At 34.9% G+C, this 72,089-nt stretch overlaps 3 protein-coding genes and 3 pseudogenes across 5 annotated transcripts; 4 read left to right on the forward strand and 2 right to left on the reverse strand.

Annotated features, from left to right (window-relative positions):
- Positions 1-13,891: 13,891 nt before the first annotated feature.
- Positions 13,892-48,760, reverse strand: LOC121266226 (WAT1-related protein At2g37460-like). 3 transcript variants are annotated; one of them, XM_041169997.1, is made up of 7 exons: positions 17,102-17,375; positions 16,919-16,981; positions 16,702-16,818; positions 16,211-16,451; positions 15,957-16,118; positions 14,348-14,499; positions 13,892-14,249 (listed from the first exon to the last, which is right to left on the reverse strand). In XM_041169997.1, the coding sequence occupies exons 1-7, from the start codon at positions 17,296-17,298 to the stop codon at positions 13,988-13,990; spliced, it is 1,194 nt and encodes a 397-aa protein (XP_041025931.1). In that variant the 5' UTR covers positions 17,299-17,375; the 3' UTR covers positions 13,892-13,987. The 3 variants fall into 3 exon arrangements, with proteins under 3 accessions (XP_041025931.1, XP_041025932.1, XP_041025933.1); XM_041169998.1 differs by lacking the exons at positions 16,919-16,981; positions 17,102-17,375 and adding an exon at positions 48,692-48,760; XM_041169999.1 differs by lacking the exons at positions 16,919-16,981; positions 17,102-17,375 and adding an exon at positions 16,890-16,908.
- On the forward strand, positions 29,109-30,184 carry LOC121266228 (WAT1-related protein At2g37460-like). The gene is made up of 4 exons (XM_041170000.1): positions 29,109-29,435; positions 29,548-29,610; positions 29,711-29,827; positions 30,084-30,184. The coding sequence occupies exons 1-4, from the start codon at positions 29,239-29,241 to the stop codon at positions 30,118-30,120; spliced, it is 414 nt and encodes a 137-aa protein (XP_041025934.1). The 5' UTR covers positions 29,109-29,238; the 3' UTR covers positions 30,121-30,184.
- Positions 31,274-32,489, forward strand: LOC121265894 (annotated as a pseudogene).
- On the forward strand, positions 33,140-34,398 carry LOC121266227 (annotated as a pseudogene).
- Positions 34,689-42,517, forward strand: LOC121265895 (annotated as a pseudogene).
- LOC121266225 (WAT1-related protein At2g37460-like) lies at positions 45,481-49,178 on the reverse strand. The gene is made up of 7 exons (XM_041169996.1): positions 48,896-49,178; positions 48,721-48,783; positions 48,504-48,620; positions 48,019-48,259; positions 47,765-47,926; positions 46,080-46,231; positions 45,481-45,981 (listed from the first exon to the last, which is right to left on the reverse strand). The coding sequence occupies exons 1-7, from the start codon at positions 49,090-49,092 to the stop codon at positions 45,720-45,722; spliced, it is 1,194 nt and encodes a 397-aa protein (XP_041025930.1). The 5' UTR covers positions 49,093-49,178; the 3' UTR covers positions 45,481-45,719.
- Between the last annotated feature and the right edge of the window lie 22,911 nt (positions 49,179-72,089).

A 72,089-nucleotide genomic window follows, 5' to 3' on the forward strand; every position in this document is an offset into this window, starting at 1 on the left:
AACTTTGCAAGACGTAATAACTTAGCAAGATTGCCTTGTTTGACAACATTACAAGTGCTATCTTTATTTGCATTTAATGGAATCTTAAATCTTGAGTGTGCTGTTCGTCCTCCGGGTAAGATTGATGCAGCAACACCTGATGATGCAGTTGTAAATGCTATTATATTTTTTGATCTAATTGTAGCTAGAAGTGCTTTGTACAAAAATTTTTTACTAGTACAACAGGATCGTCAATGAAAAATGCACCATATTCATTTGATAGTAAGGTTTGCAGTATCAAGTTATATGCATTCTTTTGTTCGCAATTTAAGGAATTTGATGCAAGTAGGTCTTCTTCTGGAACTGTGACAGTTCGCTCGTCGTCAATTTCTCTATTGATGAAGTCTTCGACATCGTAAAATGTATCAGCGGGAACAAAATGATACATATTTATATTTTTTCCTATAGATTCAAGTGTAAAAGCAATATTTTGTAAAACCATTCTTTTAACAATTGTCAATGGTATGTTTGTTGCAAGAAAATTTGTAGACATTTCTTTTTCAAATCGTTCCCAGAGTTCTCTTAGATTTGTAGGATTGCAATATGCTAAAATTGTTGAGAAAAGACGTCTTAAACTACTTGGTATTTGATATAGACAGGCTTCATCTAAACAATCTTCTAAACTGCTATCTTTATCTAACAAACCATGTAAAGTAGCCGCTTCACGATATGTTGGTAGTACAATGCCATTAACTGTTCTTAATTTTTCAAACGATGTTGGTCCTCTAATATGATTTAATAGCATTTGTAAATAATATCTTTCACCTTCAAATGGATTAGCTGTAACAATTCGACCTATAACAGTTTTCTTCTTTCTTGGAATCCAAATTTTGTATTCTGGATTCCAAACAAAATTTCCAGGAAACTCTCTATACAACAAATTTCGTGAAGGAGGAAATAAATATAGTATAGCACATCTCTCCATGAATCTCTCTGTCTTGCTATTAGCCCTAGGCTTTAAAGTAGCAGTACCATTCTATGGTCTCTTCGCTGGAGTTCCCTCCTTTCTGGAGTTCACGACTGATTTTATATGTCCGAATGTTGAGCCGATATAGCTTCTTTACAGCCGGGGGAAGTATGGTGGATCAATAATAGGCCTTTCTGAAGGCATAGAAACTACATCTGAGGAAGATGAGGATATACAGATAAGGAAGAGCATTTTCGTCGATTTGATTCCTATAAAAGAATTCTGTTAACATTGATCTATTCGACAGACTTGAGTTTAAAACAATGTTTAGATTTTGATGTGCACGAAAAGACACTAAATGTTGATTCTCAAGGTGTAAATATAAACTATAAACTGATGGATACATTTCATTAAGTGTGAAACCATATATTCTTCACATTGCCTCTAGTGGAGTAATCTATCTACCTGTTTGAAATTGTTCGATTTCATCAATTTGTTCGTTATTTTCTTCGCTCATAATATTGAAAGCAATGCGATCGCGTCCTTTATAAATATATTTATATAAATATTTAATAGCTTTAATTGTAGAACAGATCTCAACGTTAATATGACAGTTACATTTGGAAATAAGGTAAGGATTGTACGGAACGACCCATCAGTTGTCTAAATTTTGTCCTCTAATTTTAGCAGTGATTCCATTGTTACGACGTTTATATAGTGGAAAGCAATCTGTTCCAACAGTTGTTGTAGGTGCAAATTCTTTGGGGTATTGATTTTTACAAATGTCATTTTTTTTCATGCTTACATTGGTTGGATTCAATATTCCACAAGGACTATGCATCATATATTTAACCACGGTCTTATATAAGTGTAAATTATTTGTTCTATCAGGTATTTCTGCTGAAACGATTTCATCAAAAGTTTCAGGGGCATAAATTTCCCAATCTATTTGAAGTATAATTAGGAAATAAACATGCGGTAGACCTCTTTTTTGATGTTCAATACTGTAAACATATGCTGCAACTTTACCAAAGATTTGTTGTTTGAACAGATCAATTTTTAAATCTTCTAACTTTGCTCTAAAGATTCTTGCGATTAAATCAGGGTGATTTTGAACCTCTTCATGTGGATCTAGTTGTTCTAAGATTTCATTCCAGTTTGGATTGCATGTCATAGTTAAGAAAATGTCAGGTTTGCCGAAACGTTGAACTAAAGCCATTGCTTCCATATATCTTTTATGCATATCTCTTGGACCTCCAATAAAAGATGAAGGTAGAATAATGCGTTTTCCAATTTTGGAAGCATTGCTTTCTTCAATCGAAATACTATCTACAATGCCTTGATATACATCTGATCTAATTTCATGTTGTTTTGAACGAAAATAATATAATCTCAATGTTTCTATTTTAATGTACATGTCAACAACAAATTGTTGTAGTAAACGACCAGATAATAACAAAACTGATCTGTATGTGTCTCTCATTTGTAATCTGAAACAATAATATTCACGACAAGAAACTGTTGGCACTTTCTTCTTCTTTTCCATCACTATCTGTTCACTTCGAATAAATTCTTCTTAGCTATTTGAATGTTCAATATGATGTAATTCTAATGTTGGAGTGTTTACTGAAACTGTTCCCTCTTGCGACTTTTTTGATTCCTTGATGCCATTTCGGGTCACCGAAAGGAAATAGTAGTGGATATTGTAATGGATCATAACAACCAAAATAATATTGAACAATATGACTACCACCTGCTTGTTAAAAACAATAATATCTCGGCCTTTTTGTTCTGTACATGTGTTAGTTTCTATCCATATAGCTGCAACCTGTGATACTGACGGAGCATTGTAAACACGTTGGTCTAAACCAACGTCTGATCTTATACGAATTGTATGATTTTCAAGATTTGGACTGTTGTTGAGAGTTTGAAAGAAACGACAGTACGGATTAACATCAAGTATATCCATCAACTGAGCAATGATAGAAAAACATTCAACCTTTCTGCATCGTCTATACGGTTGTTTAGCTCATGCTTAGTATCATAGAAATATAGTTGTAAATATGAAGGATGTCCATCTTCAGGGATTAAATTGTTAATGTAATGATATATCTGTCCTTAAACTCTAAATGTGTAAATTTCTCTGTTCCTTCTACACAAGTCTGCATCAAATTTAACCCTAAAAGATGTGAAAGCGAATTTATTATTATACGTATGTGCATATGTACGAAAATTTTCATACTCAATTGAATCAGACGTAAATAGTTGGTAAAGCTCGTCTGAAAGTTGATTACAACTCAACGTTATTGTTCCGTTAGCACAACAAAAGCCATTTGGCTCGTGATAAAATTTTTTTGCTCCACAATATTAACATGGAATAATTGATGGTAAATGATTTGGCTCTAAAAATATACTTTTCAATACTTGTCTAAAACAAGTATTAGCTGTTGGAATACTGACAATACCGTTGAACTTGGAAGTCCGTGGCCTTGATACAGCACGTACATTTCTATCTATAGTAGTGTCAGAAGCATGAGTATTCGAAGAAGATCTAATTTCCCTTATAGAAACAATTCCATCATCTCTTGTAGTGTAAGATAAGATATGTTGGAATCTTGTTTCTATTTTGTTTCTCTTATCTCTAGAGTTTTTCAACTCTGCATACCTTTCCCTTCTTTTTCGACATATTTCTTCTTTCTTCTTCTTCGATCGAGTAGCATACCAATTTTTTTTTTGTAGGGTTATTTCTAGAATCTTCACAATTTAATTTTGAAGAATGTTAGATATAAATTAATAAGGATAGTGTTAATAAGATTTTATTTATTTTTAAATAGGATAGACCTACCAGTTGATATTTTTATGATGGCTTCTGAATATCGCAGCAATTTGAGAAACTAAAGAAAGAAATTAATAATAATTTGTCAAACATTTAAACATACAAGATACATCAACAAAATTCTAAAAAAACCAACAAGAATATAAATATCTATATCTGAAGCACAAATAAATATGATCCAATCAATAATATATGCTCAATATTAAAATTAAATCAACCAATATAATATGAAACTATTTAGAATTAAAAATGTAAATAAACATGCAAAAGATATTTTTTAATTTTAATTAATAATCAGAATTTTATATATTTGCAAAATGGTTCGAGCAAATAACTGCATAAAATACTATATAACACAGACAATAACATTTATTTGTATCAATAGTAATAAAATATACCTAGAGATAGGAACGAATAATAGATCAATGGAAATAGAGCAGAACAGCAACTGGGAGATCGGGAGACACAAAGGCAGCACTTCTGTTGCAAAAAAATATATTATAAAAAAATAACATAATCATTTTAATATTATATTATTGTTTTTTGCTACAATTTTTTTTTCAAGAAGAATTGTCATATTATGTAAACAAAATTGACTATGTATTTAGAAGAGATTTTTTTTTTTTTTTTTTGTGATTAGAAATAAATTTGGCAGAATATTAAAATTGATTTTCTTACAAATTCATCTTTATTAATAAATTAAATTTATTATCAGTTGCAAAAATGTTTCAAGCAAATAAGTGCATAAAATACTATACAACAGAGATAATAACATCTGTTTGTATTGATAATAATAAAACATACCTAGAGATAAAAACGAATAAAAGATCAGTGGAAATAGAGTAGAACAACAACCAGCAGATTGGGAGACAGCAACAAAAGTACAGAAGCAGCAATTCTGTTGCAAAAAAATATTTTATAAGAAATACCATAATCATTTTAATAATATATTATTGTCCTTTGCAATTAATTTTTTTTTCAAATTTTACGAGAAATTTTCATGTTATGTAACTAAAATTGACTATGTATTTAGAAGAGTTTTTTTTGTGATTAGAAATAAATTTTGCAGAATATTAATTGCAAAAATGCTTCAAGCAAATAAGTGCATAAAATACTATACAACAGAGACAATAACATCTATTTGTATCGATAGTAATAAAACATACCTAGAGATAAACAAAATTGACTATGTATTTAGAAGAGATTTTTTTGTGATTAGAAATAAATTTTGCAGAATATTAATTTTTTTTTTTTTACAAATTTATCTTTATTCATAATTTTAATATAATTTATTATCAATTTAAAGTTTAACTTTCAAATATTTTTGTAATAAGTAATGTCCAAAACTTTTTTTTTTCTTTTAAACTATCTTTATTTTCTTCTATTTTCCAACACACCGATCTTGATGTGTAGAAAAGAACACCAGATTAAAACGACATCGTTTTAAGGTAAAGTAACCCTAACATTCACAAAGGCACTATAAATACATCCTTATGGACTGCACAACTCCGAAACACATTGTCTCCGTCTTTTCCTCTTGCCACCCCTCTTTCTCCAAGCAAACCCTAATCTCATCTTCCTCTTTCTCTCTCTCTCGCCGCCCCTTTTTCTCCAAGCAAACCCTAATCTCTCTCTCTCTCTCTCTCTCTCTCCACACGAAATGAGCAGCGTATATCACAGCGCGCCTCCAAATTCTTCTTCCTCCGTTCTCCACCCCTTTCTCCACCACCTGCTTTCACCGACAATCTCACCTCCTCCTCCCCGTACTCTTTCTTTCTTATTTTCTCTCATCTGCATCGCAGTCTCACCATTAGACCACAGAGACCAGCTTTGTTCTTGTCTCATACGGATGAATACTAAGAAGGCCTCCACGTTTTGGCTCTCATCAGTTTGTTTCTTCCCCTTCTATATTTTTTGGTCTTTTTCCTCGTTGATGTGCAGGTTTATTTTTTTTTTCCTGAATGGTTTCATTTCTTTGGGTTTTCTGTTATGTTTCCGTTTTGCACTTAGGGATCGAACATGGTCTGAGTTGAACATGGTCTGAATTGAAGATTGGGTTTTCTGTTATATTTTTCCATTTTCCCTATAGATCTGAATAGATCTTCATATATTTGAAGAAATTCCCTATAGATCTGAATAGATCTTCATATATTTGAAGAAATTTATGTCCTGAACTGTTATGTTATGTTTCCGTTATGTTTCCGTTTTGCACATAGGGATCGAACATGGTCTAAGTTCAACATGGTCTGAATAGATCTTCATATATTCGAAGAAATTTATGTCGTGATCTGAGTTGTTGTTAATTTTTCTTTTCTTTACTTTTTCGTTGATTTTCAAATTTCTTTTTCGCTTTTCTTGATTGTTTTTTTTCCCTAATCATTTGGCTGAATGCAAATGAAGAAAGAGGTGCAAATTTTTTCTGCCATTCTCTCTAAATTTTTTGTTTTCACTTCCACTCTAATATTTCCGATCTTTTTATTTACTTTGTTTGTTATCTACTTTTCTGTTGAGTTTTTTATTTTCTTATTAGGCCTGTTAACAATACTAACATGTTTACTTGCTATGTTTGTCATCATCTCAAATTCTAAAATTTGTGATCTTATTGTGTCAGATGTTAATCTTATTTGTTTTTGAGATGCTCAATTTTTTTTTTCTATCTTTCTTGTGTGAATTTGTACATAAATGTAGGACTGTTGATTTCTATTTTGTTTTTCCTATACATCTTAACACATCTTCACATATTAGATTTGTATGAATGTAGATAACTTCTTTTGTTTGTTTTATCTTTTTCTGCAGTTGTAATTTTTTTTTGTAAGTGGTTTTATTTCTGTGATTTTGTAATCTATTTGTGTATTACAACACATTAAATTTTATTTCTTAAGTTGGTGTAGACCTGAGAAATAAAATCCATATTCCATAAAATTATGTAGACAAGTTTCCTTATTTGTTGTATGTTGTTCTGCAGATGTAATTTTTTTTTGTAAGTGGTCTTATTTTGTTTGAAGTTAATGTGTTCTAACCTGTGATATTCATTTTTCTATAAATCTGAACAGATTTTCACATGTCTGATCTTATTTTGTATAATACCGTTTAATTTTTCACTCTAAACTTTTTCTGACATGTATGTGTATGTATTATTTGATGCGTCCATAAAAATTAGTGGAGGCAAGAAAGTTGAAAATATCAAATCCATAAATGTCTAACATTTCTATTAGGAAAAGCATATCTAACTAAGCATAAAAGCAAACACAAACATACCTAATTTATCCCGAGAAACTCAAACGAAAGAGTTGAGTCGACCAAATTTAGAAGTCAAAAGGCAGCAGTTAGATTTGTGATTTCATCAGATTGCAAACAGTAGAAAATACAAGACATAGCAATTGCCTTTATACTGGAGCACAAGTGGTGAAAGCAGCCTAAAAAAAGTAGATCATCTGATATCCTTGTTTAGGCGGTGGTGAAATTTTGAGATTAACAAATTGATAATAAGCGGTTCAATCACTAAATAACAACAAAAAAGATGGGAAAAAAAAATCAGAAACGGTAAAGAAACCGAGAATCTGATAAATAAGAAGAAAAACGAAGCAGTGAATGCGGTGGAAGTGGAAGCCGTGTGGAATATCAAAGAGTGATCTAGAAAATGAGAATATATTCGAGAAACAGCTGCTAGGACGCAACAGGAAGATCAACAAAAAAGTAGGGGTAAAAATGTAAAAAGAGAAAAACAAATCAGAGATAGTAGGGAATGAAACACAAAAGAAGGGGTAAAAATGGCAAAAACTTAAACGAAAGGACACAACAGGAAAATACAAAAAGGAGGGATAAAAATGGAAAAAAATAAACCAAGAGGTGGGACACAAAGGGAAAATAAATGTAAAAGGAGGGGCAAAAAGGAAAAAAATAGTGAACGAAGAGCTGCCTGCTTATTGAAGTTTATTTTATATAAGATATATATGTATATGTTTTTTTTCCTATTTCTAGTGCGTAATAGATAATAAAATGAAATAAGACGTTAATGAAATAATTTATTCATAGTTACAAAACTAGCAAAATCTTTTGGTGCTATTCATAATTCCTCCTTTTATTTCTATTTTTGGTGCATATTCTTGCAAAAAATGCAATTCAATTAAATAAGCATTGCACATTATGCATTAGTGATGAAGGATCTCAAGTAGGAACCCTACATGTGTCATCATGGACGAGTTATATTTTCAGTTTGTGGAGGGAAAAGTGTTTCAAGCATATTTTAAGTACTTGGTTCATTTGTTTTAGTAGATGAGATGAGATGAGTTGAGTTGAGATTAAAGTTAAAAGTTGAATAAAATATTATTAGAATATATTTTTTTAATATTATTTTTATTTTGGGATTTAAAAAAATTGAATTGTTGATTTATTTTATGTGGAAATTTTAAAAGGTTGTAATGATGAGATGAGTTGAGAGGAATTGTGAAAACAAATGTTAATCTTCCTTCTCGCTACATGGTGACAAATGATATAAAGAAACAATATATGTCAGAGAAAGAGTTGTTAAGGGGCCAATTGGTGGGTCAAATGGTTTGCCTCATTACCGATACTTGGACATTGATTCAAAATTTTAACTATATATCTTTGATTGCGCATTTTGTTGATTATGATTGAACATTACATAGAGTTTTTTAAAGTTTTGTCAAATTTTTTATCATAAGGGTGAGACGATAGAGAGGGCCTTAGAGGCCGTAATAAATGAGTGGGAGTTGACACGAGTGGTGACAGTTACAGTTGATAATGTCTCGTCTAACGATATCGCATTGGGACATCTTAAGACCTATCTTAGAGACAAATAAGACAATCATGGGTGGTAAGTGTTTGCATGTCAGATGTACTACACATATTCTGAATCTAATTGTGACTGATGGTTTAAAAGATCTTGATGTCTCGATTGCCTGAGTTAGAACTGGTGTGAGATTTGTGAGATCTTCTCCTGTTAGATTGGATAAATTCAAGGTTGCTGTGAGGTTTGTGAGCATAACATCCAAGAAGGGTCTCTATACTAATGTTCCTACAAGATAGAACTCAACCTTCTTGATGTTGAAGGCAATCCAAGAATATCAGTTGGCCTTTAAATTTTTGGGTTATGAAGACATTCAATATGTCAAATGTTTTAATGAGCACATGGGATTGGGGAAGCCTATTGATGATGATTGGGAGGTGGTTGCTACTTTTATAGATTTTTTGAGGCTTTTCTATGAGGTCACAATGAAGCTATCTGGTTCTTTGTACCCTACATCCATTCATTTCTGCCAGTAAATATGTAGGGTAAGAGAAGAATTGGATGACATGTGAGCGAATGACCAAATTAGGATGCGGGAGATGACATTGATGATAAGGGTGAAGTATGACAAGTATTGGAGAGATTTCAGTAGGTTTAATATTTTGTTATATGTGCCTGTTGTTCTTGAACCCTAATTTAAGATTGATGGCATGGTATACGGATTGAGAATTGTGCACGGTAATGCATGGGCGGAGCTTATTGCAGCAAGGGTTAATGAAACCCTTGTTAGATTGTTTGATGAGTTTACCTTTTTTGGGGGTGGTAATATTCCGACATGTACACTTACCCCCTCCCCCACACCTCCTCCAGAAGCCAGAGTTGAGAAAAAATGTAGGCTGGATTGGGGTGAGAGGTTGGAGCACAACCCCATAGTCCGTCATTTTACAGAGGCTCAGTCGGAGGTAGACAGAGGATCTTCAACCATTTATACGAGACTTTGATATATTAGCTTGGTGGAAGACTCATGCCGTGAAGTATCTCGTCCTTGGAGAGATAGCCTGTAGTATTTTGGTTATCTCCATTAGCACTGTAGCCTCAGAGTTGGTCTTTAGCATCAGAGGGTGCATATTAGATCCATTCCGGAATTCATTATTTGCTACCACTGTGGAGACATTGATTTGCACGCAGAATTGGATCAAAGGGACCCCAATTCATATTCCAGATGTTTTTGACTTTCAGGAGGCGGACGAGAAGGAGGGTGGTGATCAGCCTAGATGTGGACCATCTGGTAATCATGAATTTTATTTTATTATTTTAATCTGTTTATATTCATTTAATCGGTATTAATTTCAAATTTAATTATTGTAGCGATACATGAGACGACGTTTTCGACTAGCTCCATTGTAGTATGATGTCGTGTGTATTGGACCTACCATTGCCATCTGTCATTGGTTTGCACAATTTGTCCCTTAATTGTTTTTTGTATTTATATTTTATATAATTTTTTGTATCTAATTCTTTTGCTTGTATTTTTTTTAGCTTTTATAATCTCAATGTCATATGCTGAATCCTAATCCTAACTTCCTAAGGACCCAATGATTACTCTCATCTTGATCTCAATTTCATCTTGATTAATATTTTTAATGTTTGTAATTTTTACATTTATAATATATGTTTTTATTTTTAATTTTTGTTTCATGTTTATGAATCTAATTTGTTTTCCTTTTAAATTATTAATGTTTCTGGTTTTATGATCTCGATTCTCATAATTAATTTAGTTAATTGTAATGTTGCTACAATAGTACAATTTGTAATTTTTTTAGATGAATTTCTAATTTTGTAGTAGTTTTCTCTTAATTACCATTCTAATATACTAATAGCTTAGTTATGATTATTAGTTACTAGTTGCAACTTAATAGTATATAATTAATAATTTCTATTATTGTAAATTATTTTTTGTTATTTTTATTATTAAATTTTGTATTTTTACTTAAATTCTAGGCCCAAAATGGCCCATAAATTGTTTCTGGGCCATTTTGGGCCTAGAATCCTTATTGGGCCCGTGATCCATTCATGCGGGCAGGGGCAGACAACTGGGGTGTTTGCCCCTACACCCTGATACCTGAACGGGGAACCCCGCCCCCACATACCTCGGGGGGGGGGGGGGTGCCGGGATGGAAAACCCCACGCCCTGCACGTGCGGGGGCAGGAGGAGGGGGCAGCACCCTAGCCCCAAGGCGATCCAGGTCAAGGGGAGCCAACTCCAAAGGCTCATTTGACTCTACTTGGCAAAGAGCTTGCTCATCTCGGATCTTTTCTTCTCCGATGCAGCCAGGTGGTGGTGGAATGTAGCCATTGCATCGAGGCTCAATTGTATTGACCCCACCTTTCATAGGCTTCAGTTCTTGTATGTAGCACTCCCGGGCCAAGACCTGCTCGCCACAGAATTCGTCCACTCCCGTGGGGGTCGGGAACTTCATCTTTAGATGGTAAGTGGAGGTGATCACATTCAGATTGTTGAGTGTGGGCTGCCCTAGTATGGCGTTGTATGAGGAAGGGGACTTTGCCACTATAAAGTCGGTCATCGTGGAGGCTGTGTGTGGGGCCGTCCAGCAAGGACTGAAAAAGTGATGGTTCCCACCAACTAAACCATATCCCCTGTGAACCTTTTCAGCGGCATAGGCGCTGGTCGCAGGCAATTGGGGTCGATCCCCATCTGAGAAACGACATCCCAAAAAAGGATGTCGACAGAACTGTTGTTATCAATGAGGATTCTTCTGGTGGTGAAGTTGGCCACCTTCATTGTCACAACCAGGGCGTTGTCGTGGGGGTAGAGGACACCTTTTTCATTGCCCTCACCGAAGGTGACGGTGGGTGCCGGCTCCCCCCTACTTTGCTTCGTTGGGCAATGTTCAGTCGAGTATACCTGCTCGAATTGTGCCCTCTTGGCGTGAGCCTTTCTGCTGGAAGAGGTAGAGACACCTTTCGTGAATCCACTAGCTATGGTTCGAATCTCGCCTAGCAGGGCATTATCTCGGGGCGGCGTCCGTGGACGGTGGCGCAAGGGCTCGCGCTCTGCTCGCCTCCTTGGACTCTCACTTCTCTTGGGCCTAGCAGACCTTACCCGGCTTCACTCCCTTTCCTCTCGGCAGTTGACGTGGTGTCAGGGAGGTATGTATCCCCTTTCTCCTTTCTTCCTCATGGGACTTGCACTCCGCTATGTTATGGGTATTGGAACGGTGGATCGTGCAATAACGAGATTGGCGGTCCAGTCTGTTCTCCTCCTCTTTTGTCAGCGTCACCTAGTCACATTGGGTGCCTGCCCCCCCGATGGGTTAGAATCATTCTACCCTTTGCTACACTGTCCTCCCTTCGCTTTGTCTACAGTTTTGGATTGTGTTGACATCTTGTTTTTCTTGTCAACTTGCTCAGACTCTGTCTTTCTTAGCGCTGTCAATGCTCGAAGTGCGTCTTCAGCATTTATGAACCCGTTGGCTTGGTTCATGAGTTCTTGTAGTGTGGTGGGGTCTTCCTGGCCAACTCGGTCATGAACGGGTTTCGGGGCCTTATTCTTAAGATACTCAAGTGCGATGTCATTAGACGAGGCATTGTTCACCATCATTGTCATAACCTGCTCCAACCCTCATTCCTTTATTGTGGTCTCTAAGGTTTTCCCAATGCTCTTACCTTTGTAATTGGCAATTAAATAAAACTTGAGAATCTTTTTATTTAATTGCATCACAATTTACAAAATGGACAATTAAAGACATAGTTCAATATTTTTTTTACCGAGTTCGATCCAAGTATTAGTGGTGAGCTAAACTTTTTGACCCCATAATTGGTTTATCAACAAATATTTTTATCAACAAATATTTTTATACACTGTATCATTTAATAATATCATTCATTACTGTGTGACTATAAGGAATGTCATACCTAAATTTTAAGAATTTAAAATATGCTTAGAATCCTTCACCTTCTACAAATTGAAAGGAGTGTAGAGGGCAGGCAGATGGGTTGTGGAGCATCGCTGCCCGCCCCTAGATGTGAGGCTGCGTGCCCACCACAACTTTATGTTTCCCGACCCAATCATGATACTAATGAGACCCACATGCGGGCATGCACATGGTGCCGTACGCTGTTACGCAGCAGTCGGTCTGTTGTACAACACTTTTATGTCAGCTCCAATAATCTCCAACATCATAAACTAACACTCCGTCAACATAGATTGTAGCTTTAGCACCACCATGCATGCATGGTCCTTGCCTTCCAATCCAATGTTAGTTTTAGTTCACAACTTTTTCTTTTATTTTTCACGCGGGACCTAGCTATTAATTGTATTGAGCCTATACTAAAAAAAAAGAACTCTAGATTAAGGTAAATTTCTCAAATTGATGTATTAATAATTATTGTTTATAATGAGGTCTCGTCTCCAATCCCGTATAATCTCTCCGTTAAAATAATACTATACCTGGACTTGCTGAGAAAAAAAATAGCACTACTTGAATACCCTACGCGGGTAATCTTAGGAGTCTTTGAGTTGTCGACAATGGGGCACTGGTTCTAGCTAGCAGGTTCATGATTTAGTGCTAGCTGTTGATCATTGTCTCTATGTATTGGTAGAATTTGGTACTAGTCATAAACCTGCCGATGTATTATAGTTAAATTTATAAAAATAATGTTATATGCAATTAAATATATATGCTTGGAGCTATTATAAAATAAATAATTTTTTTAACAAGTGTCAATATTAGAACCTTGATTTCCAAAGTTTAATTGGCATATTGATCTTTTTTTCCATTTGTTTTTATTCAAGTGATAGAAAATCTCACGATTAAACTTTACTTAAGTGGAGATTAAAGAGATCAAGAGCTCTAAATATGATATGCCAAAATAGCTCGATTTGGCCATCAATAATATAAATAACTTGCAGGCCTCTTTAACTTCCTAAGGATTTAATAAATTATTCATAAATTCTTTAATTACAAAAACTAAAAAGTTGGCATGAGTTGAGAAAATCAATCAAGTTAATTAATTAGAACTTCTTAAAAACTTTTACGAATTATTTGGTATCCGATGTTTATATTTATACATGCACCAAATATAAATTAATGATGTAATGATAAATTAACTCTCCATCATTACAATTTCAGGCTCAATTAAATTAATGCTATTCATGATCAGTCACATGATTTAAGTTGGCGATATATAGATTGATCATCAAACTCTGTATCATTAGATTTTCATGTCAATTGTCATTTTTTCTTGCATCATTGCTAGAGACAATTAATTCAGAAACTCGATGGAAAACCCAGCTTAGTACGTAATCTACGCAATATTGAAAGAGGCATGCATGCAGCTGAAGCCAGCCAAGTTCAATATTTTTGCTGTAGTGTTTACCCTTATCATGACTATGGAGGTGAATGCATGAGATCATTTTCAGGAAAGTTATAAGTTAGACTGAGCTGAGATTCCTTTGCCCATCTCGTTCATGTCCATCTGTATTTCCAATTTCCCCTCCATAACCAGACACGTCAATTGCCACCACCTCAGGATTAAAATTTTCCTTTCCACTGCTATCTGCATTTATGATGATTTTCTTTTCTGGTACTGCTGTTTGCTCTTTGGAGGATGGGGTGGAGGATAGCTTGTAATCTTTGCTTTTACCCCACACTACAAGATATAAGCCTACTACTATGATAATGGCACCAAGTATCCTGGACAATTGATTAAGAAAAATCGTTAGTCCTTCTCTTTTCCCTATAATTAATGTTTGGTTGGCTGTGGTGATGGTGGAGTAAAGCTTGATGGATACCTTCCAAGATACATTTGCTCTGCCAGAACGAAGGAGCCCATAACAGCAACAATAACCATGCATAGGGGACTAAAAGCTGTCACAAAAACAGGACCTCTGTCTTTCATTATCACTCCTTGAATATAATAAGTCAACCCCGAACAGATTACACCCTGCAGGAATGTATTAATTCTCTGGTTAAAAAGAATAGTTATGCTATTCATAATTTACGTACCATTACGTGGGATCCATCACGTACCATTATATATATATAAAAATCTAAATATAAATTTTTTTTATTGTCAATTGACGTGAAAGGCTTCTCTGAATATGTCTAGAAAAAATCTAAAAATTCGATTTTGCTCCGATTTCGGAGTCAATAAAGTTGGAGTCGGAGTTTTTTTAACAAAAAAAGTCGAAATTTAAGGTGGTGATGTACTGACTCCGACTTTGATTACAACTCCAATATTGTATATATTTTATATAACTATAACTTATATTGTTAATTAAATTCAATAATATAGTAGTATGAGCAAATTATTATAAAATAATATACTTATAATATAATATAAATTGAATAAATTGACTAATAATAGTTCAGATATGTAAACAATATACTATTAACAATTACTACCATGTAACACTAATGAATAATAACAACTAATGTATACTAACATGTAATATTAATTATATAATAACTAATGTATCGTAATATTTAATACTAATGTATTATGTATAAACACAAATATATAAATTTATAATAACATGTAATACTAATATATAATAACTGAAGTATAATAACATGTAATACTAATGTATAAACATTAACATGTAATACTAATGTATAATAACTTTAATTTGTACAATGATTTATTTTTTCACGTTTGGTTATGTTTTAATAAAATTAAAATTGAAAAAATATTTTTTAAAAAAAAAATTGAAATCTAGAAGCCCAAATCCGATTAGTGAGAGCTCAAGATTGTCAAATTGAAATTTCGAATGGACTAAGAAAAAAAGCCCAATAAAAAGGTCCAAATTTGACTCCGCTCCAACAAGTCGGTCGGATCGGTGGCTATGCGTATCGGAGTCGGAGGTCGGCCTCTGACAAAGTCGGAGTCAGAGTTGGAGGCAAGACACTCCGACTCCGACATTGTCGGTGTTCAGCCATAATGTGTCTTAAGGGTATTTTGATCCATATATATGACCAAAAAATGACCTTGAGGAAGCCATGCATTAATGTGATGAAAATTTTTAAATTTAATTATATATAAATTCTCTTAGTCTTAGTTTAGTCTTATTGAGTAATAATCTCATATTATCTGTGGATAAGGTTTTGAGCATGTTTATAAGGATTGAACAATCCTCTGTATAATAGGTTTTATGAGCTAAGTTAGGCCCATGAATTTCTTCATGATATCAGAGCCTGCCACAGTAAGAATGGGGGCCCACACTACTTATCCCGTGATAAGGATAAAAAAAAAAAAAAATACTGGCCTGCACGTGAGGAAGGGTGTTGATGAATTCACATTACGTGTGGATAAGATCTTGAGCATATTTATAAGATTGAGCAATCCTATGTAGAATCGGTTTTATGAAATGAGTTAAGGCCATGAATTTATTCAATTCTTACACTGTAGAGAGCTGCCAGTAATTTAACATTCCAATTTATAGACCATGTGGCAGTGTTTCCTTTCTCCATTACTAGTGCCACTACGGTGCCTTCGAGAGACCCTAACAAGCATATCCAAGCTGTAAGAGAGAGCTCTGCAGGGTATGCTTTTAGTGTGATTGCCTGGAGATCAAACAAACCATTAGGTTATTTATATTTTATATATAGATATAAAATATAAATATTGCAGATTATACGATGAAACAGTAGTTTACTTGCAGAACCATGAAACAAGCCCAGCTGCAGCAACCAATTGTGATCATTATGGAACCTTTGATTGAATGTTGAAGATTTGTTCCACCACTTTGCTGTTGTTGGCCACTTTTTCCTTTTGTCCACATCAACTCGATAATTGGGCCTTTCACCAGTGTCATGACCATGGCTCCTGCAACTGTTGCTATGGTCCCTACCACCTTCGCTTGGCTACGGATACTTTTGAATCTTAGCACTTCAAGCCTAGGAAGAGATGCAATTCAAAATAAAATAAGATTTTCACATTTACAAAGAAAGGCATTCATGTCATGATCTTTCAGGAAAAGTCAGCTTGTAAAGTTTATATATATTTGAACACAACTATTTTACAACTTAATTTACAACTTTTACACAACTTTTATAGTTGTGTAAAATATTCAAAATAATTGTGTCATTTTTGTTGCTTGTAGTAATCATATATGGTGATAAGGTTTTCCTTTACAGTTTTGGTTACCTAAGGATGCAAGCCATTATAAAAGTAAGGGCAGGAAGAATATTGGTCATAGCAGCTGCAAAAGTTGCAGTTGTATACTTCATCCCCAAAAAATACAAGTTCTGGTCAATTACTGGCCTGTCAATAGAAATTAGAAGATATAAGATATAATTCCATATCAGAAAATATGAGATTATTAGAGGTAGTACTTGTTTAGTATATATAGTAGAGAGTTTACTCCAGTAAGCTGAGCGCTATTAATTTGGTGAAGATTGCAAGTGTCATCTTTGGTCTTACTTTCCTGCAAACAAGTAGATCAGCAAAACACTCAATCCCTTAGCCCTTCATGTACACATATAACTTGCGCAATGGAAAGAGAGAGAGAGAGAGAGAGAGAGAGAGAGAGAGAGAGAGAGAGAACTTGTCTAGAAACACTGCAAAGGGGGCAATGACAACAAAGGCAACGACATGGCGGTAGACAACGAGTACATAATTGCTCATCCCTTGATTTAGGGCAGCCTTGGAGAGAACATCCATCCCTGCAAAACCAAACTGCAAGAATATAACAGCAAGGAATGGTTTAATTCTCTCAAACGTGCTATGTGCTTGGATATTCATGATCCTAGCTTTAGAATCGATCGAGGGCTGTTGGCTCCCACTAAATATATATAGAACAACAGATGTAATTATTTTTCAGCTGCTTGAGGGTGTCCAATGGCTACAATTGTGCTTGTTATATATAGAAAGCTTTTTGGTGGATGGGGTGGAGGATAGCTTGTAATCTTTGCCTTTACCCCACACTACAAGATATAATCCTACTATTGTGATAAGACACCAAGTATCCTGCACAATTGATTAAGAAAAATGGTTAGTCCTTCTCTTTTTCCTATAATTAATGTTTGGTTGGCTGTGGTGATGGTGGGGTAAAGCTTGATGGATACCTTCTAGTCGGAGTTTGAGGTGGCGATATACTGACTCCGATTTTGACTTCGAGTGTCCGACTCCGACTCCGACTCTAATATTGTACATATTTTATAAAAATATATGTATTTTTATATAGTAATCATATATATTTTATATGACTATAACTTATATCGTTAATTAAATTTAATAATATACTAGTATAAGTAAATTATGATAAAATAATATACTTATATTGTAATATAAATAGAATAAATTGACTAATAATAGTTTAGTATATGTAAACACCATACTGTTAACAATTACTACCATGTAACACTAATGAATAATAACAACTAATGTATAATAACATGTAATACTAATATATAATAACTAAAGTATAATAACATGTACTAGTAATGTATAATAACATATAATACTAATATATAAATATTAACATATAATACTAATATATAATAACATTAATTTGTACAATGATTTATTTTTTCAGTTTTGGTTATGTTTTAATAAAATTGAAATTGAAAAAATATTTTTTTTTAAAAAAAAAAATTGAAATCTAGAAGTCCAAATCCGATTTGTGTCGAAGGTCGAATCTGACCTCCGACTCAGATACACTTAGCCACCGATCCGACCGACTTGTTGGAGCAGAGTCAAATTTGAGCTTTCTTATTGGGCTTTTTTTTTCTTAGCCCATTAGAAATTTCAATTTGATAATCTTGAGCTCTCATTAGTTGGATTTGGACTTGCAATTAAAATTATAATATACTTGCAAAAAATTTGTAGGTTTATCATTATTTTAGAACTGATCATCCAAGTGAAAGGAAAAAAAAATGGAGAAAAAGATATAAGATCAAAGAAACTCAAAAGACATTAATGCTTTTGACTAAGAAAGTGTGTTGATCATCATCTTGAACTGTGTATTTGTGACGTTGCAGTCACCAAAGGAAAGGAGGATGTGATCACTTTCGAGCGACGGCAACTTAACAGGCCTTTTAGTGCCATGATCCTTTTAGTGATTACTGCTACAGGCTCCATCGTTTTGACCAGTCAATGAGCCTTTAGAATACATTTAGTGAAAGGATATTAAAAAAAGACCAGCATAAATGGCGTCCTTGTCGTCAATATCCTATATCCTAAAAAAAGACCAGCATCAAAGCTTAATTAAAAGCTACTTTATAATATTATATACTCTGATCGAAGAAGTGGATTATCATTTCCAGCGAAATGACTATGAATATGTATTCATCGCACATAGTCTTTTTCATCATAAAAAAATGTTATAAATATTCATTTTTTTTGCAATGAAATTGCTAGAAACGACATAAAAATATTTGATTTGCAAAAAAAAATTTAAAATTTAAATCTTATAATCAAATCTTGTCATATAAACTACATAGAAAGTATTATATCCTACGCATGATTGACTTGCATGTCGAATAACTCTTATTATTAAAATTTTAAGGCTTAAAGATAAAGGTAGATAAGGTTTGAGCTCTACATGAACATTATATATCTTTGCCAACATGGATCACAATATTAAATACACAATAAATATTGTATCATTTATATAACTTACACTCTATAATTCTCTGGTCAGAATATTTTCCATTTCAAGTATAATAGAGATAATGTCTATTTAGCGCAAAACAATATTAGATCTTTTGAGCATTATACTTTTCAACATAATGCTTTGAGAAATACAATGACCAAAACATACAACATTTTGCACTAAATAACTCGTCTCTTCTTTCAGAACATTTTGCACTAAACATACGTACATTATTCTAAATGTCGGCACCAATTAAGCCCAAGATTCTTTTACGTACATCTTCGAATTATGAAGATCAGTGCATCTTCCAAATCAGCAACGTCGACATGATGTTCTGAGGCTGGCCAAACATCAATAAGAGCATGAATACCGATGTAAAACACTGTTCTTAATTTGATATAATTGGCAGAGCCCCTTACGTATATACGTACTAGCTAGGAACCAAATTAATTTAAGGCCCACAAAATGGATTCCAGATTGGAGATGTGGGTAGGGTACGTACGTATGGAAATAGTGCAGAAGCCAGAAAGCATAAGGAAACAAAACATCATGGTCTTGTCTGCATGAATAGTGGGATTTACGTGCTCAGGATCATAGTCGATCTTGACCGTGAACAAAGGTGTTTTAACCATAGTAGTAGCTAAAAAAGCAAAAGTAGTGCATCATGTTTATAGAAAGATGATAAAAAGAAGATTCTGATGTTGCCCTAGTACTCTTTTTGTTTGGACTGATATTTTAAACAAACCATGGTGGCAACTTTAATAATGTACATTTTTTTCGGCTATCTCCTCATGATATTAATAATGTGTAAATGTTGGACCACGGCGTAAACTCGTCGCATCTTGCAAACTCAAGACTCCACACTATTATTTAGATGAATAATGTTACTATGCCTCTTCAATTTGCTCCTTCATTTTGACCGCTCATGTATTTAATTTTCTTTTTTTAATTTTTTCTTAATGATTAAGGAAATTACTATTAGTGTAAATAAAAAGTAAAAAAAAAAGAAGAAGTGCAATTTGCACTAAGCGGCACATAAAGTGGACGCATGCAGGTGGAAGAGTAGCATCACTCTATTTAGATAGCCACATTTGAGATCAAATAAATAAATTTATTTTTTTGATTTCTTTATTTTAGAAAAAAAAAATGTATATATTCGATCTCCACCCCCCGGCCCCCAATAATTCTCTTAATAACAAAAAACAACAACAACAATCATCATCATCGTTAAAATAGACGTGTAGGTTTCATTAATTAATTGCTAATATATACCAAGAATGTTTTGGACGCAGGTTTTGTTGAAAGCTAGGCTTAGTACTCAAACACTTATAATAATACAGTTATCAAATGATGAAATGTTTGAACATTCTCTCATAATAGGGAATTACAGTGGATCAAGTCGTTCCATCGAAAGCTGTCTCATTTTTCGAGCCTATTAAGTATCAAAAGTGCACGCATTCGTTACTTGTTCAAACAACGTGCAATATTCTTGTCTAACAATGTTCGATCTGTTTAATATCGGTCTGAATTTGCCATTCGAATACTATTTATTCGTTATGTTCGTGATTTGCAAGCACCGTGATATTAAAATTAGTTTCCAAACTAATTTAATCATCCCAAAGTTTGAAGTGCTTGGTATTGTAATGAAAATGAGAGGTTGAGCAATAAGCTCTTAATAGACTTATAACATGGTTATGTTAAAGTGTTTAGTTACAGGACACTTTCGATAAGTCTACCTATATGAGTGTCGGGGGTGGTGCCGCCTCCTATGCGAATAAAGGCTTTGTCTCTAGAGCGCTCATGAAATCAGGATATTGACAAAAGGCCAATCCATGTGTTGGCTTTTATGAACTACACAAAGAGAAGAAAATTTATATGTGAGATATATCCGGCTAATCGTATAGCTAGTTCAAAGCATATCTACTATGTCATTTTGGTTAGTTTTGATGTATTTTCACTATGTGAAGGTTCAAGTCCAGAAGACACCTTGATTTATGTATAAGTTTTTCTATTCTAACTAGGATGTATTTTGAAAATGGCGGAGGATTGTTGGAAATATTTTCAAAATAACTAATTATATATTATATTTATTAATAATATTTTTGGATTGATTTAGGAAGTTCTGAATTATTTTAGAAAGGGAGAAGTTATGGGTTTATGACAGTTATAATATTTTGTGTTTGTTTATTTTCCAAAAGAACACTAAATGGCTTTTGCGGTATTTATGACTCTGGTTTACCCAAAGGGCTGGTGTTCGAGTAACTCACATGTCAACATGGGTTTTATAAATGATTCTTGGGTTTTTTAAATGATTCTTGAAGTCTGAACTCTGAAGAGGGCTCACCAAGAGGCCAGCACCAAGGCATGCATGTGTGAGGCTCTCATGCACTGCAACGCATGGCTCAAGGGACGCACTGCAAGTAGGGGTGTAACCGGTCCGGTTCGGTCTGGTTTTGAACAAAATTTAAGACCGAACCGGTATGTACCAGTTTTGTATTTTCCAAAATCGATTACGCACCGGTTATCCTCCTAAACCGGTACTTCCGGTTTTACCGGTTTCCGGTCCGGTCCGGTCCGGTTTTCCGGTTTTTTAAAAATGTAAATTTCATAGTTTGTCATTAAAAATTTGTTTAAAAAATAAAAAAATTAATTTAAAAAAATCTGTTTTAACTTTAAATAAAAAAATCTGCTTTACTAAAAATTACTTCAATAAAAAATCTGTTTTACTACAAAAAATCTGTTTTACTATTAAAAATCTGTTTTACTAAAAAATCTGATTCACTCCAAAAAATTGCTTTACTAAAAAACTGGAAAAAAAATCTGAAAAAAACTGGAAAAAAACTGTTTTACAAACTTATAAATATAACTACTACAAAAACTGAAAAAAAAAAATCTGCAATAAACTACCTTATCTACAATAAGTCCTTGCATGCTAAAGGAAATAACTTAGTACTTACACATATTTTTTAGTTAGAGCAATCACAAGAAATTCAAGAATGAACATCAACAAGCCTATGAGCCTATGGAATAAAATAAGTTCAAAAGTCTAAATTAGAAGTCCAAAAGTCCAACAAATTACAAGTCCAAAAGTCTAAATCACAAGTCCAAAAAATTACAAGTCCAAACACTTAAAAAGTCTGAATTACAAGTCTAAAAATCCAACAAATTACAAGTCCAAATTACAATAACTTAGAACATCCAACAAAAAACTTCAATAACTATGTACCAAGCCACCAACTCCAATAGTCCCTTCAACAATCAAGCAATTAATTCTAATAAAAAGTTAGTAATTACATTAAATAATAAAAAAATTAAAGAAATATGTTATACAAGTTGACTTACCTTAAATTTAATTATCTCCAGCCAAAGAAGTAGGTCTTGAAGAATTCCCTAGGTCTTCCATTAGCTCTACACAAAAGGGAAAAAAAATAAGCATAATAATTAAAACAAATTACTAATATGATTTACACTTTAGATATAGTTAAAGAAAAGGTGAATGATGCTACATACCTGTATCAATTTTTTCAAACTCCTCAACATCATCCATTAAAGTACGAATGTTAATCGGGGCAGAAGAACAGAGCCAATTTTGTGTACAAATAAGAGCTTCTACCATAAGTGGAGATAGGCTACTGCGGAACGGATCAAGTACTCGACCTACTATGCTAAAAGCTGACTCAGAGGCCACTGTAGATATCGGAACTGCAAGAACATCCCGCGCAACTCTTGAAAGCACGCGGTATCTAATGGAGTTGACTTTCCACCAAGTCAACAAGTCGAATTTCACATCATCTTCTTCACATTTTTCAGATAAATATCTCTCCAATTCAGATTTAGTCGCCAAAGAGTTATCCGACTCCAAACGCTTCTTAATTTGTGCATGGATTAATGATCTGAAATCACCTTGACCTACCCCATCAGTTGAACTTGTACTACTAGCCCCTCTCTCGCTTGATTGGCTTATAGTTTGATCTTGTACCCCTACATTACTTTCATCATTTTCACAATAACTATCATATAAACGAGTCAAGGCATCTTAAACCCGATCCACCAACATAAAAACTTTTGAACTATTATCCTCATATATTCCTTAAAAAATATATGTTAAACCACGCAATTTATACCGAGGATCAAAAACCAACCCAACATACAACAAAAGATTCATTTTTTCAATATTTCCCCAATACTTCTCATATTTAGATTTCATACTAAATGCCATTGTCCTCAAATTATGAGGCCCTTCCACACACTCCATGTTAATTGCAGCTTGAATTGTTGCTAGCTCAAATAAAAAACTATTGCAAGTGACATAATTGGTCCCCGAGAAACGCAAGGTTGCATCATCAAAAAGTTTCAAAAATTTTGCAAACAACCTACTCTTATCCCAATCATCCATGGTTGGAGGCCCTAACTTGGATGCCCCTCCTCTACCCAACTCACTAACACCATCATCATCATCGCTATCATCCTCCCCAACACTCTTAATATATCCCAGATCTGCATCCTCTAGCTGTTCAAATGCTTTTTGAAAATTTTCAGCCCTATCCAACATCATATAAGTGGAGTTCCAATGGGTTGCTACATCTAAGCATACACCACTTTTACAAGTAATGTCCTCATTGTCACAACATTGCTTAAATGTGTTCCACCTTTGTGGAGATGATTTTACATACTTCACAGCTCCTCTAATTCTTGCAATTGATTGATCATATTCTTTCAACCCATCTCGAACAATTAAGTTCAAGATATGAGCACAACATCTCATATGCAAGAACTCATGTTCCAAAATCGTATCCCTTCTATTCTTTGTCTTTCTTTTGAGATACGAAATTGCCCCATTATTTGAACTTGCATTATCAAGTGTAATTGTAAACATTTTGGGCCTCCCCCATTCAAGCAAACACATTTCAATTTGTTTACCTAGTGTCTCACCCTTATGGTTTTCAACCTTGCAAAAATTGATAATTTTTTTGTGCATGTTTCAATCTTCATCAATAAAATGTGCAGTGAGACACATGTAATTAAAATTTTGCACGGATGTCCATGTATTCGTGGTTAGACAAATGCGCTGCCCCTTAAAAGCACTTTTCAGCTTGTCTTTCTCTCTCAAATAAAGTTTATAAATATCTTTTGCAACCGTTACACGTGATGGAATCGCATTCCATCTAGGTTGCACAACAAGCATGAATTTTTTAAAGCCCTCTCCTTCTACATGTTTAAAAGGAAGCTCATCAATAACTAACATTTCTGCTAAGGCTTCTCTACACGCCTCAACACTAAAAGCAATAGGTACAAGCCCCCACTACTTGATCCAGACTGGAAACTCAATATAGATTGGTTTCTATCTACTTTCCTAAATGGAGACTTCTTACATGTTTTTTCCAAGTGCCCCAACATAGATTTTGTGCCATTTATATTAGGATCACAAGCATAAGTCATCCCACAAAGGTTACATGAAGCCCTAGGTTTCGACTTATCCTCAGTATGAATCTTTGTAAAATAATCCCAAACTTCTGATCTTTTCCTACCAATAGATGGCTTACTTACATTAGATTTGGGAGAAAGCGGATCATTAGTCGCCATTGATTCCATAGTCCTTTGACTCATTTCCATTGTAAGTTGAATATTGCCGTGTGTTTTTGTTTCATTTGAAGGATCCATATGTGATTCTGTAGTAACAAAAATAAACATTAATTGTTGAGTAACTTTTAAGAAAAAATTGATAAACATTAAGAAAAAATAATAATGATTAGTAACTTTTATCAAACAATAATGATTAGTTACTAATTTACCCTAAAATCATAGTAGAGAAATTATATTACCCTAGAACAAGAACTTAACTTTATAGCACATATATTAAATTATTAATATCATAACTAAGTAGTGTTGGTTATTGTTAAGGATAAGGCAGTTATGGAGAAGCCGTAGGAAACTAGCGTTTCAAATGAAGTAGACTTAGTCATCCAGTTGTATTCTATTTTTGAAATTCCTCTTATCTGTTTGTTATGTTTCTTACTACTAGTATACTTGTATTTCTCTATGAATAAGACAATCCACAACTCTGCAAAGTGTGAAAAATATTTCCTCAACAGTTATAAACACGGTAACGTTAGTATATTGTCTTTTGTATTACTTTTTATGTGCTTTGATTTGAAACTGTCTGCCACAAGAAAGCTAAAAGAACTGAACGAAATAAATTATCCTCAACTTTTACATCCATTCTGTGAGATACAATTAAAATAAATTATCCTCAACTGAATCCTAATATTACAAAATTCAATCACAAAAACCCTAATATCACAAAACTGAAAACCCAATCACATATTCACAAAAATCTCAATATCACAAAACCTAATCACAAAAATCTTAATATCACAAAATCCAATCACATAAATCTTAATATGTAATTTCAAAAAAAAAAAAAAAAACTTACCCAGGGGCAGATTCGGCAGAGAGACGGCAAGACTCCGAGAGAGTTGAGAGAAGACTACAGACTAGAGAGAGTGAGACACTGGACTCGGGAGAGACGAGAGAGTATTTGAGACTGAGAGCGGGAGAGATTGAGATTTGAGCTGAAAACGGTGCTGCCTTGTTGCGTGTGCGTGAGAGATAGAGGCTGGAGGCTGGAGGCTTGGAGCACTGGAGCGGCGATATGCGATTTTAGTTTCTAACTTTTTAGGGTTGAAGACTTGAAGTGTAATGACTACAGACTAATGAGTCATTAGTCAATGACTAATGAGTAATGATTCAATGAAGGGCCGGCTGAAGCTTGCGTGACTATGTGTTTTATTCTTAAATGATATTATGAATTTAATATAACTATATATAAATATTTGTAATACTGATACATTTTGATTTAATATATTTTCAATGTAATATATTTAATAGACTATAGTAATTTAATATAACTATATATAAATATTTGTAATACTGATACTATTAGTATAATTATAATTATAGTCTATATTAAACTATTAGTATTAGACTATTAGTTAAATAGTTATAGACTTGTATATTAGTATAGTTATATAATATATTAGACTATATAATAGTATTAATATTAGCCTATTAGTATAGTTATATATTAGTATTAGTTATAAACTATATATTAGTATTAGTTATAAACTTTTAGTGATTTAGTATAGCTATATTAGTTGATTTAGTATAGCTATAAACTATAGTCTATAGTGATTTAGTATAACTATAGTCTATAGTGATTTAGTATAACTATAGTCTATATTAAACTATTAGTATTAGACTATTAATTAAATAGTTATAGACTTATATATTAGTAAAGCTAAATAATATATTAGACTATATAATAATATTAATATTAGACTATTAGTATAGTTATAAGTTATATATTAGTATTAGTTATAAACTATATATTTAATATTAGTATTAGTTATAAACTTTTAGTAAAATCTTTTAGTATTAATTATAAGTATAACTATAGTCTATATTAGACTATTAGTATTATTTATAAACTTATATATTAGTATTAACATTTAATGTAATAATTTATAAATTATAATATGAAATTATTTCATATATGAATATATATAATTATATATATTATATATATTATATATAAAAATTTCACATATAAATTTATAATTTTATATATTAATATATATATATATATATATATATAAAATATATTGTATAAAACTTAATAACTTATATATAAAAATATTTTTTTTTTGTATATTTTTTTATGAACCGGTCCGGTCCGGTTCCAAAAATCTTAAAACCGGAACCGGACCGGAATCGGCCGGTTTTAGGATTTTTGGAACCGGTCCCAGACCGGTTTTCCGGTTTAAAATTACACCCCTAACTGCAAGCGGGTGTGCAGGAGGCGCTGCGACGCGTAGAAACCGGTCCGGTCTGGACCGGTTTTCCGGTTTAAAATTACACCCCTAACTGTAAGCGGGCGTGCAGGAGGCGCTGCGACGCATAGGAAAGAAAAATTAAATTCCCAATGCGCGCACGCGGTGAATCGAATTGGTGCCATCCAGGTGAAGAGGAAACAAGCCAACCATTGCACCAAGTCTATCTGTTGTGTCATTTAAGATGCCTTCTATAAACATGGCAACTCAAGACGGACTCTCTTTTGTTCCAACTCCTCCGTGTGTAAGAATTCAGCAACGGATCTGATTGAAATCGAACGGTGGCTATGTGGATGCAAAAATGTTATGAACTTGCAGCGTGACAAGTGGGCAAAACGCTGATAGCTTTACGAAGATTCAACGAGTAAGCAGAAATTTAAACTTGAGAAAAGAGTTAGATATATAAAGTGGGTTCTACATCATTTATTCAGTCTATATAAATTTTCTAGACCGCATTAAATTTTTAATCAGTATTGTAAGACGCAATTATTTCTCAACTTTTACGTATCCACTTAATAAAATATTACATTTTTAAATTCAAACGAATCAAAATTAAGACAAAACATAGATGAATTTCTCAAAAAACAATATTTTATTAAATAATTGTAAAACAAAATAAGGAAAATTTTATGTATTATCATTCCACTTTCATTCCATTAATTAACTTAGATGTGATACATTTATCACCATCATCACAGCCAACCAAACATTAATTATAGAGAAAAGAGAAGGACTAACCATTTTTCTTAATCAATTGTGTAGGATACTTGGTGCCATTATCATAGTAGTAGGCTTATATCTTGTAGTGTGGGGTAAAAGCAAAGATTACAAAGTTAAATTTTTAATCAGTATTGTAAGACACAATTATTTCTCAACTTTTACGTATCCACTTAATAAAATATTACATTTTTAAATTCAAACGAATCAAAATTAAGACAAAACATAGATGAATTTCTCAAAAAACAAAATTTTATTAAATAATTGTAAAACAAAATAAGGAAAATTTTATGTATTATCATTCCACTTTCATTCCATTAATTAACTTAGATGTGATACATTTATCACCATCATCACAGCCAACCAAACATTAATTATAGAGAAAAGAGAAGGACTAACCATTTTTCTTAATCAATTGTGTAGGATACTTGGTGCCATTATCATAGTAGTAGGCTTATATCTTGTAGTGTGGGGTAAAAGCAAAGATTACAAAGCATCCTCCACCCCATCCACCAAAACGTGGCCAAAACCAGCAAAAAGGTGGAGCAAATCTTCAACATTCAATCAAAGGTTCCATAATGATCACAATTGGACGCTGCAGCTGGGCTTGTTTCATGATTTTGCAAGTAAACTATTGTTTCATCGAATAATCTACGATATTTATATTTTATTTATACATAAAAAATATAAATAACCTAATGGTTTGTTTGATCTCCAGGCATTCACATTAAAAACATACCCTGCAGAGCTCTCCCTAACAGCTTGGATATGCTTGTTAGGGTCTCTTGAAGGCACCGTAGTGGCACTAGTAATGGAGAAAGGAAACACTGCCATCTGATCTATAAATTGGGATGTTAAATTACTAGCAGCTCTCTACAGTGTAGGAATTGAATAAATTCATGAGTTTAACACATTTCATAAAACCGATTCAACAGAGAATTGTTCATTTCTTATAAATATGCTCAAGATCTTATCAACATGTAATGTGAGATTATTCCTCAACACTTTTCCTCACGTGCATGCCAGTATTTTTCTCTAGTTCTTGTCACGGGATAAGTAGTGTGAGCCCCCATTCGTCCTGTGGCAGGCTCTGATACCATGAAGAAATTTATGGGCCTAACTTAGCTCATAAAACTGGTTCTACAGAGGATTGTTCATTCTTTATAAACATGTTCAAGACCTTATCCACAGGGAATGTGAGATTATTCCTCAAAAAGACTACACTAAGACTAAGAGAATTTATATATAATTAAATTTAAGTCAACATAGTGGCCTGTGAGTAATAATTGAGTTATAATTCAGTAGTGAAGTCCCTTGTATTTTGTGAAAAGTAAATAATTTACTGCATCGACGACCTTCTATATATAACCAGCACAATTGCAGCCATTGGACACCCTCGAGCAGTTGAAAATAATTACATCTGTTGTTCCATATATATTTAGTGGGAGCCAGCAGCCCTCGATCGATCCTAAAGCTAGGATCATGAATATCCAAGCACATAGCACGTTTGAGAGAATGAAACCATTCCATGCTGTTATATTCTTGCAGTTTGGGTTTGCAGGGATGGATGTTCTCTCGAAGGCTACCCTAAACCAGGGGATGGGCAATTATGTACTTGTTGTCTACCGCCATGTCGTTGCCTTTGTTGTCATTACCCCTTTTCCAGTGTTCCAAGACAAGTTCTCTCTCTCTCTCTCTCTCTCTCTCTCTCTCTGTGTGTCCTTTGCGCAAATTATATGTGTTCATGAAGGGGAAAGGGATTGAGTTTTTTGCTGATCTACGTGTTTACAGGAAAGTAAGACCAACGATTACACTTGCAATCTTCACCAAACTAATAGTCCTCAGCTTACTGGAGCAAATTCTCTACTATATATACTAAACAAGTACTACCTCTAATAATCTCATATTTTTTTATATGACATTATAGCTTATATCTTCTTATTTCCATTGACAGGCCAGTAATTGATTGGGACTTGCATTTTTTGGGGATGAAGTATACAATTGCAGCTTTTGCAGCTGCTATGACCAATATTCTTCCTGCCCTTACTTTTCTAATGGCCTTCATCCTTAGGTAACCACGAATGTAAAGGAAAAACTTATCACCATATATGATTATTGCAAGCAACAAAAATGACACAATTATTCTGAATATTTTACACAACTCTTCGATAAAAGTTGTGTAAAAGTTGTAAATTAAGTTGTAAAATAGTTGTGTTCAAATATATATAAACTTTACAAGCAGAATTTTTTCCGAAAGATCATGACATGAACGCCTTTCTTTGAAAATGTGAAAATCTTATTTTATTTTGAATTGCATCTCTTCATAGGCTTGAGGTGCTAAGATTCAAAAGTATCTGTAGCTAAGCTAAGGTGGTAGGGACCATAGCAACAGTTGCAGGAGCCATGGTCATAACAATGGTGAAAGGCCTAATTATTGAGTTGATGTGGATAAAAGGAAAAAGTGGCCACCAACAGCAAAGCGGTGGAGCAAATCTTCAACATTCAATCAAAGGTTCCATAATGATCAACATTGGATGCTGCAGCTGGGCTTGTTTCATGATTCTGCAAGTAAACTACTGTTTCATCGTATAATTTACGATATTTATATTTAATATATACATATAAAATATAAATAACCTAATTCTCCAAGCAATCACACTAAAAACATACCATGCATAGCTCTCCCTTACAGCTTGGATATGCTAGTTAGGGTCTCTCGAAGGCACCGTAGTGGCACTAGTAATGGAGAAAGGAAACACTGCTATCAGATTTATAAATTGGGATGTTAAATTACTGGCTGCTCTCTACAGTGCAAGAATTGAATAAATTCATGAGCTTAACTCATTTTATAAAACCGATTCTACAGAAGATTGTTCATTTCTTATAAATATGCTCAAGATCTTATCCACATGTAATGTGAAATTATTCCTCAACACTCTTCCTTACGTGCAGGTCAGTATTTTTTTTCTAGTTCTTGTCACGGGATAAGTAGTGTGAGCCCCCATTCGTTCTGTGGCAGACTCTGATACTATGAAGAAATTCATGGGTCTAACTCATCTCATAAAACCGGTTTAACAGATGATTCTTCATTCCTTATAAACATGTTCATGACCTAATCCACCGGTAATGTGAGATTATTCCTCAAAAAGACTACACTAAGACTAAGAGAATTTATATATGATTAAATTTAAGTCAACATAGTTGCCTGTGAGTAATAATTGAGTTCTAATTCGGTAGTGGAGTCCCTTGGATTTTGTGAAAAGTGAACAATTTACTGCATCGACAACCTTCTATATATCACCAGCACAATTGTAGCCATTGGACACCCTCGAGTAGCTGTAAATAATTATATCTGTTGTTCCATATATATTTAGTGGGAGCCAGCAGCCCTTGATCGATCCTAAAGCTAGGATCATGAATATCTCAGCACATAGCATGTTTGAGAGAATTAAACCATTCCTTGCTGTTATATTCTTGCAGGGATGGATGTTCTCTCCAAGGCTCCCCTAACCAGGGGATGAGCAATTATGTACTCGTTGTCTACTACCATGTTGTTGCCTTTGTTGTCATTGCCCCTTTTCCAGTGTTCCTAGACAAGTTCTCTCTCTCTCTCTCTCTCTCTCTGTGTCCATTGCGCAGATTATATGTGTACATGAAGGGGTAAGGGATTGAGTTTTTTGCTGATCTACTTGTTTATAGGAAAGTAAGACAAAAGATGACACTTGCAATCTTCACCAAACTAATAGTGCTCAGCTTACTAGAGTAAATTCTCTACTATATATACTAAACAAGTACTACCTCTAATAATCTCATATTTTTTTATATGACATTATATCTTATATTTTCTAATTTCCATCGACAGGCCAGTAATTGACTGGAACTTGCATTTTTTGGGGATGAAGTATACAATTGCAGCTTTTGCAGCTGCTATTACCAATATTCTTCCTGCCCTTACTTTTCTAATGGCCTTCATCCTTAGGTAACCACAAATGTAAAGGAAAAACTTATCACCATATATGATTATTGCATGCAACAAAAATGACACAATTATTCTGAATATTTTACACAACTCTTCGATAAAAGTTGTGTAAAAGTTGTAAATTAAGTTGTAAAATAGTTGTGTTCAAATATATATAAACTTTACAAGCAGAATTTTTTCCGAAAGATCATGACATGAACGCCTTTCTTTGAAAATGTGAAAATCTTATTTTATTTTGAATTGCATCTCTTCATAGGCTTGAGGTGCTAAGATTCAAAAGTATCTGTAGCTAAGCTAAGGTGGTAGGGACCATAGCAACAGTTGCAGGAGCCATGGTCATAACAATGGTGAAAGGCCTAATTATCGAGTTGATGTGGATAAAAGGAAAAAGTGGCCACCAACAGCAAAGCGGTGGAGCAAATCTTCAACATTCAATCAAAGGTTCCATAATGATCAACATTGGATGCTGCAGCTGGGCTTGTTTCATGATTCTGCAAGTAAACTACTGTTTCATCGTATAATTTACGATATTTATATTTAATTTATACATATAAAATATAAATAACCTAATTCTCCAGGCAATCACATTAAAACATACCATGCAGAGCTCTCCCTTACAGCTTGGATATGCTAGTTAGGGTCTCTCGAAGGCACCGTAGTGGCACTAGTAATGGAGAAAGGAAACACTGCTATCACATTTATAAATTGGGATATTAAATTACTGGCAGCTCTCTACAGTGCAAGAATTGAATAAATTCATGAGCTTAACTCATTTCAAAAAACCGATTCTACAGAGGATTGTTCATTTTTTATAAATATGCTTAAGATCTTATCCACATGTAATGTGAAATTATTCCTCAACACTCTCCCTTACGTGCAGGTCAGTATTTTTTTCTAGTTCTTGTCACGGGATAAGTAGTGTGAGCCCCCATTCGTTCTGTGGCAGACTCTGATACTATGAAGAAATTCATGGGTCTAACTCATCTCATAAAACCGGTTCAACAGATGATTGTTCATTCTTTATAAACATATTCAAGACCTTATCCACCGGCAATGTGAGATTATTCCTCAAAAAGACTACACTAAGACTAAGAGAATTTATATATAATTAAATTTAAGTCAACATAGTTGCCTGTGAGTAATAATTGAGTTCTAATTCGGTAGTGGAGTCCCTTGGATTTTGTGAAAAGTGAACAATTTACTGCATCGACAACCTTCTATATATCACCAGCACAATTGTAGCCATTGGACACCCTCGAGTAGCTGTAAATAATTATATCTGTTGTTCCATATATATTTAGTGGGAGCCAGCAGCCCTTGATCGATCCTAAAGCTAGGATCATGAATATCTAAGCACATAGCACGTTTGAGAGAATTAAACCATTCCTTGCTGTTATATTCTTGTAGGGATGGATGTTCTCTCCAAGGCTGCCCTAAACCAGGGGATGAGCAATTATGTACTCGTTGTCTACCACCATGTTGTTGCCTTTGTTGTCATTGCCCCTTTTACAGTGTTCCTAGACAAGTTCAATCTCTCTCTCTCTCTCTCTCTCTCTCTCTCTGTGTCCATTACGCATATTATATGTGTACATGAAGGGGTAAGGGATTGAGTTTTTTGCTGATCTACTTGTTTACAGGAAAGTAAGACAAAAGACGACACTTGCAATCTTCACCAAACTAATAGTGCTCAGCTTACTGGAGTAAATTCTCTACTATATATACTAAACAAGTACTACCTCTAATAATCTCATATTTTCTGATATGACGTTATATTATATCTTCTAATTTACATTGACAGGCCAGTAATGACCAGAACTTGTATTTTTTGGGGATGAAGTATACAACTGTAGCTTTTGCAGCTGCTATGACCAATATTCTTCCTGCCCTTACTTTTATAATGGTCTGTATCCTTAGGTAACCAAAACTGTAAAGGAAAAACTTATCACCATATATGATTACAGCATGCAACAAAAATGACACAATTATTCTAAATATTTTACACAACTCTTCGATAAAGTTGTGTAAAAGTTGTAAATTAAGTTGTAAAAGAGCTGTGTTCAAATATATATAAACTTTACAAGCTGACTTTTTCCCGAAAGATCATGACATGAACGCCTTTATTTGTAAATGTGAAAATCTTATTTTATTTTGAATTGCATCTCTTCCTAGGCTTGAGGTGCTAAGATTCAAAAGTATCCGTAGCCAAGTTAAGGTGGTAGGGACCATAGCAACAGTTGCAAGAGCCATGGTTATAATACTAGTGAAAGACCCAATTATCGAGTTGATGTGGACAAATGGTAAAAGTGGCCACCAACAGTAAAGCGGTGGAGGAAATCTTCAACATTCAATCAAAGGTTCCATAATGATCAACATTGGATGCTGCAGCTAGGCTTGTTTCATGATTCTGCAAGTAAACTACTATTTCATCGTATAATCTACGATATTTATATTTAATTTATACATATAAAATATAAATAAGCTAATGCTTTGTTTGATCTCCAGGCAATCACACTAAAAACATACCCTGTAGATCTCTCCCCTATAGCTTGGATATGCTTGTTAGGGTCTCTCGAAGGCATTGTAGTGGCACTAGTAATGGAGAAAGGAAACACTGCCATCTGATCTATAAATAGGGATGTTAAATTACTGGCAGCTCTCTATAGTGTAAGAATTGAATAAATTTATGAGCATAACTCATTTTATAAAACTGATTCTACAGAGGATTGTTCATTTCTTATAAATATGTTCAAGATCTTATCTATATGTAATGTGAAATTATTCCTCAACACTCTCCCTCACGTCTAGGACAATATTTTTTTCTGGTTCTTGTCACGGGATAAGTAGTGTGAGCCCCCATTCGTCCTGTGGCAGGCTTTGATACCATGAAGAAATTCATGGGCCTAACTCATCTCATAAAACCTATTCTACAGAGGATTGTCCATTCCTTAGAAACATGATCAAGACCTTATCCACAGGTAATGTGAGATTATTCCTCAAAAAGACTACACTAAGACTAAGAGAATTTATATATAATTAAATTTAAGTCAACATAGTGGCCTGTGACTAATAATTGAGTTCTAATTCAATGGTGGAGTCCCTCGGATTTTGTGAAAAGTAAATAATTTACTGCATCGATAGCCTTCTAAATATAACAAGCACAATTGCAGCCATTGGACACCCTCGAGCACCTGAAAGTAATTACATCTGTTGTTCCATATATAATTTAGTGGGAGCCAGCAGCCCTCGATCGATCCTAAAGCTAGGATCATGAATATCCAAGCACATAGCACGTTTGAGAGAATTAAATCATTCCTTGCTGTTATATTCTTGCAGTTTGGTTTTGCAGGGATGGATTTTCTCTCCATGGCTGCCCTAAACCAGGGGATGAGCAATTATGTACTTGTTGTCTACCGCCATGTCGTTACCTTTGTTGTCATTGCCCCTTTTCCAGTATTCCAAGACAAGTTCTCTCTCTCTCTCTCTGTGTCCATTGCGCAGATTATATGTGTACATGATGGGGTAAGGGATTGAGTTTTTTGCTGATCTACTTGTTTACAGAAGAATAAGTCCAAAGATGACACTTGCAATCTTCACCAAACTAATTGTGCTCAGCTTACTGGAGTAAATTCTCTACTATATATACTAAACAAGTACTACCTCTAGTAATCTCATATTTTCTGATATGACAATATATCTTATATCTTCTAATTTCCATTGACAGGCCAATAATTTACCAGATCTTGTATTTTTTGGGGATCACGTATACAACTGCAACTTTTGCGGTTGCTATGACCAATATTCTTCCTGGCCTTACTTTTATAATGGCCTGCATCCTTAGGTAACCAAAACTGTAAAGGAAAAACTTATCACCATATATGATTACTGCATGCAACAAAAATGACACAATTTTTCTAAATATTTTACACAACTCTTCGATAAAAGTTGTGTAAAAGTTGTAAATTAAGTTGTAAAATAGCTATGTTCAAATATATATAAACTTTACCAGCTGACTTTTTCCCGAAAGATCATGACATGAACGCCTTACTTTGTAAATGTGAAAATCTTATTTTATTTTGAATTGCATCTCTTCCTAGGCTTGAGGTGCTAAGATTCAAAAGTATCCGTAGCCAAGTTAAGGTGGTATGGACCATAGCAACAGTTGCAGGAGCCATGGTCATAACACTGGTGAAAGGCCCAATTATTGAGTTGATGTGGACAAAAGGAAAAAGTGGCCACAAACAGCAAAGCGGTGGAGCAAATCTTCAACATTCAATCAAAGGTTCCTTAATGATCACAATTTGATGCTGCAGTTGGGCTTGTTTCATGATTCTGCAAGTAAACTACTGTTTCATCGTATAATCTACGATATTTATAATACCGATTCTAAAGAGGATTGTTCATTTCCTATAATTATGCTCAAGATCTTATCCACATGTAATGTGATATTATTCCTCAACACTCTCTCTCACGTGCAAGCCAGTATTTTTTTCTGGTTCTTGTCACGGGATAATTAGTGTGAGCCGCCATTCGTCCTATGGCAGACTCTGATACCATGAAGAAATTCATGGACTTAAGTCATCTCATAAAACCGGTTCTACAGATGATTTTTCTTTCCTTATCAACATGCTCGACCTTATGCACAGGTAATGTGGGAGTGCTAGTGGGGCACTCTGACTCTGAAATTATCGGTGTTCAGCCCTAACGTGTCTTAAGGGTATTTTGATCCATATATATGACCAAAAAATGACTTCGAGGAAGCCATGCATTAATGCAGTGAAATTTTTTAAATTTAATTATATATAAATTCTCTTAGTCTGAGTGTAGTCTTGTTTAGAAATAATCATACACTGTAGAGAGCTGCCAGTAATTTAACAATCGAATTTATAGATCAGATGGCAGTGTTTCCTTTCTCCATTACTAGTGCCACTACGGTGCCTTCGAGAGTCCCTATCAAACATATCCAAGCTGTAAGAGAGAGCTCTGCAGGGTATGTTTTTAGTGTGATTGCCTGGAGATCAAACAAACCATTAGGTTATTTATATTTTATACATATAAATAAAATATAAATATCGTAGATTATTCGATGAAACAGTAGTTTACTTGCAAAATCATGAAACAAGCCCAGCTGCAGCGTCCAATTGTGATCATTATAGAACCTTTGATTGAATGTTGAAGATTTGCTCCACTTTTTTGCTGGTTGTGGCCACGTTTTGGTGGATGGGGTGGAGGATGCTTTGTAATCTTTGCTTTTACCCCACACTACATGATATAAGCCTACTACTATGATAATGGCACCAAGTATCCTACACAATTGATTAAGAAAAATGGTTAGTCCTTCTCTTTTCTCTATAATTAATGTTTGGTTGGCCGTGATGATGGTGATAAATGTATCACATCTAAGTTAATTAATGGAATGAAAGTGGAATGATAATACATAAAATTTTCCTTATTTTGTTTTACAATTATTTAATAAAATATTATTTTTTGAGAAATTCATCTATGTTTTGTCATAATTTCGATTCGTTTGAATTTAAAAATGTAATATTTTATTAAGTGGATACGTAAAAGTTGAGAAATAATTGTGTCTTACGATACTGATTAAAAATTTAATGCGGTCTAGAAAATTTATATAGACTAAATAAATGATGTAGAACCCACTTTATATATCTAACTCTTTTCTCAAGTTTAAATTTCCGCTTACACGTTGAATCTTCGTAAAGCTATCAGCGTTTTGCCCACTTGTCACGCTGCAAGTTCATAACATTTTTGCATCCACATAGCCACCGTTCGATTTCAATCGGATCCGTTGCTGAATTCTTACACAGGGAGGAGTTGGAACAAAAGAGAGAGTCCATTTTGAGTTGCCATCACTTTAGAAGCCATCTTAAGTTGTCTGCTGCCAAATGACACAACAGTTAGATTTGGTCCAATGGTTGCCTTGTTTCCTCTTCACCTGGATGGCACCAGTTCGATTCACCGCGTTCGTGCATTGGGAATTTAATTTTTCTTTCCTATGCGTCGCAGCGCCTCGTGCACGCCCGCTTGTAGTGCGTCCCTTGAGCCATGCGTTGCAGTGCATGAGAGCCTCACGCATGCATGCCTTGGTGCTGGCCTCTTGGAGAGCCCTCGTCAGACTTAAAGAATCATTTAAAAAACCCAAGAATCATTAATAAAACCCATGTTGAAATGGGAGTTACTCGAACACCAGCCCTTTGGGTAAACCAGAGTCATAAATACCGCAAAGCCATTTAGTGTTCTTTTGGAAAGCAAACAAACACAACATATTATAACTGTCATAAACTTTCCATAACTTCTCCCTTCCCAAAATAATTCAAACTTCCAAAATCAACCCAAAAATATTATTAATAAATATAATATATAATTAATTATTTTAAAAATATTTTCAACAATCCTCCACCATTTTCAAAATACATCCTAGTTAGAATAGAAAAACTTATACATAAATGAAGGTGTCTTCTGGACTTGAACCTTCACATAGTGAAAATACATCAAAGCTAACCAGAATGACATAGTAGACATGCTTTGAACTAGCTATACGATTAGCCGGATATATCTCACATATAAATTTTCTTCTCTTTGTGTAGTTCATAAAAGCCAACACATGGATTGGCCTTTTGTCAATATCCTGATTTCCTGAGCGCTTTAGAGACAAAGTCTTTATTCGTATAGGAGGCGGCACCACCCCCGACACTCATATAGGTAGACTTATCGAAAGTGTCTTGTAACTAAACACTTTAACATAACCATGTTATAAGTCTATTAAGAGGTTATTGCTCAACTTCTCATTTTCATTACAATACCAAGCACTTCAAACCTTGGAATGATTAAATTAGTTTGGAAACTAATTTTAATATCACAGTGCTTGCAAATCACGAACATAACGAATAAATAGTATTCGAATGACAGATTCAGACCGATATTAAACATTGATTGAACATTGTTAGACAAGAATATTGCACGTTGTTTGAACAAATAACGAATGCATGCACTTTCGATACTTAATTGGTTCGAAAAATGAGTCAGCTTTCGATGGAACGACTTGATCCACTGTAATTCCCTATTAAGAGAGAATGTTCAAACATTTCATCGTTTGATAACTGTATTATTATAAGTGTTTGAGTACTAAGCCTAGCTTTCAACAAAACCAGCGTCCAAAACATTCTAGGTATATATTAGCAATTAATTAATGAAACCTATGCGTCTATTTTAATGATGATGATGATTGTTGTTGTTGTTGTTTTTGTTATTAAGAGAATTATTGGGGGCCGGGGGGTGGTGATCGAATATATACATGTTTTTTTCTAAAATAAAGAAATCAAAAAAATAAATTTATTTATGCAATCTCAAATGTGGCTATCTAAATAGAGTGGTGCTACTCTGCCGCCTGCATGCGTCCACTTTATGTGCCACTTAGTGCAAATTGCACTTCGTTTCTTTTTTTTTTTTACATTTTATTTCAAACATTTTTTAAACATGTTTAAACATTTAAAAAAATACAAATACAAATACACTAATAGTCACTTCCTTAATCATTAAAAAAAAATTAAAAAAAGAAAATTAAATTCATGAGCGGTCAAAATGAAGGAGCAAATTGAAGAAGCATAGTAACATTATTCATCTAAATAATAGTGGAGTCTTGAGTTTGCAAGATGCGACGAGTTTATGCCGTGGTCCAACATTTATACATTTTTAAGATGATGAGGAGATGGCCGAAAAAAATGTACATTATTAAAGTTGCCACCATGGTTTGTTTAACATATCAGTCCAAACGAAAAAAGAGTACTAGGGCAACATCAGAATCTTCTTTTTATCATCTTTCTATAAACATGATGCACTACTTTTGCTTTTTTAGCTACTACTTTGGTTAAAACACCTTTGTTCACGGTCAAGATCGACTATGATCCTGAGCACGTAAATCCCACTATTCATGCAGACAAGACCATAATGTTTTGTTTCCTTATGCTTTCTGGCTTCTGCACTATTTCCATACGTACGTAAAAGAATCTTGGGCTATTATATATGTGTATATATATATATATAGCTTAATTGGTGCCGACAATATTATTCTTTAGAATAATGTACGTAACTAAGACGTTGTTTGAGGATCGATCCATCTACTTGCTCATGCCCAAACTCTTGGATCTCTAATCTTCTGAAAGAAGAGAGGAGTTATTTAGTGCAAAATGTTGTATGTTTTGGTCATTGTATTTCTCAAAGCATTATGTTGAAAAGTATAATGCTCAAAAGATCTAATATTGTTTTGCGCTAAATAGACATTATCTCTATTATACTTGAAATGGAAAATATTCTTATCTAATGATCATGATATATCTAGAATTGGAGGGGACCGGAGAATTATAGAGTGTAAGTTATATAAATGATACAATATTTATTGTGTATTTAATATTGTGATCCATGTTGGATAAGATATATAATGTTCATGTAGAGCACAAACCTTATCTACCTATATCTTTAAGTCTTAAAATTTTAATAATAAGAGTTATATGACATGCAAGTCAATCATGCGTAGGATATAATACTTTCTATGTACTTTACATGACAATATTTAATTTATAAGATTTAAATTTTAAATTTCTTTTTGCAAATCAAATATTTTCATGTCGTCTCTAGTAATTTCACAACAAGAAAAATAGATATTTATAATTTTTTTTTTTATGATGAAAAAGACTATATGCGATGAATACAGATTCATAGTCATTTCGCTGGAAATGATAATCCACTTCTTCGATCAGAGTATATAATATTATAAAGTAGCTTTTAATTAAGCTTTGATGCTTTCCAACATCATCAGAAAATTATAGTCCTTTTCCTGCCAGTATTTGACTATATTAATTGGCTAAGTTATATATAATTAATGCATATATAAACATTAATGCGTGGGCAACAAAATTATTCAGTATTTCACCTTGCGCGAAGATTTTGCAAAGCCACTTTCATCTCACTAATTAATAAGGAAAATTTTATGCACGATACTACCAGTCTATTTTTATCCTACTAATTAAGTTAGATGTGATACTTTTATCATCATCACCACAGCCAGCCAAACATTAATTATAGGGAAAATAGAAGAACTAACCATTTTTCTTAATCAATTGTGCAGGATACTTGGTGCCACTATCACAGTAGTAGGCTTATATCTTGTAGTGTGGGGTAAAAGCAAAGATTACAAGCTATCCTCCACCCCATCCACCAAAATGCCTTCTATATATAACCAGCACAATTGCAGCCATTGGACACCATTGAGCAGCTGAAAATATTTACATTTGTTGTTCCCTATATATTTAGTGGGAGCCAATAGCCCTTGATCGATCCTAAAGCTAAGATCATGAATATCTAAGCACTTAGCACGTTTGAGAGAATTAAACCATTCCTTGTTGTTATATTCTTGCATTTTGGTTTTGCAGGGATGGATGTTCTCTTTAAGGTTGCCCTAAACCAGGAGATGAGCAATTATGTACTTGTTGTCTACCGCCATGTTGTTGCCTTTGTTGTCGTTGCCCCTTTTGCAGTGTTTCTAGACAAGTTCTCTCTCTCTCTCTCTCTCCATTGTGCAGATTATATGTGTACATGAAAGGCTAAGGGATTGAGTGTTTTGCTGATCTACTTGTTTATAGGAAAGTAAGGCCAAAGATGACACTTGCAATCTTCACCAAACTAATAGTGCTCAGCTTACTGGAGTGAATTCTTTACTATATATACTAAACAAGTACTACCTCTAATAATCTCATATTTTCTGATATGGCATTATATCTTATATCTTCTAATTTCCATTGACAGGCCAGTAATTGACCAGAACTTGGTATTTTTTGGGGATGAAGTATACAACTGCAACTTTTGCAGCTGCTATGACCAATATTCTTTATGCCCTTACTTTTATAATGGCCTGCATCCTTAGGTAACCAAAACTGTAAAGGAAAAGTATCTTATCACCATATATGATTACTGCACGCAACAAAAATGACACAATTATTTTGAATATTTTACACAAGTCTTCGATAAAAGTGGTGTAAAAGTTGTAAATTAAGTTGTAAAATAGCTGTGTTCAAATATATATAAACTTTACAAGCTGACTTTTCCCTGAAAGATCATGACATGAACGCCTTTCTTTGTAATGTGAAAATCTTATTTTATTTTGAATTGCATCTCTTCCTAGGCTTGAGGTGCTGAGATTCAAAAGTATCCGTAGCCAAGCGAAGGTGGTGGGGACCATAGCAACAGTTGCAGGAGCCATGGTCATAACACTGGTGAAAGACCCAATTATCTAGTTGACGTGGACAAAAGGAAAAAGTGGCCACCAATAGCAAAGCGGTGGAACAAATCTTCAACATTCAATCAAAGGTTCCATAATGATCTCAATTGGATGCTGCAGCTGGGTTTGTTTCATGATTCTGCAAGTAAAATACTGTTTCATCGTATAATATACGATATTTATATTTTATATCTATATATCAAATATAAATAACCTAATGGTTTATTTGATCTCCAGGGAATCACACTAAAAACATACCCTGCAGAGCTCTCTCTTATAGCTTGGATATGCCTGTTAGGGTCTCTCGAAGGCACCGTAGTGGCACTAGTAATGGAGAAAGGAAACACTGCCATCTGGTCTATAAATTGGAATATTAAATTACCGGCAGCTCTCTACAGTGTAAGAATTGAATAAATTCATGGCCTTAACTCATTTCATAAAATTGATTCTGCAGAGGATTGCTCATTCTTATAAATATGCTCAAAATCTTATCCACATGTAATGTGAGATTATTCATCAACACTCTTTCTCACGTACAAGCTAGTATTTATTTTTTGTCCTTGTCAACTAGATTGGGGGTCCAGTATGTTCTCCTCCTCTATTGTCAGTGTCACCCGGTCACATTGGGTGCCTACCCCCCAATGGGCAAGAATCATTCCACCCTTTGCTACGCTTTCCTCCCTTCACTTTGTCTACAATTTTGGATTGTGTTGACTTCTTGTTTTTCTTGTCAGCTTGCTCTAACTCTGTCTTTTTTAGAGCTGTCAATGTTCAAAGTGCGTCTTCAGCATTTATGAACCCGTTGGCTTTGTCCATGAATTCTTGTAGTGTGGTGGGGTTTTCCTGGCCAACTCGGCTACGAACGGGTTTCGGGGCCTTATTCTTAAGATACCCAAGTGCGATGTCGTTAGACGAGGCATTGTTCACTGTTATTGTCATAACCCGCTTCAACCCCCACTCCTTTATTGTGGTCTCCAAGACTTTTTCAATGGTCTCACCTTTGTAATTGGTAATTAAACAAAACTTGAGAATTTTTTTATTTAATTGCAAATCACAATTTACAAAATGGACAATTAAAGACATATAGTTCAAGTTTTTTTTTACCAATATCCAAGCATCAGTGGTGAAACAAACTTTTTGACCCCTTAATTGGTTTATCAACAAATCTTTCTATATACCGTATAATTTAATAATATCATTCACCACTATATGGCGAGAAAGAATGTCAAACTTAAATTCCAAGAATTTAAAATATGTTTAGAACCCTTTACCCTCCACAAATTGAAAGGAGTGTGGAGGGCGGGCAGATGGGTTGTAGAGCATCGTTGTCCACCCCTAGTTGTAAGCCTGCATGCCCACCACAACTTTATTTTTTCCAACCCAATCATGATACTAATGAGACCCACATGTGGGCATGCACATGGTGCCGTAAGCTGTTACGCAGCAGTCGGTCTGTTGTACAACACTTTTATGTCAGCTCCAATTGTTGGAAATATTTTCAAAATAATTAATTATATATTATATCTATTAATAATATTTTTGGGTTGTTTTTGGAAGTTGTGAATTATTTTGGAAAGAGAGAAGATATGGAAAGTTTATGATGGTTATAGTATTTTGTGTTTATTTCCATAACATAAGCCTTTAATTGGCTTGGTGGTATTAAGGCTTCCTATTTGATCCATGGGACTGGGTTTGAATCACACCCCTTCCAAAGGAAGGATTTTTGTTAATTTAATGAAGAGCCCTCTCCAAGAGGCATGCGGCCAGCACCTAGCCTTGCGTGTGTGAAGCACTGCAATGCTTGGGGATCAAGGGGCGCGCGTGCAAGGTACATGCAGCGAGGCGCTGCAATGCTTGGAAAAATGAAAAATAAAACTCCGAAAGTGTGCACCTCATGACTCGAACTGGTGCCATCCAGTTGAAATGGAAGCAAGGCAACCATTGGACTAAGTCCATATGGCAACAGGCATAATATATGTACCTATTCCGAACAATTTTCAGAATTACAAAAAATAATAACTTTTTCTTCACAACCTTTGATCATCTATAAATAGACCGATTGGCCTGCCATTTGAAGATCGGAAAATAGAATTTTGAATTCTCTCTCTCTTTTAATTTTCACTTCTTCAATACTTGTTAGAATTTGTTAGAATCTGTTTGTTCTCGAGAAAACATATTTCTAATTTCTTGGTTGAATAACAAAATCTGAAGGTCTTCGAGGTCTAATTTCGTGTGTGCATAACGCAGTTGGACAAACAGACTTATTTTGGGCTTCATTGTATCTCGGAGGTAAATTTGCTCGTAACCCGTATGCATACCGTTATTGGTGGGGGCAAATATTGTCTTAAGGAAAGCGACATTGTAACGCACTTTGAAGCAAATTTTCTCTCACTATTTATTGTTTTGCAGCCCCTTTTGTACCAACACCAATAATCTCCAACATCATAAACTAACACTCCGTCAACATAGATTGCAGCTTTAGCACCACCATGCATGCGTGGTCATTGCCTTCCAATCTAATGTTAGTTTTAGTTCACATCTTTTTCTTTTATTTTTCACGCGGGACCTAGCTATTAATTGTATTGAACCTATACTAAACAAAAAAAAAGAATAAAAAAAAGAAGAACTCTAGATTAAGGTAAATTTTTCAAATTGATGTATTAATAATTATTGTTTATAATGAGGTCTCGTCTCCAATCCCGTATAATCTCTCCGTTAAAATAATACTATACCTGGACTTGCTGAGAAAAAAAATAGCACTACTTGAATACCCTACGGTAATCTTAGGAGTCTTTGAGTTGTCGACAATGGGGTACTGGTTCTAGCTAGCAGGTTCATGATTTAGTGCTAGCTCTTGATCATTGTCTCTGTGTATTGGTAGAATTTGGTACTAGTCATAAACCTGCCGATGTATTATAGTTAAATTTATAAAAATAATATTATATGCAATTAAATATATATGCTTGGAGCTATTATAAAATAAATAATTTTTTTAACAAGTGTCAATATTAGAACCTTGATTTCCAAAGTTTAATTGGGCATATTGATTTTTTTTCCCATTTGTTTTTATTCTAGTGATAGAAAATCTCACGATCAAACTTTACTTAAGTGGAGATCAAAGAGATCAAGAGCTCTTAATATGATATACCAAAATAGCTCGATTTGGCCATCAATAATATAAATAACTTGCAGGCCTCTTTAACTTCCTAAGGATTTAATAAATTATTCATAAATTCTTTAATTACGAAAACTAAAAAGTTGGCATGAGTTGAGAAAATCAATCAAGTTAATTAATTAGAACTTCTTAAAAACTTTTATGAATTATTTGGTATCCGACGTTTATATTTGAAAAATTAATGATGTAATGCGCCAAATATCAGTACAATTTCAGGCTCAATTAAATTAATGCTATTCATGATCAGTCACATGATTTAAGTTGGCGATATATATAAGATTGATCATCAAACTCTGTATCATTAGATTTTCATGTCAATTGTCATTTTTTCTTGCATCATTGCTAGAGACAATTAATTCAGAAACTCGATGGAAAACCCAGCTTAGTACGTAATCTACGCAATATTGAAAGAGGCATGCATGCAGCAGCCAGCCAAGTTCAATATTTTTGCTGTAGTGTTTACCCTTATCATGACTATGGAGGTGAATGCATGAGATCATTTAAAGGAAAGTTATAAGTTAGACAGAGATGAGATTCCTTTGCCCATCTCGTTCATGTCCATCTGTATTTCCATTTTCCCCTCCATAACCAGACACGTCAATTGCCACCACCTCAGGATTAAAATTTTCCTTTCCACTGCTATCTGCGTTTATGATGATTTTCTTTTCTGGTACTGCTGTTTGCTCTTTGGTGTATGGGGTGGAGGATAGCTTGTAATCTTTGCTTTTACCCCACACTACAAGATATAAGCCTACTACAATGATAATGGCACCAAGTATCCTGCACAATTGATTAAGAAAAATGGTTAGTCCTTCTCTTTTCCCTATAATTAATGTTTGGTTGGCTGTGGTGATGGTGGAGTAAAGCTTGATGGATACCTTCCAAGATACATTTGCTCTGCCAGAACGAAGGAGCCCATAACAGCAACAATAACCATGCATAGGGGACTAAAAGCTGTCACAAAAACAGGACCTCTGTCTTTCATTATCACTCCTTGAATGTAATAAGTCAACCCCGAACAGATTACACCCTGCAGGAATGTATTAATTCTCTGGTTAAAAAGAATAGTTATGCTATTCTTAATCTACGTACCATTACGTGGGATCCATCACGTACCATTATATATATATATATATATAAATCAAAATATAATTTTTATTTTTTAATTTCAATTGACGTGAAAGGCTTCTCAGTATCTATAATGTGTCCGAGAAAAAATCTTAAAATCTGACTCTGCACTGACTCCGCTCCGACTCTGGAGTCAATAAAGTTGGAGTCGGAGTTTTTTTAACAAAGAAAGTTGGAGTCTGAGGTGGCGATTTGCTGACTCCAACTCCGACTCCAATATTGTACATATTTTATAAAAATATATATATATTTTTTATATAGTAATCATATATATTTTATATAAGTTATATTGTTAATTAAATTCAATAATATACTAGTATGAGAAAATTATTATAAAATAATATACTTATAATATAATATAAATTGAATAAATTGACTAATAATAGTTTAGTATATGTAAACACCATACTATTAACAATTACTACCATGTAACACTAATGAATAAAAACAACTAACGTATAATAACATGTAATACTAATTATATAATAACTAATGTATCGTAATATTTAATACTAATGTATTATGCATAAACACAAATATATAAATTTATAATAACATGTAATACAAATATATAATAACTAAAGTATAATAACATGTACTAGTAATGTATAATAACATGTAATACTAATGTATAAACATTAACATATAATACTAATGTGTAGTAACATTAATTTTTACAATGATTTATTTTTTCAGTTTTGGTTATGTTTTAATAAAATTGAAATTGAAAAAATATGTTTATTAAAAAAATTGAAATCTAGAAGCCAATATCCGATTAGTGAGAGCTTAAGATTTTCAAATTGAAATTTCAAATGGGCTAAGAAAAAAAGCCCAAATTTGACTCCGCTCCAACAAGTCGGTCGGATCGGTAGTTATGTGTATGGGAGTCGGAGGTCGGATTCGACCTTTGACAAAGTCGGAGTCAGAGTTAGAGGTAGGGCACTTTGACTCTAACATTGTCCGTGTTCAGCCCTAATGTGTCTTAAGGGTATTTTGATCCATATATATGACCAAAAAATGACCTCGTGGAAGCCATGCATTAATGCGATGAAAATTTTTAAATTTAATTATATATAAATTCTCTTAGTCTTAGTGTAGTCTTGTTGAGGAATAATCACACATTGCCTGTGGATAAGGTCTTTGACATGTTTATAAAGAATGAACAATTCTTTTTAGAATCAGTTTTATGAGATGAGTTAGGCCCATGAATTTCTTCATGATATCAGAGCCTGTTACAGGATGAATGGGGACCCACACTACTTATCACATGACAAGGACCAGAAAAAAATACTGGCCTGCACGTGAAGGAGGGTGTTGAGGAATAATCTCACATTACATGCAGATAAGATCTTGAGCATATTTATAAGAATGAGCAATCCTCTATATAATCGGTTTTATGAAATGAGTTAAGGCCATGAATTTATTCAAATCTTACACTGTAGAGAGCTGCCAGCAATTTAACATCCCAATTTAGAGACCAAATGGCAGTGTTTCCTTTCTCTATTACTAGTGCCACTACGGTGCCTTCGAGAGACCCTAACAGGCATATCCAAGCTGTAAGAGAGAGCTCTGCAGGGTATGTTTTTAGTGTGATTGCCTGGAGATCAAACAAACCATTAGGTTATTTATATTTTATATCTATAAATAAAATATAAATATCGTAGATTATATGATGAAATAGTAGTTTACTTGCAGAATCATGAAACAAGCCCAGCTGCAGCATCCTATTGTGATCATTATGGAACCTTTGATTGAATGTTGAAGATTTGCTCCACTGCTTTGCTGTTGGTGGCCACTTCTTCCTTTTGTCCACATCAACTCGATAATTGGGCCTTTCACCAGTGTTATGACCATGGCTCCTGCAACTGTTGCTATGGTCCCAACCACCTTAGCTTGGCTACGGATACTTTTGAATCTTAGCACCTCAAGCCTAGGAAGATATGCAATTCAAAATAAAATAAGATTTTCACATTTAAAAAGAAAGGTGTTCATGTCATGATCTTTCGGAAAAAGTCAGCTTGTAAAGTTTATATATATTTGAACACAGCTATTTTACAACTTAATTTATAACTTTTATCGAAGAGTTGTGTAAAATATTCAGAACAATTGTGTCATTTTTGTTGCATGCAGTAATCATATATGGTGATAAGTTTTTCCTTTACAGTTTTTGTTACCTAAGGATGCATGCCATTATAAAAGTAAGGGCAGGAAGAATATTGGTCATAGCAGCTGCAAAAGTTGCTGTTGTATACTTCATCCCCAAAAAATACAAGTTCTGGTCAATTACTGGCCTGTCAATAGAAATTAGAAGATATAAGATATAATGCCATATCAGAAAATATGAGATTATTAGAGGTAATACTTGTTTAGTATATATAGTAGAGAATTTACTCCAGTAAGCTGAGCACTATTAGTTTGGTGAAGATTGCAAGTGTCATCTTTGGTCTTACTTTCCTGTAAACAAGTAGATCAGCAAAAAACTCAATCCCTTACCCCTTCATGTACATATAATCTGCGCAATAGACACAGAGAGAGAGAGAGAGAGAGAGAGAGAGAGAGAGAGAACTTGTCTAGAAACACTGCAAAAGGGGCAATGACAACAAAGGCAACGATATGGCGGTAGACAACGAGTACATAATTGCTCATCCCCTGGTTTAGGGCAGCCTTAGAGAGAACATCCATCCCTGCAAAACCAAACTGCAAGAATATAACAGCAAGGAATGGTTTAATTCTCTCAAACGTGCTATGTGCTTGGATATTCATGATCCTAGCTTTAGGATCGATCGAAGGGCTGTTGGCTCCCACTAAATATATATGGAACTATAGATGTAATTATTTTCAGCTGCTCGAGGGTGTCCAATGGCTGCAATTGTGCTGGTTATATATAGAAGGCTGTCGATGCAGTAAATTATTTACTTTTCACAAAATCCAAGGGACTCCACTACTCAATTAGAACTCAATTATTACTCACAGGCCACTACGTTGACATCAAATGAGTTTAATTAATTAGTCTCCCAACTACACGCTAATTGGTAAAATTCATGGTTAAGAAACCTTTGAATCCTAGTGCGCTTACTTATTTAAAAGCTGGGGTGGTTTGACACTGTACGTTTAGGGTCACTTAATTTGCTGGTGGAGTTGCTTTGGGATCCATTTCATAAAGTTGCTTTAATTTCATTAATGTTTCGGTTTTAATTTTCATATTAATTAATTAATACTTTTGAAAAACATAAAAATATAATTTTTTTAATGAGTAATATTAGATACAGTTTTATAGTATGCAAGTCTTGCTCGTTCACTTTGAAAAATGGTAGGGTCTATTATTAAAAAATAAATTTTCACATGAATCTCAAATTTATCAACTTTTTTAAAAAATAGTGCGTAGAATTTATACACCCTAGAATTATACAAATCATTTCTCCTTTTCGATTATCATTTTATATTGGAGGTGACACGACAGCTTGCATGAGATTGGCCAGTGGTTTTAAGGGTGTAAATTTAAATCGGAAAATCTTTCCGGACCGGTTCTTGTAATGTAAAAACTGGCCGGAATTGGTCCAGTTCCGGTTTTACGATTTCTCGGACTGGACTGGACTGGTTGATAAAAATAATATATAAAAAATAATATTTTATATATAACTTTTATACAAAATTAATATTATACAAAATATTTATATATATAAGTTTTTATATATTGTATAATTATATGTGAAATTTTTATATATAATATATATAATTATATATCATATATGAAATAATTTCATATTATAATTTATAAATTTTAACATAAAATGTTAATCTTAAATGTGAACATTTGTAATTTGTTTGATCATATGCTATTAATATTATTATATATAAGATAATGTTATTATAAATAAGAGTTTAATCTTAAAAATGAAAATTTAATTGATCATATATTATCTAGCTATACTAATATATAGTTTATAACTAATACTAATATATAACTATACTAATAGTCTAATATTAATACTATTATATAGTCTAATATATTATATAGCTACACTAATATATATGTCTATAACTATTTAACTAATACTAATAGTTTAATATAGACTATAGTTATATTTATACTAATATAGTTATACTAAATCACTAAAAGTTTATAACTAATACTAATATATAGTTTATAACTAATACTAATATATAACTATACTAATAATCTAATATTAATACTATTATATAGTCTAATATATTATATAGCTATACTAATATATAAGTCTACAACTATTTAACTAATACTAATAGTTTAATATAGACTATAGTTATACTAAATCACTATCACTAATACTAATATATAACTATACTAATAGTCTAATATTAATACTATTATATAGTCTAATATATTAGACTATAGTATATTAAATGTATTACAAATATATATATATATATATAACAATGATTCAATATATATATATATTATATAGTCTATATATATATTACAAATATAATATAGACTATACTTATACTTATAATTAATATAGTTATACTAAATCACTAAAAGTTTATAACTAATACTAATATATAGTTTATAACTAATACTAATATATAACTCTACTAATAGTCTAATATTAATACTATTATATAGTCTAATATATTATATAGCCGTACTAATATATAAGTATACAACTATTTAACTAATACCAATATTTTAATATAAACTATAGTTATACTTATACTAATATAGTTATACTAAATCACTAAAAGTTTATAACTAATATTAATATATAACTATAGTTACTATGCTGCTAGTCTAATATTAATACTATTATATAGTCTAATATATTATATAGCTATATTAATATATAAGTCTATAACTATTTAACAAATACTAATAGACTAATAGTTTATTATAGACTATAGTTATACTTATACTAATATAGTTATACTAAATCATTATAGCTAATACTAATATATAACTATACTAATAGTCTAATATTAATAGGTAATACTATTATATAGTCTAATATATTAGACTATAGTATATTAAATCAATTTTCCAAACCATCAAAAAAAGTTGTAATTACCATTTAAAAAAAAAACATTGAAAATATTAGCTCAATAGGAAACGGCGCCGTTTTCCCTATAACTAAACTCTAATTCCTAAAGTCTTATTCTCCCTCCCATCTTGTTCTGCGTCATTCTCTCTCTCGTCCGCTCATGGCTCACTCTCTTGTCTGTGCCTCTGCCTCGCGGCCTCGCCCCTTCTCACTCTCTCGTCTCTCGTCTCTCAACTCTCAACTCTCTCATCTCTCACTCTCTCGTCCGCTCACTCTCTTATCTGCGTCTCTGCCTCGCAGCCTCGCCCCTTCTCACTCTCTCGTCTCTTGTCTCTTGTCTCTCAACTCTCTCGTCTCTCACTCTCTCTTCTCTCAAGTCTCAACTCTCTCGTCCCTCACTCTCTTTTCTCTCAAGTCTCAACTCTCTCGACCTCACTCTGTCTCTCTGCCGAGTCTACCCAGTGCCCCCTCAAAGGTAATTTTTTTTTTTAAATTACATACTAGGGTTTTTGTGATTGGGTTTTTGTGATATTAGGGATTTTGTGATTGGGTTTTTTGTTATTGGGATTTTTGCGATTGGGTTTTGTGATATTAGGGTTTTTGAATCCGAAATTTAAGATTTTTTGGTGATTGTGTTTATTATTCTTTTTGTGATATTATGGTTTTGTGATTGGGATTGTGAAATTACTTTGAAATTATGATAGACGATATTTGTGATATTAGGATTTTTTGAATCCGAAATTTACTTTGATTGGGTTTTGTGATTGAGTTTGTGAAATTGTGTTTTGTGATTGGGTTTGTGATGTTACATTGATAGGATTTTGTAATTTTTCTACTTGAATAACATCTGTCATGTTTAATGTTTATCAATTGGGGTTGAGGATTTGAATAAACTGTGAAGGCTCAACAATTAAACCAGTTTTTTTTTTCTTATAAATAGATTTTTAATGATAAACTGTCTAAATTTCATTTTAAAAAAACTGGAAAATCGGACCGGACCGGACCGGAAACCGATAAAACTGGAAGTACGGTTTAGGAGGGTAACTGGTGCGTAATCGGTTTTGGAAAATGCAAAACCGGTACATACCGGTTTGGTCCTAGATTTTGTTCAAAATCGGACCAAACCAGACTGGTTACACCCCTAGGTGGTTGATTTGTGCATGACAAAATAATTTCATATTCTAAAACAGTGTACACGATTTGTTTAATTAATTAGCAGATTTGGTCTCTAAGCTTTAAAAGTTAAATTTATTTTACTCATTACACTTGTAGTACTACTGACTAAATCAGTGAAATATTCTTTACTAGTTCTCACCTATTGCTAAATCTATCAGGATTAATGTCATGTCCATACCAATAATTAGCTGTAGGAAATTAAAGTCCCATGCAGTAGAAATTGCTAATATGATGTGAAATAGAAGGGTGCTGATTAATGTACTATTTAAGTTTTTATCAGAATTTGAATGTCTTGAAGAAGAGAAATAAACAGTACATCACTTTATAATATTTATTCTCATTTAATAGTATAGACTATTTCATATAACTACAAGAAAAATAACCTTTTGCGACCAGTTATTTTTAACAAAATGATTATTTTCAGTTAAAATGAATTTGTTTTCATCACAAATAATCATTTTCATTGCAAAACAGTGATCACAGATACCAATTTTTCTTATAATATGCCTTATCGATTTCTCCCACTTAAAAATTGACATAGAACTTTGAAAAGGTCTATGTCCAATATATGGAAGACATGGTTGTAGCAATATTATTTTCAGCTGGAACAATCATGTCCAGCCGTTGCTCCCAATTTGTGTTTGACACGTGCCTGAACATTAATGACGATAAGTATTTAAAGTACTATTCCAACGTTAATGTTATGAAAAATTCTACTTATCATTCACTTTATCACACAATTTGTATGGCTTGGGATGATGATCAGTCTTCAACTGTAATTTCTAGATAGCCTTTTCAAACACCACATTTTCACAAATGCCACTGTCAATGATCATCTTGTAGACTATATTAGAAACTGTATAGGTCGTGTGGAAAATATTGGTTCTCAACCAATCGTCCCCTGAATCACCTTTGGGAGTCAGTAGGCTCTTGCGAACGACCAGGGTCTCATGGCCATCACCATACAACATGTCTCCATCCTCGTCATCATTGTACACAGGCTCTCAAATCTCCTCAATTTCTTTTGCCACATCTTCCTCAGTCAGGAGATTTTCGCCCTTCTGATTAGCAAGCTTTTTGCACTCAGTCGCTTTATGTCCATGTTCACCACATCTAAAACATCTAAAATTAGAGTTACAACTCTGATCCTGTGGTGGCTGGTGGGCAAGACTAGATTCTTGAGGGCAAATTGCCCGACTACTTTGATCGCTTCTGGTCACTGGCCTCATATTCTGCTGCTTCTCCACAACGAGTGCTTGCTGGTATGCTTTAAAAACTGTCCACATCGAGTGAAGGCTGGGGACATCCTACAGCAACTGTCGCAATCCCCTAGATACCATGCCACCATCTGCTCTTCCATTTTAGATAGATCATTCCAGGATATCAATTGATAAAACTCTTCTGTATAATCATCAATCGAACTCGTGCCTTGGCTCAAAGAGTGAAGTCACTGAAACAAAGTTTGAGTGTAGCTGAAAGGGAGAAAGTGACCCTTTATCTTCTTCTTCATCTTCATCTTCATCTTCTTCCAATCAGTAATCTTGGCCTTACTCTGCCTGTCCTATGACCGCCTCAACTGCTGCCACCATGAAGATTCTCTGCCTTTGAGTTTGATGGCGACCAGTTTCACTTTGACACGATCTGGGACTTCCTTACAATAAAAAAAATTTGCTCCACTTTATTCAACCAATTAATGAACCCTTCAGCCTGTAACGTACAAGAAAACTCAAGCAAATCCACTTTGAAAACGAGGTCCCCATGACGCTCCTCCTGACCACGGTGCTCCCAGAATAGAGCATGATTGTGATACAAGTTTTCGAAACTAGAATCAGAATTGTGATCTTCCATCTCATGATCGCCGATATCATGCATCGTTTGATGCTGGGTTAACTCTGTAACTTGCCTTTGCAAATCCTCAATAATCACATTCTGAACGGTATGATTACGGTGTGGAGGTTTCTCATTCGAAACCTACTCACGACGACCACGACCACCAGCCATGGAAGCTAATGAAAAATCATCCCAGGAAAGATGCTTAAACTTTGATACCAACTGATGCAGGACATAATAACAATTATTCTGTAGGTTAGTTTTAACAGATAATTCACAAGGAAGGAAGACAAGAGAATTGCCCAAAACACAAAAAAAATGACTCTGATTTTCAATTCAAAATTATCAAAATCCAAGAATGTTGAAATCAACCTACAAGCCGAGTTGTAATAACTGAAAATTGACAATATCAGAATTTTATCAAAAATAGCAAAAACACCAAAAGGATATACATAATTAAAGAAGTAATTTGCAAAAAAATATGGCACAAATCGTGCTCAGAATCACTTCTTAAATGATAAATGAAATAGTACCATAAAAAGTAAAAAAAAAAAACTAAAAATAGGGATTTAGAGGCCAAAATAGTGGATTTTGGCCTCCAAAAGGATGCACACTGAGTATAGCTAGGTGATCATAACGTGTGCGCTGAAAAGAGCTTTTCTAATTGGGGCCTTATATGCGATTCTGATACCTGTAACCAAAGTTATGACCAAAATACCGAAACGTACCCAAAACTTCCCAAATCATAAAAAGATCACAATTTCCTGCCATCGTTATGCTAATCTGCCACCACAAGGTACTTCAGCTCCATCAACGTGCAATATGACAACTAAGCATCATCTGACTCAGATCCTCATGCATCAAAATGCAAGTAGTCATTTCAAAAGATTGTCCAACACTACAATAGGAAAGGCTTTTTGCAACCCTTATTTGCAATGAAACTTTTTTTCCTTGCTAGAGTATACCATTTTTGCAACGAAAGTCTATTTTTCTTTGCAAATGGATGAAATTGCAAAGAAAGAATTTCCTTGCAAAATAATCGTTGCAAAAAATCTAGGGTCTGGAATGCCAATTCATTTAGCAACGATTTTGAGACAATAGCAATGACATTTTTTCGTTGCAAAAAGTTTATACCCTTAGCAATGGTTTAATTTAATTGCAAAAGCATGTATGCTCATTAGCAGTGATTTTATTCAGTTGCAACTCAGTTGGCCTAATTAGCAACAACATAATTTCACTGCAAAAAACATGTATCCTCATTACCAACAAATCAAATTCATTGCAAAAACATTATGTTATTACGAACAAAGGAAATTCATTACAAGAAAGTGAACCCCGTCTTTATAATTATCAACGAAATTCAATCGTTGCAAAAAACTCATTGCCAACTATATAATTTTGTTGGTATCATCATTAGCAATGGTATGATTTCATTGGTAAAAAATAATTAGCAATGATTTTCAATTTCCTTGCAAAAAACACCAATCTCATAACAATTAAATTACCAACGATATGATTTCATTTCAAAAAACATGTTAGAAATGAGATAATTTCCTTGCTAAAACATTTTAGCAACCATTTCATTTCCTTGCGAATAAAAGAGTAGAATAATAAAAAGTTCATTACCAACGGTATATTTTCCTTCCAAAAATATTTTATTTCCTTGCAAAAACATTTTAGCAACAATATAATTTCCTTGCAATGATGACAATATTATTGTAAGAACTAATGATGCATGTTCTTGTGCACTACATGTTTGAAATTGATATGTTGTTTGGATTTATTAATGATATAATAAATCATGTGAGATGAGATTGTAAGAGATGATCTGGTCAATCCAATGGTGCAAGAGGCATTGCAAATGATTTTTTTTTATAAGTTCATGACAGTATATGTAGTAGTTGTCCAATAAATTTAATTGCATTGTGAAGTAATGAAAAGTAGGTTATATATAGACGATTTGTTGGAATTTTAAATCATTTGTACTCGTTTGCAACAAAATTCAGAACCTAACACTAATTAAATTACCAAAGCCAGAAAAAATAATTGAAATGAAAAATGTAGCTAAATTTGTGACAAATTTTGTACATTAGCAACGGCATGACTACGTTGCAATAAAAAATTTCTGGTCAAAAGATACTTTTGCAAGGAATACAATTCATTGCAACTTCACAATTTGCAAGGAATACAACTCGTTGCAAAAATGTGAAGTACTTTTGCAACGAAAATGTTTCATTGCTGAAATACATTTGCAAATGTCGATTTGCAAGGAATATACATTGTTGTTGTAATACAATTGGGACGAATGTAAATCGTTGCAAATATACATTTGCAATGAATAGATTCATTGCAGACTTGCATTTGTAATGAATGCATATTGTTGCAAATGATGTTTTCCAACGATTGTAATTCGTTGTTTGAGTTCGTTTAATTTCATTGTGAACTATATTTTCAACGATATGCATTTGTTGTAAATGTATTTTTGCAACGAATGAGTTCGTTGCAAATGTACATTAGCAACGATTTAGGTTCGTTGCAAATGTATTATATTGCAATGAATTGAAATCGTTGCTACTGTCTAGTTGCAACGAATTAAAATCGTTGCAAATTTAAATTTGCAATTAAAAGAAATCGTTGCAATATATTTGCAATGCATCAAATTTGTTGCAAATTTTGAGGAAATTCTACATTTGGTTTGTTGCTATTGAAGTTTTGGAACGAATATAAATCGTCGCAAATGTATATTTGCAACGGTTATCCGATCCCCTCGATGGACAACAACAACGAAAAATATATACATTTGCAACGATAGATTCTCATTGCTAAAAGTCATTATTTGCAACAGAAAAATTTTATTTATATGCCTCATACACCACACACCATCTTTTTTGTATTTTTTTAATTTTTTTTTCTTACTAAATGTGTGGTATATGGATGATGAGTAGAAGAATTCAATTTTTTTAAGAAGAATAAAACTAAAAAAGTTTTAAAAAAAATTATGGTGTGTGGTGTGTGAGCTAATGAATATCAATGCTCTTTGCAACAACAACAAAAACTCGTTCATAAATGTCTACACCAACGTGGCAATTCCAAAAGTAGGACGAACATTGTTCGTTACTAATAGTCAGTTGCAACATAAAAAAGCTTTTTGCAACAAAATATTTTCCTTGCAAAAAGCTTTTTCTGTTGCAGTGCTAATTCCTTTTGGAATGGATATATATATATATATATATATATATATATATATATATATATATAATGCTCTAACTTTGGGTAATTAATACCTACGGCTACGTGCTAAGTACTTTTATAATAATATGAACATGAATATTATTCAAATTACTATTTAATTCTTGCCAAATATATGAGGCGAGATTTTGTTAATTAATAAATTAGGTGAGGGTTATTTATTATTTGTGAGTATGAATATCATAACGATTTTAATATTTCTATAATTTACCTGCATGAAATGTGTATATATATATATATATGTACGTACGTAGGAAATTATAATTGCCTGTATTTAATAAATATCAATTACGTATAATTAATAGGTAATTAGAGCATGCATGTAGTTTCTCATGTACAGCTTGATGAATATATATATATATATATATGATGAATATATATATATATATATATGCGAACTATGACGTACATTACAATTTTATTACTTTTACAGTTGTGAATTATAATTTCTATATATATATGCCCTCCTTAATTTAATATCCACTAGCATTAAATAAATTTATATAAGTTGTACGTATATCGAGGACTAGTTTGGGTAGTGGATAGGCTTGTGCCAAAAACCCGTTAAACCGAGCAACCTGTATGACTCGATCAGATCCATCCGACAAAATACGGTTTTGCTTAGTGTCGGGTTGATCCCGATAAATGACTCGGCAAACCGACTCTTAACATTCCTCAAGTGTTTCAGACTAAAAACCTTAGGGCAACTGCTCTTTTTGCTCTAAAGACGATTGTGCAGAAACTAAAAACCCAGGAATCTCGATAAGCTCAGCCTCTCTCTCTTCCACCAGGGCTTCAACTCCTCCAAATGGTACTTCTGTTTTTCTCTTTCCCATTTTGCTTTTCTTTTTTGGCTTTCTTTCCTTGTTGATCGCACTCTTTTCTTTTTTTTTTACCCCTCCAAATGGGCGTTGCGCCGATACGAACAAGTAAAGGCGCTCAGGCGGATTGGTGGGTGGCACGGGAGAGCTGATCGACGAGGGAGAGTAGACGAGCGTTGTACTCACAGGCCTACTGGACAGACTTCACCTTGAGCTCACCGAGATGCGAGCATAACCTCTCCTCCGCCTCCTCGGCGACTCTGAGTCTCTCCCAAGCCTTTTGTAACTCCTTCCTCATCTGCTACTCCCTTTCCTGGATCTTCCACAGCTCCCTCTCCAGCTCCTCGTTCCTCTTCCTCAGCTTCGCCTCCTCCTCGTCGCTCTTCATCCGACCCATAATGCCCACCATTTCTCTTCCTTTCTATTTTCTCTTTCTCAAGGCTAGAAATTACAGATGTTCCCAGGCCTAATGTACACCCACAGGAACATACGAGTCGGGTTGGGTTGTTTGGGACATGGTATGCGGACAGGTAGGGCTATTTGGGACATGGTGTGCGGACGGGTCGAGTCCAAAACTAGTACGGGTTGGATGGTGCACAGGCCTAGTAGTGGAGACTTGGGAGCGTATAGAAGCAATATGGGGATACGATACTATGTAGTGTCTCCAATTACAGCCTCCTACACTATCTATCCAACGTGGCATTTTTGTCCTTGCCTCTTATTTTCCACGTTTTCACTTTTGACTTTTTCGAGAACATTGTAAAGGTATGTCAGTCCGCATTTTTATTCAGGAATAATGTTGTAATGCCTTCTCAATTTGATTGTTTATATATTTATTTTTTTAATTTTTATTTTTTTAATGATTAAGAAAGTGACTATTAATATATTAATATTTTTTTATTTTTTAAAAATGTTTAAACATATTTAAAAATGTTTGAAATAAAAAAAGTATAATTTATATATACTAGGTGGCACAGATAATGGGCACTTGTAGGCAGCAGAGTAGCACCACTCTTTATCCAGCCTGCTTCTACTATCGTCGTATTGCTTTATACCGAATATATATATATATATTAATGTCGTAACACTATTCTATTATTTTTTTAGTAATACTATACACCACACTCTTATCCTATTTTCATATTATTAAATAAGATGTGACACATTCATCACCATTAGATAATAAAGAAGCATCCAATAAATGATCATTTAATGGTGATAAATGTGTCACATTTAACTTAATTAGTGGGATGGTAGTATAGTGCATAAAATTTTCCTTATTTTTTTTACAATTATTTAATAAAATATTATTTTTTGAGAAATTCATTTATGTTTTGTCTTAATTTTGATGCGTTTGAATTTAAAAAAGTAATATTTTATTAAGTAGCTACGTAAAAGTTGAGAAATAATTGTGTCTTATAGTACTGATTTTTTTTTTTGAAGTAAAACCCTTAATCCATTCCATTAAAGAAAGCCAGCAATACAAGAAGGAGAATCCTCCATGGTTACAATATGATCAGAAATGGAAAGAGCATCTTTTGCAAGTAAATGGGCTATGTGATTGTCGTTTCTCCTAACATGAGAAACATCCCATTTTGCAAACAACTTGAGATAAAATCTAGCCTCACTCCAGAACATACTAGAGCTACTCAGTGGTTCACTGTCTTCTACCAAGGCCTTTATGACTTGCAGGGAATCACCTTCGAGTATAATCTGATTCAAACCAATCTCCTATGCCACTTTAACAGCTTGTAGAGCCCCGTATGATTCAGCTAATAAGGGGTCAGGGTAGAGCTTTTTCCTCTGCCTCATTGTTGCAATAACCTGCCCAGAGCTGTCCCTTATAACCACTCCTATCCCAATCAGTCCCTTGGCTTTGTCTACTGCCCCATCCCAATTAATCTTGAACCAGTCCACTGGATGTGCTTGCCAAGAGACCATTGGGGGGAGGCTTGGTTGTTGCACTGATCTAAGTTCTTTTCTGCCATCATGTTTAGGACTGCTCTTGCCTCTCTCACAATAAGATTTGGATGTGAGAACCCTTTCTTGAAAATGAAAGAGTTCCTTCTCCACCAGATCTTCCTTGCTGTAATCACAAACTCTTGAAGTTCCTCTGGATTCAATGCCTGAGTCAATGTATCAAATAGTTGTATCATAGAGTAGCTAGAGATGGAGCATTTCTGTAGCTTTTTGGAGCATTGACTCCACACATCCTTAGCTGCTTCACAGCTCCACAGAACATGTTGCACGCTTTCCTCTTCTCTATTGCAAATTGGGCATATAGGATCACTCACAACTTTCTTCTTAAACAAGTTGGACTGAGTGGGAAGTGCCTCCTGACAGGCTCTCCATAGGAAGGTTTTGTCTCCTGGAGTAACTTCCATCTGCCAGATTTTTTTCCAAACCTCCTTGTGACCATTGCTGGTTGATGCTTGACCATGAGCAGCCACCTCCCTAGCCTTTTCCATGTGATAAGCACTCCTCACTGAGAATGAGCCATCCTTTATTTCACATGAATGGTCTAAGCTCTCCAGGCCCAGATGGTTTTCCTGCCCTTTTCTATCAACAACACTGGCCAGTAGTGGGACCTCAAGTGTGTGATGCAATGCTGAATGTACTTAACTCGAACGACAGTTTGGACAACATCAACAGCACCTTCATAGCACTTATCCCAAAGAAGAAATCTCCAATGAAAGTCACAGACTTCAAGACAATATCTCTTTGTAATGTCCTCTACAAACTCATTTCCAAAGTCATAGCAAATGGATTAAAAAAGGTGTTGCATAGCATTATTTCTCCCTCACAATCTGCCTTTGTTCCAAACAGACTAATTACTCACAATCTCTTTGTTGTAGCTTTCGAGGTTTTACACACCATGAAATGTAAAATGACAAGGAAAGAATGCTACATGGCTTTTAAATTGGACATGAGTAAGGCATACGATAGAGTGGAATGGAGCTTCCTAAGGGCAGTCCTCTATAAGCTGGGATTTTACAGTCAATGGGTGGAATTGGTGATGAAGTGCATTGAAACTGTTTCCTATGCTATCTTGGTGAATGGTGTCCCTCAAACTGAATTCTACCCCATAAGAGGACTAAGACAAGGTGACTCATTATCACCTTATCTATTTATCTTATGTGCTGAGGCATTGAGCAACTTAATATACAAAGCTGAAGAAAACAGGTTGCTACATGGGGTTCCTGTTGCAAGAGGACAGCTTAGAATATCTCACATTTTCTTTGCAAATGATAGTCTTATGTTTTGCAAGGCCAATGCTGTTGAATGGGGAAGGCTGGTTAATTTGCTTAGAACCTATGAGATGGCATCTAGACAAAGACTCAACCTAGAGAAAACTTCTATCATGTTCAGTAAAAACACAGCAAAGTCCACTCAAGATTATATTCTGTCAATAGCTGGAATGAGGTCAGCTATGCCTTATGAAAAGTACTTAGGCTTGCCCTCTGTAGTGGGGAAACATAGACTGAGATCCTTTAGAGGCATTCTGGACAACATCAAATCGAGACTCAGCAACTTCAAAGTTCGAACATTATCACAGGCTGGGAAAGAAATCTTTATAAAAGCAGTCATACAATCCCTCCCTACTTACACCATGAGTGTATTCAAGCTGCCAAAAATTCTACTTCAAGCCATAAACAGTGTTATACACAAAACTTCTGGTGGGGCCAACAAGATAAGGAGCACAAGATACAAATTTAATGCGGTCTAGAAAATTTATATAGACTGAATAAATGATGTAGAACCCACTTTAAATATCTAACTCTTTTCTCAAGTTTAAATTTCCGCTTACTCGTTGAATCTTCGTGAAACTATCAGCGTTTGCCCACGTGACTTTCAAATTCATAACATTTTTGCATCCACATAGCCACCGTTTGATGTCAATCGGATCCGTTACTGAATTCTTACACATGGAGGAGTTGGAACAAAAGAGATCAGAGTCCATCTTGAGTTGCCACCACTTTAGAAGGCATCTTGAGTTGTTCTTAGAAACTCAAAAGACTTTAATATCGTACCTAAACTACTATTTATTATTTTATTATTATTTTTTACATATTTTTTATTACTATTTATTATGTTTTCATTATTTTTTCACTATTATTCACAAAATATCTAATTACCTCACTGTCCAAACGCAACTTAAGAGTATTTATTACAGAAGAAACGTAGATCTGTTTGGTATATTGTTGATATATATAATAAAGTACGTACGGTACCACGTACGCTGTCTGTCAGCGCTAGCTAGCTCAAGATTGTATATATGCTTTGCTTGTTGAAATGATGGTCATTAGTGTATTCTTCATTATAGTGATTCTTATACATTAATATATATATTATCACTAGAACTATTTTTACTTGTACTCATAGTGTAGACTGATTAATATAACTATGTACGTACGTACCTTGTGAGATTCCTAATTTTCATGTGTTTTAATTCTCTAGTATTTATTTAATTATGTTATTTGTTATTTTATTTTATTTGTGATATTTTATTTATGTTATTTTAAATTGTATGTATTTTCGGTTTGGGCCTTTGTTTTTGTTGTGTTTTTATTTGTGTTGTGTTAAAACCCAACCCGTGTGTAGTAATGGCCCAGCCACCCAGCCTTGCATTTGACCCAACTCAGCCCGTGTGTGTGTGTTGCGTTTGAGCCCGAAGCCCAGCCCAGCAGCCCAGCCCGTGCGGTTTAAGACCCAGCCCTCCCCTTACAAATCGAATGGCGCCATTTTGGTCAGGAGCTAGGGCTCCATCTCTGTCTCCCTTGCACCGCACGACCTTCTTCCTCCTTCTTCTTTCTTCTTCTTGCTTCTATTTTCTTCTTCTCCTTTCTTCTTCCAGCAGCTCCTGCCATCACCGTGCGGTTCTTTAGTCACGCATTTTCACCCACTGCCGCCACCTCCTTCTCCCACTTTCGTCTCAATGTCGTGCTGCAAGGGGATTCCAAAATGCTCACTGTCCAACTGCCGCTCCACGCGGCCACCACCTCCATCTTCCATGGCTTTCCCCGTGTCGATCTGCAGTGCTTTCCGTAACATGCACCATCACACGTCTCTCCTCCACGGCTTGCTGCCGTTTTTGTTCTTCTTCCACCCATGCGACACGCGGCTCCTCCCACCGCCATACTTGGCCTATAAATAGGCCACGGATTCTTCGATTAAAACCTTCCGAGTTCATCATCTTCCTCTCTTGTCTTAGTCATCTTCTATTCTTGTTGATTTGTGTCTTGTTCTATATTTTTGTTGGTGAAACCGTGAGCTTGTGAAGCATTGCCGAGCTCTGTTTTGTTCTAAAAATTATGTAATTTCAAACGGTTTTTGGTGAATTGTTGGTAATTGCCGTGTGCCGCCGTTGTGCTGCCACCTTGAGCAACGCCATTTCGAGTGATCTTTCATAAATATTCATCTTCGTGTGTATGTAATTTTTCATCGCGAATCAAGTGATTTAAATTGACGTTATTATAATTGTGTTGTATTGTTGATCTGTTGGTTTTGTTGGGAATTGGGCCTTGGGCCGTTGAAGTGTTGGGTTGTAATTGTTAATTGGAGTTGTTGGAATTGGGCCTTGGGCCGGATAGGAGGTTGGGATTACGCGTGTATTTGTGAAACTGTATAATTGTAAATGGATGATTATTTTATTGTAAATGAGATATTTAATATTTATTCCAATAAACTGTTGTAATGCATATTTATCGTTTATAATAAATTGTGCTGTGATGTCAAGTTGTCCGTTGGAATTGAGACTGTTGTTATTAATGGTGTTGGTGCGTGTGTATTACGACCCCAAGCTGAGATTGGGCATTATCTCGGTGGAGCTCCTCTGGTCACTAGGGAGTGTAAAAGACTGACGTGACGTTCTCTGAGTTGTCACAGGGCGACGACGGGAACAGACGAGACGGTAACGCTCTCGTACCGATTCTGTGGCCTTTTGCTGGCCAGGCCAGAGGATGCTTGGTCATGTACGCGTTCAGCGCGGAACTGAGCATCGCTCATTGCGAAGTCTCATGCACGGACGTTACCCGTGGTGTGACGATGAGAGCCAGGGTGTGTAGACGGTCCATAGGGGAAACCGTGGTGCATGCGTAGATTGGGCCAAAATTGGGATTTTTGGCGTGAGTTGTTAAAAGGGTATTTTTGGAAAAAATGAATGTGGGTTGTTATTCTGCAATATTTGTCCGTATGGGGACGTGTGATTATATTGATGTGTTTTAAATCTCTTGGATGTTGTTTTCGTTAATTACTTGCTGAGATATCATAATCTCATTGTGGTGTTTTACCCTACGGGTCCGTCTTATGGTATCGTAGAGTCTGACGCAGAGCCTGAGTATGAACCCGAGAGATCAGCTCCACTAGAGGTTTGAGTTGATGATATGTTGATCAGCGTTATGGGATTTGTTTCCCTTATGTTATTTCTTGTCTTTAATTTTATCTGTCGGATGACTGTCTAAATCTTGTAATAGTATTTTACTGTTTTTGAACAATTATGGTACTTAATAAAGAAAGACATTTTTTATTCTCCGCTGCGAATATTATTTTGTACACTTATTGCATATTGTACACACTCTGAGCATTGGTCATTGGGGTGCGTAAACCGTGTGGTCAACATCCTGATGTCACGAACTCCACAAAAATAACACGTGGGGGTCGAGGGCGCCACATTCCTTGTGCCCATGATCAGAGTAGCTAATAATTAGCTAGCTAGGGCTCGAAGAATTAAAAGTTGCAACATGAATCCATACTTGCATCCGGCAAAGATCGATGCGAGAACGTACAGGTGCACCATGAGAGATGCAGAAACAAGTTGAGCGTAGTATGATGGCATTGATTGACTCCCATTACATGAAGAAGATGTCTTTATATTTATTTTTTTTTCTTTTTACTTTTCTTTAGTACTTTTGTGTATTTTGTGTTGCAAACAATGTGATCACGAGCTATATATGTGTGTACTGTATCTTGTTTGATTGGGTTTTATTTTCAATATTAATATAAACATTAAATAGTGTTCGAATGGCAAATTCAGACCGATATTAAACATCAACCGGACATTGTTAGGCAAGAATATTGCATGCTGTTTGAACAAAATAACGAATGCATGCACTTTCGATACTTAATTGGTTCGAAAAATGAGAGCTTTCGATGGAACGACTTGATCCACTGTAATTCCCTATTAAGAGAGAATGTTCAAACATTTCATCGTTTGATAACTGTATTATTATAAGTGTTTGAGTACTAAGCCTAGCTTTCAATAAAAACTGCGTCCAAAACATTCTAGGTATATATTAGCAATTAATTAATGAAACCTACGCGTCTATTTTAATAATGATGATGATGATGATTGTTGTTGTTGTTGTTTTTGTTATTAAGAGAATTATTGGGGGCCGGGGGTGGGGATCGAATATATACATTTTTTTTCTAAAATAAAGAAATCAAAAAAATAAATTTATTTATTCAATCTCAAATGTGGATATCTAAATAGAGTGGTGCTACTCTGCCGCCTGCATGTGCCCACTTTATGTGCTGCTTAGTGCAAATTGCACTTCTTCTTTTTTCTTTACTTTTTATTACAAACATTTTTTAAACATGTTCAAACATTTTTAAAAAATACAAATACAAATACACTAATAGTCATTTCCTTAATCATTAAGAAAAAAATTAAAAAAATAAAATTAAATGCATGAATGGTCAAAATGAAAGAGCAAATTGAAGAGACATAGTAACATTATTCATCTAAATAATAGAGTGGAGTCTTGAGTTTGCAAGATGCGACGAGTTTATGCCGTGGTCCAACATTTATACATTATTAAGATCATGAGGAGATGGCCAAAAAAAATGTACATTATTAAAGTTGCCACCATGTTTGTTTAACATATCAGTCCAAACAAAAAAAGAGTACTAGGGCAACATCAGAATCTTCTTTTTATCATCTTTCTATAAACATGATGCACTACTTTTGCTTTTTTAGCTACTACTTTGGTTAAAACACCTTTGTTCACGGTCAAGATCGACAATGATCCTGAGCACGTAAATCCCACTATTCATGCAGACAAGACCATGATGTTTTGTTTCCTTATGCTTTCTGGCTTCTGCACTATTTCCGTACGTACGTACCCTACCCACATCTCCAATCTGGAATCCATTTTGTGGGCCTTAAATTAATTTGGTTCCTAGCTAGTACGTATATACGTAAGGGGCTCTGCCAATTATATCAAATTAAGAACAGTGTTTTACATCGGTACTCATGCTCTTATTGATGTTTGGCCAGCCTCAGAACATCACGTCGACGTTGCTGATTTGAAAGTGTTGTGAAAAACGATGATAATAAAGTAAATTCAAACACGGGAAAATAAGCAATCACACACGACATAATATTTATGTGATTCGACAAATTGCTTAAGTCCACAAGAGCTGCAGAGGATTTTTATTTCTTGAGGAATCACAATATAATGTGTGTAGAACGGCTACTATTCACTCAGTCACTGTACAAGTCAGAATAAAATAATATATATAGGTTATGCGGGGAAATCCAAAATTCAGCAGAATTAGCGATGTTCGCTCGAGCGGCGAGTCGAGCCCGCATCGAGCGAACTTGTTTCCCGCAATTGCTCGAGTCATGTGTCGAGCGGCTCCTCAAGCGAAGCTCTCTAACTTCCCTCCGCTCGAGCTGTGTGTCGAGCGGTGTCGAGTGAAGCTCTCTGACTTGCCTTTGCTCGAGCGGTCTGTCGAGCTATCTTTAAGCGAAGCTCTCTGACTTGTATGCGCTCGAGCGGCTAGATGCTCCGCTTGAGCGGCGTGGACCAAAATCTAAATACTCAACAATTCTCCCACTTGGAGACTGGTACACCCACAGTATCGCCCTCTGGCTCAAACATGATATCCTCCACCTCTACAACTCACGGCTCCTGTCTTCATGCAAGAAGACCAACTTCAGTTGCGCACAACTTCAATTTCTCAAGTGTAACACCCTTTGTCAACATATCAGCAGGGTTCTTACTTCCACAAATTTTCTCAAGTAGCAACTATCCATTATCTAACAATGATCGTATAAAGTGATACCTGATCTGAATGTGCTTTTTCCTAGAATGAAATGCTGGATTCTTGGCAAGGAATATGGCACTCTGGCTGTCACTGTAGAGAGTGCCTTTCTGATTCTTTTTACCCAATTCCTCCAAGAAGCCCTGTATCCAAACCATCTCCTTTGCAGCTTCTGAAACTGCAATATACTCAGCTTCTGTAGTAGACAAAGAAACTGTTTTCTGTAGATTGGAACCTCATGAAACTGCAGTACCACCCAGAGTGTAAACAAACCCTGTGGTACTTTTTCTGCTACCAGTATCTCCAGCTAAATCAACATCAACATAGCCTTGCACCTCTAAGCCCTCTCTTGAGAAACACAATCACATTTCTGAGGAGCTTTTTAGGTACCTCAAAATCCACTTCATTGCTTCCCAATATTGTTTTTCAGGGTTACTCATGTATCTACTCACAACCCCCACTGCATGGGCAATATCTGGTCTGGTGCAAACCATAGCATACATAAGTGAACTAATAGCTGAGGCATAAGGAACCTTACTCATATAGTCTTGTTCCTCTTCTGACTTTGGTGTCTGATCCTTGCTGAGTCTGAAGTGACTACCCAAGGGTGTGCCAACTGACTTGGCCTTCTCCATATTGAACCGGCTGAGTGCCTTTTTCACATACTCAGCCTGTGAGAGTCTCAACGTGCCTCTGACTCTGTCTCTGACAATTCTCATGCCAAGGATTTGCTTCACAGCTCCTAAATCCTTCATTGTAAAATGCTCTGACATCTGCTTCTTCAGATTATTGATCTCATCAATATTTGCTCCTGCAATAAGCATGTCATCCACATATAGCAACAAAATAATGTAAGAATTGTCAAACTGCCTGACATAGCAGCAGTGATCTGCCTGACATCTGATGTACCCTGCACTGCACATGAAACTGTCAAATTTCTTGTACCACTGTCTAGGAGCTTGTTTAAGGCCATACAAGCTCTTCTTCAGTCTACAAACTGAACTTTCCTTTCCCTGTACCACAAACCCCTCAGGTTGGTGTATGTAGATGTCTTCTTCAAGATCTCCATGAAGAAAAGTTATCTTCACATCTAACTGCTCAAGAAATAGGTCTTCAGTAGCAACCATAGTCAAAACTAACCTGATGGTTGTGATCTTTACCACAGGTGAAAAAATCTCAGAGTAATCAATGCCCTGTTTCTGTTGAAAGCCTTTTACAACAAGTTTGGCCTTGTACCTTTTACTGCCATCATGCTCAGTTTTCACCCGGTACACCCACTTGTTGTGTAATGCCTTCTTCCCTGATGGAAGTTTTGTCAACTCTCATGTCTGATTCTCTAACAAGGAATCCATCTCATCCTTCATGGCCAACTCCCACTTGTTAGAATTTTCATCTTGCAAGGTTTCTTGGTAACTCTGCGGTTCTCCACCATCTAATAGAATATAATTCAAAGTAGATGAGAAACGCTGTGGAGGACGAATAGTCCTAACTGACCTGCGACCTGCAGCTGTAGGAGTGGACGGCGCTGGATCTGACTGCGGAATAATAGGAATGGGTGCACTGTGCCCACTCTCCCCGTCACTCATTTCCCTACATTGCACCGTGCCTTCGGTAGATCATCAAACTCACAAAGTCAGACTCCTGAGGAAATGCTTCAGCAACTGTACTAGACTTGTCCTTGTGCACAATCTTCTCATTGAAAATCACATTCCTGCTTCTTATAATCTTCCGACCCTGATCATCCCAGAAACGATAGCCAAATGACTCGTATCCATAGCCATTGAAATAACATTTCCTTGACTTAGCCTCAAGCAGCCAAAGATTTTAAGATGAGAAAATTTGACCTCTTTCCCGCTCGAAGCCTCCTCAGGCAATCCACAATCCAACGGAACTTATGGCCCTCTGTTTATCAAGTATACTGTAGTGCTAACTTCATCTGCCCAGAAAGTAGGTGGTAACCCAGCATACAGCCTCATGCTTCTAGCACGCTCATTTATGGTTTTGTTCATTCGCTCAGCAACTCCTTTTTGCTGTGGTGTCCCAGGAACTGTCTTCTCCATTCTGATACCCTGAGTTGCACAATACTCCTTGAACCCACCATCAAAATACTCACCACCATTATCAGACCTCAAGCATTTCAACTTCAAGTCTGTCTCTGTTTCAACCATGGCTTTCCAAATTTTGAACACATTAAATACATCAGATTTGTGTTTCAAAAAATAAACTCATACCTTCCTGCTATGGTCATCAATGAATGTAACATAGTAACGAGAACCTCCAAGAGATGTCACTGGAGAAGGTCCCCACACATCAGTGTACACAAGATCTAGTCTCTCTGACTTTAGTGTTCTACCACTCTTCAAGAAACTGACCTTCTTTTGTTTCCCCATAATGCAACTCTCACACATACTGAGATCAACTGACTTCAATTCTGGTGGCTTTCCTCTAGACAGAAGTTCTTTCATGCCCTTCTGACTCATATGGCCAAGCCTGCAATGCCACAAATCTGTTGTGCTCTCTGCAACGGTAGTAGCCAGAGTGTTATCCAAACCAGTAGTCATATAAAGTGTACCAGTTTTCTTACCCCGAGCCAGTACCAATACCCATTTGGTAACCTTCCAGGTGCTATTTGAAAACACCACTGAATGTCCACAATCATCAAGCTGCCTAACAGAGATGAGATTCTTCTTCAACTCAGGAATGTGTCTGACCTTTTGTAAGGTCCATTTGTTCTTGTTAGGAAGAGCAATATCAATATCTCTCATCCCTACAACATTCGAAGCCTCTCCATCAGCCAAATACACCTTTCCAAAATCACCTGCAACATAGTTTTGCATTATCACCCGATGGAAAAATGTATGGAAGGAAGCTCCTGAATTAAGTATCCAGTCATCAACTAGACTATGAACTGCAAGTAATAGTGCATCCTGCACTTCTTCAGTTAACACATTAGCACTATCATTCTCGGTTTTCTTGGGATTTCTGCAATTCTTCTTTATCTGGCCAGCTTTGCCACAATTCCAACAAGTTGCCTGCTGGCCAGGCCTTGACTTGCTCTTACCCCTGTTCTTTGATTTTGATCTACCTCTGTTTGAGTTCCTATCTTGTGCTCTCCCCTGAGAGTCAACATTCAATGCTGAACTCGAACCTGAGGTCTCGCCTGAATCTCTCCTGCGCACCTCCTCAGCCAAAATCAAATCACGGATATCATCATATTTCAACTTTGACTTGCCGGCAGAATTACTAACAGCCATTCTCATGGCTTCCCAACTATTTGGCAGTGATGCCAATAGTATCAGTGCACGTATCTCATCATCAAATTCAATTTCAACAGACGACAATTGATTTGTGATAGTATTAAAATCATTAAGATGTTGTGCAACAGACGTACCATCTGCCATCTTCAAATTAAATAACTTTTTCATCAGATGCACCTTGTTATTTCCTGACGGCTTTTCATACATACCTGATAAAGCCGCTATGAGATCCACAGTCGTCTTCTCCTTGATGACGTTGTGTGCAACGGATCTCAACAGGGTTAGACGAATAACCCCCAGAACCTGTCGATCCAACAGGGTCCAATCAGCAACTGACATGCTGTCCGGCTTCTTCCCCAACAATGGAAGATGAAGTTTTTTCCCATATAGGTAATCCTCTATTTGCATCCTCCAATACCCATAATCCGTGCCATCAAACCTCTCGATCCCCGATACCTTCACTTCTTCTCCAGCCATCGTTTTTTCTCAGACCCTAACCTAGCTCTGATACCAATTGTTGTGAAAAATGATGACAATAAAGTAAATTCAAACACGGGAAAACAAGCAATCCCACACGACACATTATTTACGTGGTTCGACAAAATGCCTACGTCCACGGGAGCTGCAGAAGATTTTTATTTCTTGAGGAATCACAATACAATGTGTGTAGAACGGCTACTGTTCACTCAGTCACTGTACAAGTCAGAATAAAATAATATATATAGGTTATGCGGCGAAAACCCTAAATTCAGCAGAATTAGCGATGTTCGCTCGAGCGGTGAGTCGAGCCTACATCGAGCAAACTTGTTTCCCGCAATTGCTCGAGCCATATGTCGAGCGGCTCCTCAAGCGAAGCTCTCTGACTTCCCTCCGCTCGAGTTGTGTGTCGAGCGGTGTCGAGCGAAGCTCTCTGACTTGCCTTTGCTCAAGCGGTCTGTCGAGCTATCTTTAAGCGAAGCTCTCTGACTTGTATGCACTCGAGCGGCTAGCCGCTCCGCTCGAGCGGCGTGGACCGAAATTCAAATACTCAACAATTCTCCTACTTGGAGACTGGTACATCCACAGTATCGCCCTCTGGCTCAAACATGATATCCTCCACCTCTGCAACTCACGGCTCCTGTCTTCATGCAAGAAGACCAACTGAAGTTGCGCACAACTTCACTTTCTCAAGTGTAACACCCTTTGTCAACATATCTGTGGCGCCCCCAATCCCCCTTATATAAATACACAGGGATCGAGACGCCAGGATGGTGACAACACGGTCACACATCCCAACAAAGTGCCAGTGTGTGTACATGCAACAATGTTCAAATAAAATAACGCAGCGGATAGTCAACTAAGTACCAGAATTTAATTACAATCAA

The sequence above is a fragment of the Juglans microcarpa x Juglans regia genome, chromosome 5D (assembly GCF_004785595.1).
Source record: "Juglans microcarpa x Juglans regia isolate MS1-56 chromosome 5D, Jm3101_v1.0, whole genome shotgun sequence".
NCBI classification, from domain to species: Eukaryota; Viridiplantae; Streptophyta; class Magnoliopsida; order Fagales; family Juglandaceae; genus Juglans; species Juglans microcarpa x Juglans regia.

Coding starts and splice junctions, on each gene's coding strand:
- LOC121266225 (XM_041169996.1), bottom strand. CDS start 49,092: ATGAATATCCAAGCACATAGCACGTTTGAGAGAATTAAACCATTCCTT. Junction 48,621..48,720: donor ATAGTGCTCAGCTTACTGGA/GTAAATTCTCTA, acceptor TTCTATTGACAG/GCCAGTAATTGACCAGAACT. Junction 47,927..48,018: donor CTTGTTTCATGATTCTGCAA/GTAAACTACTAT, acceptor TTTGATCTCCAG/GCAATCACACTAAAAACATA.
- LOC121266228 (XM_041170000.1), top strand. CDS start 29,239: ATGAATATCCAAGCACATAGCACGTTTGAGAGAATGAAACCATTCCAT. Junction 29,436..29,547: donor TTTCCAGTGTTCCAAGACAA/GTTCTCTCTCTC, acceptor ACGTGTTTACAG/GAAAGTAAGACCAACGATTA. Junction 29,611..29,710: donor ATAGTCCTCAGCTTACTGGA/GCAAATTCTCTA, acceptor TTCCATTGACAG/GCCAGTAATTGATTGGGACT.
- LOC121266226 (XM_041169997.1), bottom strand. CDS start 17,298: ATGAATATCCAAGCACATAGCACGTTTGAGAGAATTAAACCATTCCTT. Junction 16,119..16,210: donor CTTGTTTCATGGTTCTGCAA/GTAAACTACTGT, acceptor TTTGATCTCCAG/GCAATCACACTAAAAGCATA. Junction 14,250..14,347: donor GAGCAAATGTATCTTGGAAG/GTATCCATCAAG, acceptor TCAATTGTCCAG/GATACTTGGTGCCATTATCA.